At 41.7% G+C, this 70,801-nt stretch overlaps 7 protein-coding genes across 9 annotated transcripts in view; 4 read left to right on the top strand and 3 right to left on the bottom strand.

The window, feature by feature from the left end:
• The window catches only part of LOC118508017, a 1,530-nt gene extending 877 nt beyond the window's left edge, over positions 1 to 653 (top strand). Inside the window, exon 1 of the mRNA XM_036047408.1 lies at positions 1 to 653. This exon is cut by the window's left edge and continues 877 nt beyond it. Within this exon, the coding sequence (XP_035903301.1) occupies positions 1 to 653 (653 nt within the window).
• An 8,250-nt stretch (positions 654 to 8,903) lies between these two features.
• Positions 8,904 to 19,738, top strand: LOC118508015. Its single transcript, XM_036047400.1, has 4 exons — positions 8,904 to 9,054; positions 9,199 to 9,385; positions 18,542 to 19,487; positions 19,561 to 19,738. The coding sequence occupies exons 1-4, from the start codon at positions 8,904 to 8,906 to the stop codon at positions 19,579 to 19,581; spliced, it is 1,305 nt and encodes a 434-aa protein (XP_035903293.1). The 3' UTR covers positions 19,582 to 19,738.
• A 17,326-nt stretch (positions 19,739 to 37,064) lies between these two features.
• Positions 37,065 to 38,139, top strand: LOC118508014. Its single transcript, XM_036047399.1, has 2 exons — positions 37,065 to 37,177; positions 37,770 to 38,139. Exons 1-2 carry the CDS (start codon positions 37,065 to 37,067, stop codon positions 38,131 to 38,133), a joined length of 477 nt encoding a protein of 158 aa, XP_035903292.1. The 3' UTR covers positions 38,134 to 38,139.
• Positions 38,140 to 38,360: 221 nt separating this feature from the next.
• Positions 38,361 to 52,500, bottom strand: LOC118504820. Of its 2 annotated transcripts, none has more exons than XM_036039825.1 (3): positions 52,371 to 52,492; positions 52,132 to 52,300; positions 38,361 to 38,909 (listed from the first exon to the last, which is right to left on the bottom strand). In XM_036039825.1, the coding sequence occupies exons 1-3, from the start codon at positions 52,394 to 52,396 to the stop codon at positions 38,388 to 38,390; spliced, it is 717 nt and encodes a 238-aa protein (XP_035895718.1). In that variant the 5' UTR covers positions 52,397 to 52,492; the 3' UTR covers positions 38,361 to 38,387. The 2 variants fall into 2 exon arrangements, with proteins under 2 accessions (XP_035895718.1, XP_035895719.1); XM_036039826.1 differs by lacking the exon at positions 38,361 to 38,909 and adding an exon at positions 51,167 to 52,049 and having other exon boundaries at positions 52,371 to 52,500.
• Positions 52,501 to 54,420: 1,920 nt separating this feature from the next.
• On the top strand, positions 54,421 to 55,384 carry LOC118504823. The gene is made up of 2 exons (XM_036039828.1): positions 54,421 to 54,739; positions 54,799 to 55,384. Exons 1-2 carry the CDS (start codon positions 54,625 to 54,627, stop codon positions 55,149 to 55,151), a joined length of 468 nt encoding a protein of 155 aa, XP_035895721.1. The 5' UTR covers positions 54,421 to 54,624; the 3' UTR covers positions 55,152 to 55,384.
• Positions 55,385 to 57,028: 1,644 nt separating this feature from the next.
• LOC118504819 lies at positions 57,029 to 65,101 on the bottom strand. Of its 2 annotated transcripts, XM_036039824.1 has the most exons (5): positions 59,247 to 65,101; positions 58,026 to 58,124; positions 57,872 to 57,964; positions 57,727 to 57,804; positions 57,029 to 57,650 (listed from the first exon to the last, which is right to left on the bottom strand). In XM_036039824.1, the coding sequence occupies exon 1, from the start codon at positions 61,138 to 61,140 to the stop codon at positions 60,211 to 60,213; it is 930 nt and encodes a 309-aa protein (XP_035895717.1). In that variant the 5' UTR covers positions 61,141 to 65,101; the 3' UTR covers positions 57,029 to 57,650; positions 57,727 to 57,804; positions 57,872 to 57,964; positions 58,026 to 58,124; positions 59,247 to 60,210. The 2 variants fall into 2 exon arrangements, with proteins under 2 accessions (XP_035895717.1, XP_035895716.1); XM_036039823.1 differs by having other exon boundaries at positions 58,026 to 65,101.
• Positions 65,102 to 67,331: 2,230 nt separating this feature from the next.
• Positions 67,332 to 70,336, bottom strand: LOC118508013. Its single transcript, XM_036047398.1, has 4 exons — positions 69,842 to 70,336; positions 69,060 to 69,616; positions 67,958 to 68,972; positions 67,332 to 67,526 (listed from the first exon to the last, which is right to left on the bottom strand). Exons 1-4 carry the CDS (start codon positions 70,334 to 70,336, stop codon positions 67,332 to 67,334), a joined length of 2,262 nt encoding a protein of 753 aa, XP_035903291.1.
• Between the last annotated feature and the right edge of the window lie 465 nt (positions 70,337 to 70,801).

The following is a 70,801-nucleotide window of genomic DNA, read 5'->3' as shown; positions in this document are numbered from 1 at the left end:
TACGCATCTTGAAGTCTTCCCAAAGGTTTTCTGGTGAAGCACCCCCAGCTGTGATCAAGGTGGCCGGCAACCAACGTCACTCTGCAACACATCGGAGATCGATAACTAACAACGCTCCCATGGAACATACGCCAACCAGTTTTTCATCCTTTCACCAACCGAAATGCCCACTAGCGTGTGCCGACAATCATTCACTACGCAACTGTCCAGTATTTCTCAGCTACGATACACAGCAACGACGGAACCTAGTCAAATCAAAGGGGCTATGCTGGAACTGCCTTAGTGGATCCTATTTGCCAAAGGTTTGCAGATCGGATTATTCTTGCCGTTCGTGCCACGAACGCCATCATACGCTGCTACATCAAACAGCACAACCGAAAGTTACTCTGGCCGTTCATGCAGAGGATGAAGCGGTATTCCTCGAAACAGCTGTAGTGCTTATTGCTGACGATTATGAGAATCATCATGAGGCGAGAGCGCTTCTTGATTCGGGCTCGATGTCCAACTTTATGTCGGAGAGACTGGCTCGGAAACTCATAACCACCCGCACCAAGGTGAATGTTTCAGTTTCTGGCATCGGGAAAACAGTGCAGCATGTAAGGGGATCGATCACGGCAATCGTTCGATCCAAGGCACATCACTTCAGCACCTAATTGAATTTCTCATATTGGACACCCCGTCGGCGGATATACCAACCTCACCAATCAACGTGTCTTCTTGGAACATGCCTAATGTGACTCTAGCGGATCCAACCTATCACATTCCCGGCATGGTTGATATCGTCATTGGAGGTGACGCGTTCTGGGAGCTGCATACGGGGCACAAGTGTTCATTACGTCCTGGTGGTCCATGGCTAGTGGAGACGCAATTCGGATGGGCTGTTGCAGGAAATACGTCACAATCATCACACACCCCTCGGATCTGTCATGTGGTGACGACCGACAATTCTTTGGAAGTAATCATGACACGCTTTTGGAAACCGAGAGCATTCTTAATGATCCTGCTTTATCTTCGGAAGAGGACAGCTGCGAGAAGCATTACGCTTCTACGACAACTCGTAATGCGTCGGGGAGGTATGTTGTTTGTTTGCCAATTAATCCTAATCCGGGTATCGTTTTAGGAGCCTCCAGAGAAATCGCGGAACGCAGATTCTTGGCACTAGAACGACGTTGAAGAATTCACGGAGTTTCGGATCGATGTGGGTTGCAATATTTACCAAGCGTCGTGTTCAGATTCCAAATTCGAAGAGGGATATAATTGTGTTTTCTGCCTTATTTATAAACTTTCTGAGTGCCCCCCCACGCGAGCGACACTCATCCCTACTCACTGTATCCTTGAAATATTTCATTTATCATAAACTTGACGAAACTAGCTTTCGTCAAGTAAGGGTTGACGTCTAAGCGTAAACATACTCCCCCCCATGACAGAATGTCATAACAAAGTAACTAACACGCGGTACTAACAGGACGGTTTCGCAACAGGTAAAACGCAAATTTTCGTAACAGGACGCGTGACTAATCCCTTTGCCGTTTTCAGCTTCACTACACGAGTAAGCTGATCCTCTCCAGGGTGTACATCAATGATGCGCGCCAGTGGCCAGCGGGAGATGGGGAGGGAGTCGTCCACAAGGATGACCAGCCTGCCGGGAACGATTTCGCACCGAACCGCAACCTTATTGTCCTTCTGCATTTCCTGCAAATACTCGGTGGTCCAATGCTTCCAGAAACGTTGCACGAGTAATTGCCAGGTTTGTAGTTCATCCAAAGTGTAGGTCTTCAGGCGCGTGTAGTCGGGAACGGGGACGGCGTACATGGAAGTACCGATCAGGAAGTGCGCAGGAGTAAGCGCGGCCAAATCGTTCGGGTCATCCGTCATCGGCAGCAAGGGACGCGAGTTCATCGCCGCTTCTATCTGCTGAAGAACGGTGCTGTACCCTTCGTAAGACAGCCTCGAGCTGCCCAGATGCCGGTAGAGATGTCGTTTGGCTGTCACCGCAGCCTCCCACAATCCACCGAAATGTGGAGCCTTAGGTGGAGTAAAGTGCCAGGTAATCCCCATGTCAGAGCAGTAGGTGACGATGATGTTTTGCTGTTGCTCACTCTGAAATAACTCAAATAATTCTCTTAGCTCGTGTGACGCACCTTCGAAATTTTTCCCGTTGTCGGAGTGTATATCCGACGGTAGCCCGCGCCGGGCTGTGAAGCGGTGTAAAGCGACCAAGAACCCTGCAGTGGTGAGATCGCTGACCAGCTCCAGGTGAACCGCCTTGGTTGCAAAACAAACGAAAACACACAAATAACATTTGGCAGCGGCAGCTCTCTTGTACGTCGGCTTAAGATAAAATGGGCCGGCGTAATCCACTCCAGTAACAGAAAACGGCCGGCTCGGAGTGATGCGTTGATACGGAAGTTGGCCGGTTTGTTGTTGCACTAGGGCGGGATCCTGTCGTATGCAACGAAAACAATTACGGACTACTCCTTTCACTAATCTCCGTCCGTCGAGCGGCCAATATTCTTCTCGAATCTGGGAATGTAATAGTCTTCCCCCGCCATGCATCAGCTTTTCATGAAAGTGGTATGCGATGAGACGAGCAAACGGATGTTTCTTGGGAAGTAGGATAAGGTGTTTGAACTGGTAGGGAAGCTGTGCAAGCTTCAATCGGCCACCCACTCGCATTATTCCTTCCTCATCGAGGAATGGATTCAAGCGCCGTAGAAGTGAGCGCCGCCCTACAGTTTCTCCTTTTTTCAGCAGCCGGATCTCGGATGAAAACTCGTCTTGTTGCGCCAGCTTGCATAATGCGAGTTTAGCTGCTTCCAGGAACTTAGGTGTGATCGCGGATGAAGTAACTGGAGACGATTGTTGTGTGCGTGTCTTGTGTTTGGTATTGTGTATGAATCGTGTGCAATATGCGATTACATGTAACAATTTGGTGTATGACGACCACAAATCGAACCAAGGGTGAGTGGTCTGTACATTTGTGACTACAGCACTCACCTGACGAATTTCAATATCAGCTTCGGCCGCCAGCAATGGATTCGAAATCGGCCAATCAGAAGCAGGTAACCTCAACCACTCGGGACCGCAACTCCATATCGAACTTTTCAGCATGTCCACTGCTGACATCCCACGAGATACCAGGTCGGCGGGATTTGTTGAGCCGGGAATGTGTTTCCACTGACGAGGATGTGAATAGTTCTGGATCTCAGCAACACGATTAGCCACAAAGGTTTTCCAGGTGTTGGGTGGTGACGCAATCCAGTTTAGCGTGACCGTGGAATCCGACCAGAAGAACGAATCGGTGACTTCGATTTGCATTGCTTGTCGAACACGATGATGCAGATGAGCTCCTAACACGGCTGCGCACAGTTCCAGTCTTGGCAGCGAGACGCGATTCAGTGGGGCTACTCGAGATTTTGATGCGAGCAAACTAACTCGAACGTGCCCCTGCTGGTCTTCACAACGTGCGTAAATACAGGCACCATACGCTACCTCTGACGCGTCTGCAAATGTATGGAATTGTATTTTGGAGTTTGGTAAGAGCACATACCTATCACGTTTGAAGTTAGCCAAATTCTTCCAATCATCATTAACAGCCTTCCATTTGTTATAGATGTGAACGGGAACCGGATCGTCCCATCCGATCTTCTGCAGCCACAATTCCTGCATGAGCAGCTTTGCACGTATGATGACCGGAGCGATCAATCCAAGGGGATCGAACATTCGAGCAATATTCGATAATATTGATCTCATGGTGATGGTGGTTGTATCGACTGCAGCTGGTGATTCGAAACACAACACGTCGAGTTCGGGTTTCCATATGATGCCAAGAGCCTTTACCTTCTCGTTTGGCACAAACTGCAGCGAGGATTGTGTACCGATATGCTCCGCTGGTAAACCGGAGAGCACTTCCAAACAATTTGAAGTCCACTTTCGGAGTTCGAACCCGCCCTTGGAGAGCAGATCCGATAGTTGCTGCCGAAGGCTACGAGCTTCATCCACGCTGTTTGCTCCACCAATGAAGTCGTCAACGTAGAAATTGTGCTTAAGCGCAGGTGTGGCAAGTGGATAAGCTGCACCTTCATCTTCCGCAAGCTGCAACAGAGTACGAGTGGCCAAGAACGATGATGGAGACAAACCGTATGTCACGGTATTCAGCTCGTACAATTCCATAGGCGATTGCGGTGAGAATCGAAAAAAGATGCGAACTAAACGTCGATCATCAGGGTGCAGGACGATTTGCCGATAAATTTTTGCTATATCAGCAACAACAGCGATTTAAAATGTGCAAACACGTAGAACGATGTCTATTAGTTCATCCTGAACTATGGGTCCAACCCGCAACGTTTCATTCAGCGAATAACCAGTCGACGTTTTAGCCGAACCATCGAAAACTACTCTAACCTTTGTAGTGGTGCTTGAAGTCTTGAAAACAGTACGGATCTGGCCGTGTACGGATTCCCGTACTGTCTTCGTAGACTGTCCTGCTCCAACAATGGTAACGTGTACGTTACTCTTCTTCAAAATCAGCCGTTTAGAGAGTCGATCGCTAATTAGATTCGGCTGCGATGCGCTGTCCAACAGCGCGCGCGCAGGATGAGCGATTCCGAAATTATCAATGATATTCACCAAAGCAGTTTGGAGCAATACCTGCTCGGGTGCTTGCTGTAGTGCTTCTGCAAATGTGCGTTGTGTGTTATCGGTGACCGTGTGATCGTTAGCGGTGTTGTGTGTGGGATGTGGCGGAGCGTTGTAACTAGGGCTATTCGGTGTGAAGTGCAGTTTTGTGTGGTGTGCCAAATTACAATGCCGGCATTTGTAGTGCGACGGACAATCACGAGCAATATGATTCTCGCGTAAGCAATTTATGCATAAACGCGCGGTCATCGCGAAACGATAGCGATCCTTAGGCTCCATTCCTTCAAATCGTGAGCATTTTAGCAATGAATGCGAGGAATTGCATAAAATGCAATTTGGCGTTTCATGTGACGTGGTACCAAAACTAGTTTGACGCGGAAAGGTTATTCGCCGTGAGTGATTCAGTTCATGACCCTGTGACGTATGATGGTTGTTTACTAACAACGTCTCCAATACACGCATACGACGGTGCAGGAATGTAATCAAATTGTCGTAACTAGGATCTGTGTTGCTAGATGCGTTGTCTTCCCAATCGCGTAATGTTATAATTGGCAATTTAGTGCATAGTAGATGCTCAAGTATACTGCCCCAAGAGTCCGTTTCTTCTCCTAAGTGTTGCAATATCTTTTTGTGCCTCTCAAATTCATCCACAAGATGGTGCAGTGTTGTAACGCTCTCCTTTTGAGCAACCGGAATGGCAAACATTGTTTGCAAATGGCGTTTTTTCAGCAAATACTCATTAGAGTATCGCTCCACCAAAGTGTTCCAGGCTAACTCTTAATTAGCTGCGCTTATGGTGATTGATTCTATCACCTGAGCCGCTTCTTCTTTCACTGCGGCGCGCAAATAATGAAACTTTTGTATCGCTGGTAGATCGGCGTTGTTATGAATCAAGCACTCAAATGTGTCGCGGAAAGTCAACCATTGCATATAGTCGCCTGTGAATTCTGGCAGCGCGATGGTGGGAAGCATGATGCCCTTAAGTGGGTTCGATCCAGTGCTCGGGTGAGCGGTAGGAGCTAGTTTTGCCTGCAGTTGAGATTGAACGTGAATCAATCTATCCTCGAAATTCTCTCGTAATGCAGCATTCTGCGTTGTTTCTTCCAGCGTGGAAGCGGAATCCTCCAACCCTTGTTGAAAACTCTCTAGATCCTTGCATAATATTTCGAATTTCCTTAAACGAACCTCCACCTCTACTTGATCCCGTGCGTGAACGAAATCATCCAAAAACTTCTCGTACCGCGTAAGAGACGCCAACAAAATTGTCCGACGGGACGCCAAAACAACGGGTGGTACGGGCATTGTGCACTCGTGTGTGTGTGTGAGTGAGTGGGTGACCGGCAGTGTAATGCGTGATGCGGCAAAAACAGCTGTACGGTGCACGAAAATCCAAACGAAATGTGGTACGACACAGAAAACGGTGAACGATGGGTCGATCAAACTCGCGAAAGCACCAGAAATTCGAGCTATATATCCTGGTCACGGCACCATGAAGAATTCGCGGAGTTTCGGATCGATGTGGGTTGCAATATTTACCAAGCGTCGTGTTCAGATTCCAAATTCGAAGAGGGGTATAATTGTGTTTTCTGCCCTATTTATAAACTTTCTGAGTGCCCCCCACGCGAGCGACACTCATCCCTACTCACTGTATCCTTGAAATATTTCATTTATCATAAACTTGACGAAACTAGCTTTCGTCAAGTATGGGTTGACGTCTAAGCGTAAACAGACGTTTAAATGCCAATCCGCAGATGAAAGAAGTATATTCGGCGTTTATAGACGAATATGAGAAGTTGGGTCATATGAGAAAGTTATCGGCTCCAGTGGATGATTCGTGCCCGCATTATTATCTACCTCACCATGCAGTTGTAAAGGAGAAGAGTACTAGCACGAAGGTTCGGGTTGTCTTCGACGCGTCGTGCAAAACCACTTCCGGCTTCTCTTTGAATGACAAATTGCTTGTTGGTCCTATCATTCAACAAGACCTGTTCACGATTATGCTACGATTTCGATCACACGCCATCGCTATCACCGCAGACGTCGAAAAGAGGTATCGACAGATCCTCCACGACAACCCAGATAAAAATTTTCTACGCATCTTGTACCGGAAGAATCCATGTGAACCTATAGACACCTTCGAGCTACAGACGGTTACATATGGCACTGCATCAGCTCCGTTCCTGGCAACCAGAACATTGAAACAGGTTGCATACGATCAGCAAGACTCGCACACACTGGCAGTGAACTCGTTACATCACGACTTTTACATGGACGATCTTTTGTCTGGGACAGAAGAACTATCAGATGCCATCGAGATGCGCACACAAATTTCTTCAATGCTACATTCGGCTGGGTTTTGTTTGAAGAAATGGGCATCTAACTCAGCAAAAGGCCCTATCAGGGATTTCAAAGGAAGATTTGGCATTGTTTTCTACACATGAATGGCAAGACGCACAAGCAATTTCAACGTTGGGTATCGCTTGGGAACCGTTAAGTGATACATTTCAGTGCAGATTTGAGCTACCACCAATACCAGCTGCTCTGACAAAAAGGATTACATGCTCCTACATCGCCAAACTCTTCGACCCTCTTGGCTTGATTGGACCGGTCATTCTCATCGCGAAATTGTTCATGCAACAATTATGGGGGTTGAAGCACAACGACAAATCATGGGATTGGGACCGAGAACTCCCATCATCACTTCAAGATCAATGGCAGAAGTTTCACTCGGCGTTAAACTTTCTTCGGGAGTTACAGGTGCCTCGGTTTATCTCGCAGTACAAGGCTACCAATGTACAATTGCACATCTTTGCTGACGCTTCCCAGAGAGCATACGGTACATGCTGCTACATTCGGGCTGAGACGGATCAACGTGTGACTGTTCAACTACTAGCGGCCAAATCAAAGGTGGTTTCGCTGTCGAATACCCACTCTATTGCTCGGCTGGAACTATGTGCTGCACGCTTGGCGACTCAACTATACCACAAGGTTAGACGATCATTCAACACTTATTCGATTACTATCTGCTGGACGGATTCGATGACGGTCCTTCACTGGCTTAATTCTTCTCCAAACCGCTGGAAGCGTTTTGTAGCTAACCGAATCGCCAAGATACAAGCCGAAACCGGAATTCAGTGCTGGAAGTGGCATGGGCCACAATGGTTGGTTGTTGATTATCCAGCAGACGACGTCTCCCGTGGCTTGAATCCAGATAAGTTGTTAGCTCGTCATCGCTGGTGGCATGGGCCACAATGGTTATCAGAGACTCCGGAAAATTGGCCTAACGATCCACTTCTACTTGGGGAAACAGTGGTTTGCGAGGAAGAACGATTGGCGACATCACGAATTGCAGCAAGTTCAACAGTCTCTGATTTCCGGAACACACTATTCTCACGGTTTTCGGTCTACCACAAACTTCGACGGGTCATCGCATATTGCTTGCGATACATTCAACGGTTACGTGCATACAAGAGCGTGAACAACCAAGGAACTGTTATCATCAGCATTCATCGATCGGTTAAGGAACTGATCGCAGTGGTGCCACTACTCACCGCAGAGGAACTTCAGAGAGCGGAATTGCGATTGTGTCATTTATCGCAATTAGACACATTTCACGATGATCTACACAACCTCGGACATGGCAAGGATATTTCTCGGACTTCGAAGCTGAAATGGACTTCTCCATTTATTTACTCACTTGGTATCCTGCGTGTTGGTGGCCGGCTTAGGAACGCAAACATACCCGATGCTACCAAACATCCCATCTTACTGGATGCAAAGCATCCTTTGGCATCACTTCTGGCTACTGCGTACCATTTGAAATTACTTCACGCCGGACTGCAACTGTTATTGACGTCCCTTCGCCAGAAATTTTGGATATTCGGTGGAAGAAGTTTGTCGAAGATCACATATCATGTGTATGTTTTAAGGCCAAACCAACGCTTGTGAAACAGTGCATAGCCGATTTACCGTTATCAAAGGTTTCGCCAACTATCCCATTTGCTGTTTGCGGCGTGGACTACTGTGGACCAGTTCTGTTAAAGGCAACAATACGGAACAGGAGTCCCACAAAGGCGTACATAGCTATATTTGTATGTTTTGCAACGAAGGCTGTACACATCGAGTTGGTGGGAGATCTCACCACAACTGCGTTCCTCGGAGCATTACGTCGTGTAGTCGCACGTCGTGGAAGGATTAAGGAACTACACTCGGACAACGCGACTACGTCTAAAGGTGCATCACACGAACTCAATCGGATCTACAAAATGCTGAAGTGCAACGAGGACGATCGTGCACAAATCTTCAACTGGTGTGCAAACAACGAAATATCTTGGAAATTTATTCCACCACGTGCACCGCATTTCGGCGGTCTATGGGAAGCAGCAGTGAAGGCGGCCAAGAAACACATCATCAGAAGTATCGGAACCATAAGTATCACTCAAGAAAGCATGTTAACACTCCTAACCCAAGTCGAACAATGTTTGAACTCACGCCCTTTAACTCCTTTCTTTAATGAACCATCGGATTTAGAACCACTAACTCCTGCTCATTTTCTCATAGGTAGAAGTCTGCAAGTTGTGCCAGAGGTAGACTACAGTGAGATACCTGATAATCGTCTGAAGGAATACCAGTTGGTGCAAAAGAACGTTCGTAACATCTGGTTCCGGTGGATGCCTGAGTACCTTCAGCAATTGCAAGCCTGCGCCAAGCACTGCAAGGGTGCCTCAGTGATATTAAAGGAAAATATGTTAGTGATTATTAAGGAGGATAACGCACATCCTACGATGTGGCCAATGGGTAGAATTGTAGCGTTACACCCGGGCAAGGATGGCATAGTGCGTGTAGTGACATTACGTACAGCGTCAGGGAAAAAAAATGTTAGACCAAGCGTTCGTTTAGCAATCCTTCCGATTCCAAACGAGGAAAACACATCTTAATGTAGACACTATTAATGTTCAGGAAATATTTTCATGAAGGTATTCATTCGGAATTCAAGCAATTTAAAAAGAAGTCCCTTCTTTGGTGGCCGGAATGTTAGGATTTGCATGAAATATCAAATTGCATGAAAGCTTATTGCATGAAGGATTAGTAAGTTAGGTGAACTAGTTATTATAAACGACCCATAGTAGGGAATAAGAATTGAATTATAATTGACCAAGAATAAACAGTTGAATCTGAACCTTCGGCGGGACAACACTACACGTTTCACGAAAAAAAGTGCGATTATCGAACAAATACATTCGCTATTTTTGTTAAGAATGGTCGACGGATTGGCACACGAAGTCCCTCGAAAAGGAGAGAATTCGGCAGAACAGTGCCTTCGAAGGTGATTCGGAGTGAGGATGTCTCGCGAAACACCTTCTTTCCATCGACCATGCTTAAAGCGAACAGCTTTTTCACCTCAAGGACCTTGGCACGAGGAGTTGACTGGTGCAGGAATGCCCCTTTTCCGTATTTTAGGATGTCTCCAATGGGTATTCGAAGTCATCGACAACACCGATGACTTCCACCAGTCCACCAGGTATGTATACCCCGTAATCCTCCGGATCGGCCGCAATAGCATTGGCTTGCAGCCGGTCTTTTGCGGAGACCCTCAATTTATTCGGACGCAGCCGAAGAACATCCAGGACCCCTGGATATTTTTAGATCTAACATCCAGGGGTTTATTCCTGGGCATGAAATAAACATCATGCACTCCTTTGTAGGATGCATGATATGCCCTACTTCTTTTGTTCAAATCCCCTGTAGGAGGCGAAGAAGTCGGTCTTTTTTTTGGCTGATTCGCCTGGATCGGAACTTTTGCGCTTCACTGTAGTGAAGCCTGTGTCCGATCCATCGATCGGCTCTACCTCCATTGTAGAGCCGTACGAATGGTTTAAACACTAAGCACTAGGGAGGGAAAGGGAAGACACGACACGCAAGGACTTACCGGACAACACTTGGCGAGAGAGATAGTACACCGCGCGAAATTACTTACACGTCTCTCACCGACACACGTAACACTGGACGAGACGACTACGCACTGAGAGCACAAAACAACTCTAATCACACACTTTCACTTTAGCGATAAGCGATTTTGGGGTCAGTAGCTTTGGCACGTATCGTGTTTCTGCCGATAGCATCAACATGCAATAGTCATCAACAATCGTCAATACTCGTCAATACTTCCCCTCTCCCATCCAATTCCCAATAAGCAACTTGTATGTAAATCAAAATTAATAAAATCACTCCAATTTTGACTACGTAATAAGCAAGCATCTTCACGAAGCGGCAAATCTTGGAGAAGATGGCGGAGCAGCAGCTCCACTCCTACCATCTCTTCATTGATTTCAAAGCCGCCTATGACAGCATAGCCAGGGTAAAACTGTACGACGCAATGAGCTCTTTTGGAATCCCGGCCAAGCTTACCAGGCTTGTACGAATGACAATGGCCAACATCACATGCCAGGTGAAGGTGGATGGAAAACTCTCAGGGCTCTTTGCTACCACCAAGGGCCTGCGCCAGGGAGATGGGCTCGCCTGTCTCCTCTTCAACCTGGCGCTAGAGAGAGCCATCCGTGACTCAGAGGTGGAAACTTCGGGGACCATCTTCTATAAGTCAATCCAGATCCTGGCATACGCTGATGACATAGACATCATTGGTTTGAGGCTCTCCTATGTAGCAGAAGCTTATCAAAGGATCGAGCGTGCGGCACAGAACCTCGGGTTGGAGATTAACGAGGCGAAAACCAAAATGATGGTGGCACCACCAGCGGCCCTGCTAACAAACACTGATTTACGCAGGGGTGATGTACAGATAGGTGACCGCACTTTCGAAGTCGTCCAAAACTTCACCTATCTGGGGTCAAAAGTCAGCACCGACAACAACATTGATGTTGAGTTACGCGCACGGGTGCTGGCTGCCAACCGTTTATACTACAGCCTGAGGAAACTTCTCCACTCTAAATACCTGTCGCGACGGACGAAGCTGGGACTGTACAGAACTTTTATAGTCCCAGTACTCACATACGCCTCTGAGACATGGACTCTGTCCAAAACTGACGAAGCCCTCTTAGCCGCGTTCGAGAGGAAGATGCTCAGAAGGATTTTTGGCCCCGTATGTGTGGAAGGACAATGGAGGAGCCGCTACAACGACGAGCTCTACGAGCTGTACGATGATCTCACTATCGTACAGCGCATTAGACTCGCCAGGCTCCGGTGGGCTGGTCACGTCATGAGAATGACACCGGACGACCCAGCCCGTAAAGTCCTTTTAGGCCGTCCTCAAGGACAGAGGAGGCGTGGTAGGCCCAAATTGAGATGGAGTGATGGCGTTGATGCGTCTGCCAGAACGGCCGGGATAACGGATTGGCAGACGACGGCGCTGAACCGTGAGCGGTATCGAGGATTGTTGCAGCAGGCCAAGACCGCAAAGCGGTTGTAGCGCCTGATAAGTAAGTAAGTAGTAATAAGCAAGTCTCGATTTCCTTCGTCTGTGTCCGAACCATTTAGTTTTAACTCGTGCAACAACGATGTACATTGTTTTTTATTTATTAAACAAACATATGATAATGCGTTGGAGATCAGTTTAATTATAGAAACACGAATTTTATTCATGATTTACACTAACATGTTCGCTTATTCCCAAACCAAACTGACTGACTCTAACTATCTGGTCGTCCCTACTTTTAAATGGTTAAAACTGCTGACACAGCTGATCGAAGTTTATCGATTCGGTTCGGTACGGTCCGGTTTGGTTGGTTCGGCTGGTTCGGTTGGTTCGGTAGTTTTTATGGAAGTGAATGAATGAAGTGCTGATTCGGCTGTTCTGGCCGGTTCTATATATATGGCCGGGCATAACTATATTCTTTTACACGCATACAGGCAGTAGTAGTGTCTTAACACACTTCAGCAGCACACAGCACAAAGCTCTAGGACGATATGGTCGTGTATCCATTCCATATGATAAACATAAATAATAATTTAATGGTCTTTTTTTTTTATTTGACTGCGGTTGCTCCATTGAATATGCTGAATATGCTTTCAAACCCTTTAAAACCTATTTTTGGAGAGCTTCAACGATAAATTTTCTAACTGAAATTAAACCTCTGTTGTAAGAGAATTCCAACTGATAAAGATAGATGGAACACATACAACAACACACAGCAGCAGAACAAGTATCTACGCATAACTTACGAACTTCGAGCAAAACGGTCAGGTCGTTCTGCATGAACAAAAATTACGAACTTGATCTAGTGATGATTTGATTTGTATAAAGCGACTGATGTTCCATTATGCATTCTTGTATGTAATATATCAAACATATTCCGATATTTGTTTGTATCATGTAAAAGTATGGATCCATGCTCGAAAGGTCGCCATTACTGGCTTTCTACGACTTATGTTTACCCGTAGTAACGTAGTCAGCCCTAAGTACGGGGAGGTGGTCTGGATTGAATTTGAACCCCGGCCCTGGCGTGTGAAGACCGGCGCTGTTATCGCCTACGACTTATTTGTACATAAGAAAAATGAATCATTAGCAATACGGCCAGGCCGTTCTTTATGAATAAAAAAAAAACAAATAAATAAATTATTAGTACATCTTTCTATTTTGGTTGTTATACAACGAAATAGATCCTCCCGAGTAACTTGCAAATGTGATGCAGATTCATGCGATTTAGGTTTCACTTTGGTATTGCTCGTATAGGCAATAATTACGGACGAAGCAATCCTTTGCAACCTATGTGCCGTGAATTAAAAATTGTCCTGAATAATTTTGATTTCAATATATTTCTATACACCTTTCAAGAGCCTCTTTCGGCCCCGTTGTTAGTAACATGTGTGATAATTGTCAATGTTAAGGTTAAGAGTTAAAATATACATAATGTATTTGTGTAGAACACGAAGGTTTGACAATGCTGAAAATCATCAGTAGTCAAAATCGGAGTGATTTTATTAATTTTGATTTACATACAAGTTGCTTATTGTGAATTGGATGGGAGAGGGGAAGTATTGACGAGTATTGACTATTGTTGATGACTATTGCATGTTTTGCAATTAGTAACTAGGTCGGACGATCAGCACGGTTTGCTGATCGGTGCAATTTATCAGTACAGTTGCCGGTGGCGGTTGACCACACTAGAAAATGCTGTGTAGACAACGGAGGTTGTTAACTCATGCACAGGGCGGAAGTGACGCCGGTCTTCAGGCGGAAGAACTGGTTAAATAATTCCGTTCAAACCGTCTTACCGTACGCAGAATGCACTTACAATTCTACAACTTAGAAGAATCAAGTCAATAGCTATCATCAAATTACATCATAACATATTCTAAACATGTCATGACCCCCGTCTCAATCAGTGAATAATTGTTTTGTAAAATGTGCAAAAATTATCCTCCAGCCAGCACCACGAGGAGGTTTGAGATCGGAGTTCTAAAGCAGCTTAAACAATGCAAGTTGTTAACTTTGCATCATTTAAGCAGCTTAGCATTAGCCAGCCACCTAACCATCTAATCTGCATCTACACTCCACCTCATTAATTTTTCTTTTTAATTTCTATCAAATCTACTCTGCCCGTAAAATATTTAGAACTGAACCAAACCTATCAGGATTGTGCCTTTTAAATTGATACTCCCTTAAATAATCTGTCAATCTACCCTTATTTGTTCCTTTGCTCCTAAGAAAATCTTTGATGTGCTTCGATAAGTTTTCTATATTCTGGGTGTGTATTCCTCGATTAATAGGATCTACAAAATGATGGGAATGGTTAACCCTAAGATGCCTATATCCATAGTGTTGTAGTCCTGTATACGCTGCACAACAATCTGTTATAATTGTACTATCCTGACAAACATTCTCTAATATCAAATCGTGGAGTATAGCCCTATTTCTCCTTTCTACAATCTGCAAAAAGATTTCCCTTGTCTCTCGGCAAATTCCACCTACTAACCACACCTGATTATTTCCTGACACTCGTCCTCTATTGTATTTTCTTTTCGTCACGACTGATTCGTCTATTTCGACTGTCATCCCTCGGCCTCCTATTTACCGATCGTTCTCCTCACTTTAAATTGCACATTTTTCCCTGATTAATCTGTACCACTTGTTAACAGTGTTTTTGTTAACATGCAGTTCGTCTGCTGCTCTTTCTACCCTAACATTTTTTTACCACGATAGGCACAAATCAACGATAGCTTTCCTAATGACAACTTAGACTGCCTGAAAATACTTCATTTCCTAATGGAATATTCCCTATTACTACACTGAGCATTGCTGCACACCCACTTAAACCGATCTATTGTGTTTGTTGCTCGTCTACTCATGCTAACTCCGCACACTTCGCAATTCTGTGCTAACTTTAATAATCCTGCCTCCTGCATTAGCTGAACTAGCCTTGCCTCATTTTCTTTCAATTTTGATAGCTTTGCTATCGTGCTGGCCGAACTAATAACCTCCATAATTCGTAGTTCCCTGCCTAAGTAACACCAAAACTAACGAAAAAACTAACCAACACTCACAGAATTTCGGATAATTTTGTTTCTAAACTAAAACAGATGCACGAGAGCCGATTGTATTAGTAAAATTAAGCTAATTAAAAATTTGGCAATTTGGGAGAAAAAAACACTCCTTTATCAATCGGCAATCGTTTATCTATTACCGTTATGAAAAAATCCTTTCAACGCGGCAACACCAAATCCAGTGTTGCCAGCGTGAGGTAAAGGTTGTTAAATATTTTGTTGATGTTGGATTAGAGTAATATTTATTATTTCAGATTGGATAACCTGTAAATTATAATAATTTAACAGCGTTTTATTATAATATTTTACTATTTAATAAGTAAAAGTTTCAATTTTATGCTTTAAGTGGTGTTGCAAATTGCAACGCCTGACCAGCAATAAAAAAAAGGCGAGTGGATTCTTTAGTATACTTTACTTTATTCTGCGAAACTAAAAATTCGTCCGCTTGGCCCGCTGGCCAGGATCAAAAAGAAAGATCCTTTCCTCGTTCTATCTGGTTGTCACGCCAGACCACGTCATTCTTCGCTTCGGGTCCGTCCGCCGATGTCGTCCGAAGCAACGCGCCCCCTCGTGGCCGGTAGCACAAGCTGACAAAAGGCGCGCGTGCCGTCCTCCAATGATCGCGTCGTTACGCTGGACAACGCTGGACAACGCTGGAGAGGCCGGTGGTTAAGTTGGTCACGCTAAACGTCCCGCGTGCTGTCCTTACGACGACCCGATGAATGATTCTATCTCGAGACGGAATGACACTGTCCACCCTTCCTCTCGGCCAACAGTTCCGCGGGGTGTTTTCGTCAACGATAAGAACGACATATCCGGGTTGGATCTGTTTATGTGGTTCAAACCATTTCGTCCTTCTTGTCAGGGTTGGCAGGTACGATTTTACTCACTTCTTCCAGTAGCCATTCATCCTGGCCTGCACAGCTTTCCAATTCTGCTGCAAGGCCGCGGGAGAATCGTCATGCGGAACCAAAGGTTTCATCCCTGCGGAAGATCCTAACAAAAAATGGTTTGGGGTTAACGGCTCATCATCCTCACCATCGACCGGAACGTGGGTAAGCGGGCGAGAATTTAGCATATTCTCTACTTCGATGAGCGCTGCTGTCAGTACCGCGTCCGTGGGGTGCCTCTCTTTCAGGGTGCGAGTCAGCATCCGTTTAACCGATTGAATCATTCTCTCCCATGATCCACCGAAATGGGGAGCTGCCGGGGGGTTGAACTTCCACGTTGGGTCGGGCGGACCGAACTCGCTGAGGATCGCCGAGTTGACCCGTTCAGCTGCCTCTCTGAGTTCCCGATCAGCGCCAACAAAATTAGTACCTTGGTCGGAGATGATCTCGATCGGCGTCCCACGACGCGCCATGAAGCTGCGAATCGCCATCAGACAGTCACTGGTAGACAGTGACCGCACCACCTCAATGTGGATCGCTCGAACCGTCAAGCATGTAAACAAAACGCCCCAACGTTTTTCCGTCTTCCGTCCGTTCGCAACTATCATAGGGCCGAAGTAGTCTATTCCCGTGTATGAGAAGGGCATCATATATGCAGCAAGACGCGCAGCTGGCAGTTCACACATCTGCGGCGAAACCGGACGAGCGTACAGCAACATACACATGTTGCACTGCAGACGTACGTGTCTGCACACCGACCGAAGAGCTGGAATATCGAATCGTTGTCTCACTTCGTTGACCACAGTTTCTTGGCTCCCATGCTTGTAGCGGCGATGGACGTCGTCGACGATTAATTCTGTTACGCGGTGTCTTCTCGGTAGCAGGATGGGTCGCTTTGTCGCCGGATCCACGACACGGCAACGGTCAATCCAGCCACTCAATCTCAGGATACCATCTTCGTCCATATAAGGGTTCCGCTTGAACAGCACACTGCTTCTGGGTATCAGGTTCTTCCACTCGCCTTTTTTTTATTGCTGGTCAGGCGTTGCAATTCGCAACAAGTGGTGTACAATGGGATATTACGCAAGAAAAAAGGACATTCGACAATTTGTAGGGAATTTGTTTTAAATTGTACGGAGTGTAAAGCTTGAAGGGCTGAGGATTAATCGTGGCAATATATCTAGATAAATTGTCAATAAAAATCGCAGCAGCTAACCGACCACCTGCCCTCCCTCACCAACCCACCCACAAGAAAAAAGATTAATATTTATATATTTTTGCAATTTATTTTGGCAACACTGCAATAAGTGTTGCCGCAGTGAAACGTCTTGTTTGTCATCGTTATTTACAGTTATTGTTTGACACCTATTACCACCGTTGAGAAAAATTAAGAAAGAGACTTTCTTTTGTGTTCTTTGTAAGAAAGAGGCAGTTTGTTCCGGAGTATTTTGAAATCATGTTTTTATTTCATCCTTATATCAAGTGCCAGGTAAAACATTCGCCGACAAGAGCGGCCGTTGACAGCCTCGTACGAGAGATAACCAGCAATACGTATCCTGTTCTCAAGCTGAGCCACCGATGCAATACACGGTAGCTTGGCAAGACGCCTTAATCAAAACCTATGATGATCTTGGCGACTTGTGGCCACCCTCGCACCGATCAACACATCCTTCCGCTGAACTCTTGACCAGTTACTGCCTACGTAGCAAACATAAATGCTGGCTGCTATGCAGTTCCATATCTTGGCCTCCAGGCGCCTTTGGCAAAAACCAAACCTGTTGCTCTAACAGGTAGTTTTTCATGCGTATGTATAGCCAACTTCTTGTTTCATCACCAAACGGCTGATACCCTTGACGGGGGCCAACCATGCTCGACCCTGGTTACGGACTTAATTTTATGTTTAATTAATTTTATGTTAACATTTCCTAATGTTATCTTGCCAGCGAAGTGGCTCATGTATTTCTAAAATATTTTTATTTATGTAGGTAATCTCCATAGATAACGCAAAAAAACAATCAAATGAGACATCATCGGTCCATTTTTCTACGTCTCAATACGTAGTAAAGTGCTCTTGTGAGTTGCGATGCGAACAAATAGTCGGAGTGGGTTATGTCAGGTGAATAAGAGGCGAGGGTATCTGTACCATAATCCAATTATCCACTTATTCTTAGTTAAAATGGCGATGCAGTTTATTATCATGTAAACATGCATTTATTCGAAAAGCTCAAATGTCAAGTTTGACAGTTGGTGATGTGATGCAACCTGGTGAATTATGAAATATAGAATTCAATTTCCGTTGAGAAGACAAAGGAGAAACACGCACATTTCGGCGTCTTGTGTTATTTAGTTTATTTTTGGAAAGTTTACAACTCAGAAGTGGGATTTACTCATTAAAATGCCTACAAAGGATCAGATGATATGTGTGTTATCTGATGCGGGTGTAGAATACCCAGCTACTGCTACACTTGGCCAAATCCGAAACCTATACGAAGCCGTGATGCCGGCGAAAACTGAAGAAATCGAAATGGATTCGGGGAATACGAAGAAAACACCATCAAACGTGAAGAAAAACGTGCCGAGGACAACAGTGTTGCAAATATCGCACTTCAAGAAAAAATAGATCAGCTAGAGCTAGAGAAAAAGCTGCTGGTCTTACAAAAGGAAGTTTCGGAGATGAAACTACAGAGCAAAGCAGAGAAAAACGAACCTGATTTAAAGACGATCGAGAGTTTGGTTCCCCCGTTCAGCGGACAAAATGGCGTTGATATTGTGATGTGGTTCGAAGAACTGGAAAGAGTTTTTGGATTGCTCAGCGTTGACGAAAAACAGAAGCTGGTAACAACTCTTCGACTGCTTTCTGGGACAGCTCAAGAAATTGCTCGTTCGTCGGGACTTTTCGACTACAGCTCTCTGAAACAAACGCTCATCGACACTTTTCAACAAACATACTCTGTTGAAAGTGTGTATCACCAGTTACGTTGCCGCCGCCTGTCTACATCAGAATCGATCATCAAATACTTCATCGATATGAAGAGCATTGCTAGAAAAGCAAAAATCCCTGAAGGTGAACTGATTGACATCATTATCGAAGGAATAGATGATCCGGTCAATACTGCCGCTATGCGTTTCGCCGCTCGTCGAATGGATGATCTCCTACCTATGCTAAAGAGATATGAAGAAATACGATCACGCCATCCACCACCATCTGCACCAACGGATAAACGATATGTTCGCAACGCTTCGGGTAACAGCGAGCAAATAAAGTGCTACAACTGTCTGCAGCTAGGGCATTATCAGAGCCAATGTCAACGACCTCAACGTCCCTATGGATCGTGCCTTCGGTGTTCACAGACGGGCCATTCACATCGAGAATGTCCAAGCCGTAGTAAAATACCAGCCGCCGCTGTTAATCCAACAAACGAGAACTCGGGCTTTTTACAACAAATTCAAGCCATGCAGGAGGTATGTGTTACGTTTTTAGCTTTAAGCGGGCCGAACAGTTTCCTTCCACGTGTGTTATCTCTTTTCGATTCAGGAAGCCCCAGAAGTTTTATAAATGAAAATTTGGTTCCTCCATGCCTCTTGAAACAACCGGAAAATTCAGGATATTGCGGTTTAGGTAACAGTGCGCTACTATCGCTTGGACAAACTGATTGTCGAATTAAACATCAAAAGAATGAAATAATACATGAGTTTATTATCTTACCGAAAAATTGTATGTCATGGCCTGTTATTATAGGTAGGGACCTTATGCTGAAACTAAACATTTCTCTAGCCATATTCAAACGTCACACTTACGATGAAAGCGCCTTATTACAGCATAAATTGAAATCGAAAATACCTTCCCTGAAAACACACGTGGTGAAGAAGCTCAGAGATTTAGGCATTCTGAAAGAATCGTGGGGCGATGTACAGGTAGATAAAGGACAACCAGCCAAATTATTGACGTTTCCTCAAGATAATTGCGCAATGAATACTTTCCTGGAAATTTGCGCTATAGACAATTCTTCCATTACCGATCCCTCATTTGATATAGGCAAGGATCTTCTAAAGGAACAGATCTCTTTGGTAGCTAGAGCTGTTGAAGAATGTTACTGTAAATTTCCTTCAGAACAAATATTACCACCGGAGCAAGGAATGAAAATAAGTTTGATTCACAACACTCCAATATTTTGCAAGCCGAGACGTTTGTCTTACGCCGAACGAAATCAAGTTAGAGAAATTGTTAGAAATTTGCTCGAGAAAAACATAATCCGTCCTAGTAATTCACCTTATGCCTTGCCACTTGTATTGGTAAGAAAAAAGAACGGGGAAATCCGAAAGTGTGTAGATTATCGACCTTTGAACAAGATCACGATTCGCGATAACTATCCTTTGCCACTGATTGAAACATGTCTCGAACATTTGGGGAACAAGCGTTACTTCACTTTACTTGATTTGAAAAGCGGATTTCATCAGGTTAAAATGGATGAGAATTCCATCCAGTATACAGCGTTCGTTACGCCTGACGGACAATATGAATATTTACGTATGCCATTCGGGCTGAAAAATGCACCGGCGGAATTTCAAAGGTTTATAAACAATGTATTAAGAGATTTTATCGAAAAGGGCAAACTAGTTGTATACATCGACGATATAATTATAGCTTCAGCTGATTTTGATGAACATTACGAGATTATCAAAGACGTTCTAAAAACACTGCGAAGAAATGGTTTAGAACTACGTTTAAACAAGTGTAAATTTGCACATGGTGAGTTGGATTATTTAGGTTATCGTGCAAATGCTTCCGGCATACGTCCTAGCGATCAACATATCAAAGCTATAACCAATTATCCACAACCAAAAAATAAGAAGCAAGTGCAACAGTGCCTGGGATTATTTTCCTTTTTTCGTAGATTTGTTCCTTCATTTTCTATACTGGCAAACCCCTAACTAACTTGCTGAAAGATAAAGCTATTTTTGATTTTGATAAACAATGCATCGAAGCATTTGAGATTCTAAAGAAAAAACTAGTTGAGGCGCCTTTATTGTCTATATACGATCCTTCAAGAGAAACAGAACTGCATTGTGACGCCTGTTCAATAGGCTTTGGGGCAGTTCTACTACAAAAGCAAGAAGATGGAAAACCTCACCCGATCGCGTATTTCTCAAAGACAGCATCTTCAGACGAAGCAAAATTACATAGCTATGAGCTAGAAACTTTATCCATAATTTATGCTTTGAAACGTTTCCATACCTATGTTCATGGAATACCACTGAAGATTGTCACCGACTGCAATTCTCTAGTAGAAACGCTAAAAAATAGGAACACTTCTGCGAAGATCGCACGTTGGTCATTGTTTTTAGAGAACTACGACTATTCCATCACACATAGACCAGGTAGTTCAATGAGCCATGTCGACGCGCTTAGTCGTAAACAAATATCGACAGTAATAGACGACAAAGATATTGACTGACAATTACAGATCGCCCAATCTCGCGATCCATATATAATAGACTTGAAGGAAAAAATAGAAACCAACGTGATCGATGGGTATGTGATAAAAGATAACGTAGTATACAGGCAACCTTCTACTGGTAAATTTCAATTGTTAGTGCCCCGAGAAATGGTAAATAACGTCATTCGTAGCATACATGAAAAAATCGGTCATTTAGGTGTAGACAAGTGTTGCACTTCAATTAATAGACAATACTGGTTCCCAATGATGAAGACACGCGTTGAAAATTTTGTACGAAACTGTTTAAAATGTTTAATTTATTCTGCGCCTGCACGTAAAAACCAGCGGAATCTACATAGCATACCAAAAGAAAAACTCCCTTTCGACACCGTGCATATCGATCACTTAGGACCTCTGCCGTCAATATCATCGCAGAAAAAGTATATTTTGGTCGTGATAGATGCATTTACCAAATTTACAAAGCTTTATGCAGCAACGTCAACCAGTAGCAGAGGTGTATGTAACGCTCTAGAGCAGTACTTTTCGTACTACAGTCGCCCGAAAAGAATCATTAGTGATAGAGGCACGTGCTTCACATCAAGTGAATTTAGTAAGTTCTTGTCGAGTCGTGGTATTGATCATATATTAACGGCAACTTCATCACCACAAGCAAATGGACAGGTAGAAAGAGTGAATCGAGTACTACGACCAATGCTGAGCAAAACGACCGATCCAAATGATCACTCGGATTGGAGCTTGAAACTCCGCTCATTAGAATACGCGTTAAACAACTCAGTGCATTCTTCAACACGTTTTACTCCTTCAACCCTGCTTTTCGGAACAGACCAACGCGGTCCCCAGGTCGATGAGCTAACGGAATTTCTCAAAGAAAAGACAAATCCTGTTCAGGCCAATCTAGCAATTATACGTCAAAAAGCGTCAGATAATATCTTGCAATCACAAATAATTAATGAGGAACAATTCAGTAAAAAACATCGCCCAGCTATTCAGTTCCAAGTAGGGGATCTTGTAGTCATCCGCAACGTAGACAATAGCACAAATGTAAATAAGAAATTGATAGCTAGATATAAGGGTCCGTACATAATCCACAAACGGCTTCCGAATGATAGATATGTAGTTCGGGTCATGGACGGTATGCAACACACTCAAATCCCGTACGACGGTGTGCTAGAAGCTGACAAATTAAGGGAGTGGATTTCACCATTAGCAGATCTTGTCTTTGACGATAGCGATAGCTAATTGAGGGCAATTAGATAGTCAGGATGGCCGAGCTGTAAACATGCATTTATTCGAAAAGCTCAAATGTCAAGTTTGACAGTTGGTGATGTGATGCAACCTGGTGAATTATGAAATATAGAATTCAATTTCCGTTGAGAAGACAAAGGAGAAACACGCACATTTCGGCGTCTTGTGTTATTTAGTTTATTTTTGGAAAGTTTACAATCAATACATTTTTTTTCTAATGTTAATTTTTTTCTAGGTGCTTCCAGCGTATTCAGTTATTCAAGAGTAAAATTGAGTCGGTAGCGAATATCGAAGCTTTCTTCAACATTTTCAATCAACATTTTGCCACGCTGGTCTCTGAAAACATAAAAACACAATGCGAGCGAAGCTATATTGCCTGGTAGTATCTCTTACGAGAATTAAAATAGACAAAGCAGGTGAAATGCTACGCTTACGGCAGCTCAAAACTAGGTAAGCATCAAATAGTGTTATATGTGCTCTCGCTGCTTTTTCTTTAAATGCAAAATATAAAACATTTTCGGTTGAATAAGTTTTTCATTAGCTAGTTTTTTCATTGATGTAAAAAGAATGGTGTTGTTTCCTTCCTCCATTGAGGATTTATATGATATACACTCACATTGCGTACACGACAGTGGACGCGTTTATCTGGTAATGCGACATTTATGTTTTCGTTACCATCTAGGACTTTTTAAATAACATACAATTTTACTTCTTGTCGTATTAAGGAAAGCTAAATATAACAACGAAGATACACTTATTAGCGAGGAACGAGGATTGTGAATGAGTCAAATTCGAAGTTGAAAACGTTATTATTTAACTTCAAAGTTAGTTAATATGTTTCAATCTATCTAAATAGGAGCGAATTATTCCGGGGCTAGCTAACTAGAAGTCATGTTACGTTGCTATACATTTAACGGGAGATATACTTGTGGTCTTTGTTGATGTCATTACTTTTATTTATTGTGTTAATACATACACAGTAGGTTATTTTGAGAGTTAGATTGATTCATTTGTCGTTTTATTTATTAGTATTATTAGGAATCGCATAATGCAAATCATAATTTTAATTATACAAGTACTGAAACATAATTCATATTGTTTTTGATAATCATACATAAAAAACACTGATTTCCTGATCGTATTGCTGCGAATAACTTTATGATTAAAATAAAATTTCAAAATAAACTGCTTTTTTAGTTGTATAGAAATACAGAAAAGCTGGGGAAGGTTAGGACTTTATGTGTTAAATTTTCTATTGAAATGCAATAAAGGTAGATTTTAATTATGTATTCATTTGAGTCTTTTTTTCCACGTTCAGATGTGCACTTACAAATCAATGATATGGAAATTTTCTTTGATGTCTTTAAATTAGAGCGTTGTCATTGTTAAGAAAAACATTTTTGTCTGAGTTAAGAATTTTTGAGTATAACATAATTGGTAAATCCATTCTGCCTCCAGCTTCCGTGGCGATTAGACGTGTTTCGCTGTGGAGCGTCAAACAGATCATTTGCGTACGGCAGATAGTGGTCATTGTCCTCGTGTGCGATTGCGTAATCAACGTGATTACCCGTATCGCACTAATCGGTGTCTCCGCCTTTCTCCGGCTTTCGCTCGGAGTTTGTGTTTATCGATCGAGTGGCGCCTAGCCCCGATCAACGTGTGTTTTTAGTGTTGTGAGTGTGTGTATCTGTTGATCGTTGCGATAAGCAAGCGTATCGACGCTGCATCGTCGCATCGATCGTGAACTGTCTTGTGTGCGTGTGTGTGTGTTTGCTCGTGCGCGCGTGGTTGCTTATCGTGTATATCGGTAAGTTCGTCTACCCCTACTTCCCCCGTTGTCTTCGGTCCTAACATGGGGACCGACTTATCGGATTCGGAGAGAGAGATAGAGCCGAATGTGAAGCGTAAGCCTGGTCGCCCTAAGACCGCTCCTGCCACTAAAAAGGTGGCATTGGAAGAGAGACCGTGTTCCTCGAAGGCGTCGAGTGCCCCGCCGGCAAATAGTTTTTGTGCCCCGCTGACAAAAGCTAATGATCAGCCATCTGAACATCGAGCTCGTGCTTACCCGGTGTCGTGGGAGGGTAAGCCGTTGGTTTATTTTATGCCACGTACCAAGCAGCTCGATGTAAGGACGATCACGGCTGTTTTGTTTAAAAAATACCCGGGTGTTGCCGATGTGTTTCGGATGCGCCCGAACAAGATCAGGGTAACCGCAAAGGACCGGGCACAAGCCAACGTCATTGCGGCTGATCCAGATTTTACGGAGCACTACCGGGTTTATATTCCCGGTAGTCTGGTGGAAGTTACCGGCGAGATCGAAGACTTCGATTATCCGGAGGAGGAGGTGGTTAAATTCGGTGTAGGTGCATTTCATGCACCAGACACGCCGAAAGTAAAATTCCTTGAGGCAAAAAAGCTTTTTAAGCTAGATGCCTCATCGAAAGATGAAAAAAAATATATTCCGACCACCTCCCTCCGGATCACGTTTGAGGGAACGGTACTTCCGCAGGCCCTCATTTTAGAAGGCCTCCGGATACCCATCGACCGGCCATACGTGCCAAGGGTGGCCACCTGTTCAAAGTGCAGCCGGATTGGACATGCCAATCCGTTTTATACTCGTAAGATTTGCTGCGGAAAATGCAGAGGGGCTCACGCTACTGAGGACTGCAAAGCCCCGTCCCAAAAATGCTCGCATTGTCGGGAGGAGTGGCATGAGGTAGCCTTGTGCCCTGTGTACCGAACACTTCAAAGAGAGCAGACCAAAACAGTAGCCGAGAGGGCACGCGGCTCATACAGCGATGCTCTAAAAGGAGCTAACGCAACGAACCCCTTTGCGGTTTTAGGTACAGCTGCAAATGGCGATGCCAACCCGGCTGCACTGGAACAGGTGCCATTGAGACCAGTAAAGAATGTGAGAATCCCGTACAAAAAAGTACAAAGGAAGGTCCTAAAGACGAAAAGTAAACCTTTGGCATCACAGCGCCGCGCTAAAATTTCCCCAACCGTCCCGAAACGCGACGCTGAGCCCAAAACTCCCGCCCCACAAATTGCCAGGAAGCAGCCCAAGAAGAAGCGATCTTCTCGGACCGAAGCTCCGGTGGAAAGCCTGGCTTTTCCGACGGAGCCCACGAGCTTCCCGAGAACCCCCACCCCATCTCTTTCCGAGATCCTTGAGTCCCTCCTAATGACCCTTAACCTCCCGCAGCATCTGCACATGATCGCTACTTGGGCCCTTCCTTTCCTGAAGGGGATGATCAAACAGTGGCTGGCTCAATGGCCATGCTTAAGTATGATGGTCCGTTTGGATGATTAATGGCTCCTACGGCTACTATCATACAGTGGAACTGTAGGAGTTTGCTTGGCAAGCTAAACTCCTTTAAAGCATTAGTGGGCGAACATAACTGCGATGTGTTTGCCCTCTGTGAAACTTGGCTATCGGATGAAATTAAATTAACCTTCCCGGGATATAACATAATCCGTGAAGATCGCGTTACTAGGGGTGGGAGGGTACTGATTGGTGTTCGAAAGAGTCACACTTTCACCAGAATACCCACCCCTAAACAAGAAATGATAGAAACTGTCGCAGTTAAGGCAAAACTGGGCGTTCTTCACGTGACAATTGCATCCATCTATATCCCCCCGATAGCCAATAATGAAAAGGAAAAAATTGAAAAGTTCAAAGAGGATCTTGGAAATTTAGCAGTGGTCTTGCCTGGACCGCTTTTGATCCTAGGAGACTTTAACTCCCATGGAATCGACTGGGGGTGCGATAAGGATGACATTCGCACTCCTATCATCCGAGATTTCTGCGACAGATTTGGTTTTTCCATTCTCAACTCTGGAGAGGCAACTAGGATGCAGACACCTCTAAGTAGGGCGAGTGCACTGGACCTGTCTCTAAGTCCATCAGCAATGGCCCTGGATTTTAGTTGGAAGGTGATCCAAGACCCTATCAACAGTGACCACTTGCCGATAGAAATTTCCTACATCAAGGGAGGATGTCCAGTAGAAGGAATCCCCGTTAAATGTGACTTAACGAGGAACATCGACTGGACGAAATACGGCGAATTAATAGCCGCTTTGCTTTCACTTGACTTGGAAGATTTGTCTCCTGTCAAGGAGTACGAAAAACTTGTTTCAATTATAAACAAGTGCGCCCTTGAGGCCCAAACAAGGCGCTCCCACCAAGCAAGGACATTTAAAAAACCTCCCACTCCTTGGTGGGACAAGGATTGCCAAGCGGCTTTCACCAAGAAGCGTGAGGCATTTAAAGCCTTCCGGGACACGGGCTCGAGGTCCTTATATGAAAAATATAAAGGACTAGAGAGAACGTGCAAAAACCTGTTGAAGGCGAAGAAAAAGGGTTATTGGCGTAGATACGTCAATAACCTAGACCCTGCCACTTCACTTAATTCGCTTTGGAGAATGGCTAGAAGGATGCGAAACAGCAGCAACATCAATGAGAGCGAAAGCTTTTCTGGCGAGTGGCTGTATGAATTTGCCCACAAGCTTTGCCCCGATTTCGTTCCTGCGCAAAGCTTTACACAACATGCGCCTGGTAGTGACCCTAGGATGGATTCACCGTTCTCAATGGTAGAGCTATCACTTGCTCTCCTATCAAGCAAAAACTCCTCCCCAGGTCTGGATCAGATTGGTAGCAAATTGCTTCAAAATCTTCCTGACATAGGGAGAAAACGTCTGTTAAGTATTTTCAACAATATGTTGGAGGTCAACAGCGTCCCGCAAGAGTGGAGAGAAGTGAAAGTTGTCACTATCTTGAAGCCTGGCAAACCGCCATCAAGACACGATTCGTATCGGCCAATATCGTTACTGTCGTGTCTGAGGAAACTCCTTGAAAGGATGATTCTTTTCCGGTTAAAAGAATGGTTGGAATCAAACAACCTTCTCTCAAATACCCAGTTTGGTTTTCGTAAAGCCAGGGGTACTAATGACTGCTTAGCCCTTCTGGTAACAGAAATAGAGCTTGCTCGTGCACGCAAGCAGAACATGGGATCTATTTTCCTGGATATACAGGGGGCATTTGACTCAGTATCACCATACAAGCTGAGTCAAAAATTAGAAAAATTAGAAAGCTGGGTCCAAAGTTGAACAACTTTCTGTTCAACCTTTTGTCGGAGAAAGCTATGAGTTTCAACAATGGTCATGTGCAACTAAAGCGGACCAGTTTCCATGGACTAGCACAAGGGTCCTGCTTGAGCCCCCTGCTATATAACTTCTATGTCAGTGAAATAGATTCTTGCCTAGCTCCGAACTGCAGCATTAGACAATTAGCAGACGACGGCGTCATATCTTTTGCAAGCAGGGACGCCGCCGAAATACAACTGGCTTTACAAACCACTTTGGACAATCTTGCCGAGTGGTCTGAAAACCTTGGTATCAAGTTCTCTGCAAAGAAAACTGAGATGGTAGTCTTTTCTCCTTTCAGCGACACGACGAAAAACAGGGAGAAAAGACTATTTGACCCGAAAATTGATGTCTTTTTGTACGGTGAAAAGATATCAACTACCGACAATTTTCGATACCTTGGTGTTTGGTTCAATTCAAGGCTAAACTGGAGTACACACATCACCCATCTGGTGCAAAAATGCAGCAAAAGAATCAACTTTCTAAGGACAGTCTCAGGATTCTGGTGGGGCGCACATCCATCAGACGTCCTGCGACTGTATAAGACAACGGTACTATCCGTGTTGGAATATGGCAGCATATGTTTCCATTGGGCATCCAACACGCATATCCTCAAACTAGAGAGGCTACAGTATCGTTGTCTTAGACTCGCACTAGGGAGCATGAAATCAACACACAACATGTCCCTAGAAGTGATGACCGGAGTGATGCCGCTAAAACTTCGTTTTGAAATGCTGTCGCTTCGCCTTCTAGTCCGTTCTTCAGTATCAAATCCCTTGATCGAAGAAAATTTTAAAGCGCTTCTAGAGACAGGTTCTAAGAGCAAGATCTTGAAAATCTACGAAGATTTTGTTGCCCTACAAGTGCATCCTAGCGCTCCACAGGCATTAAACCGTGCTGCCCTTCCTGAGACCTACAGTTCCCTTTTAACAACAGATTCCTCGTTGCACGAGGAAATTAAGACCATACCGAATGATCTTCGCCCGATGGTAGTTCCGGGCATTTTCAGGGATAAGTATGGCCATTTAGACCAAAGTAGCCAGTATTATACTGATGGATCATCCTCTAAGGAAGGCACTGGCTTCGGCGTTTTTAGTGAGTCCGCCGAAGCATTTTTCAAATTGCGGGAGCCGTGTAGTGTCTACACCGCAGAACTAGCCGCAATCTTGTACGCACTATTGATTATAGCAGCGAGACCTTCGGATCAGTACTTCATCTTTACAGATAGCCTTAGCGCTATTGAAGCACTAAGATCCCCGAAGGCTGTTAAGAGTCAGGATTTCCTTACTATCAAAATCATAGAATTGCTTGGCTCCATGTTCGACAAGGCGTTCAGGATTTCGCTAATTTGGGTACCTTCTCATTGTGGAATTCCCGGCAACGAGAAGGCAGACTCACTGGCCAAAACAGGCGTCCAACAAGGCGCATTTTACGACCGTCCGATCTCGGCCCGAGAGTTTCTTCGCCTACCACAGCAACTTTTCCTGTCTCGCTGGCAGAGCATGTGGGAGGCGGACGATCTCGGGCGATTCCTTTTCTCGATCTCTCCGCAAGTGTCCCTGCGGCCTTGGTTCGGTGGGCTCTCTGTAGACCGGGCGTTCATACGCATGATGTCTCGACTTATGTCGAATCATTTCGCGTTGAACGCTCATCTGCAGCGTATAACTCTGGCTCAGACGAAGGTGTGTGGCTGCGGTGACGGATTTCACGATGTGGATCACCTTCTGTGGTCCTGCGTGGAGTTTGAAACCGCAAGACCCTCCTTGTTGGGTGCAGTCGAGGGCATTGGCAGACGACCGGGCACAGAAATTAGAGAAGTGTTGGCGACCAGAGACCTCGCATACATGAGGCTCATCTTTCGATTCGCCAGAGACAACGGCCTTATCCTTTGATTCCACATCCCCATTATCCTACCAAACCATATCCGCCATTCCTTTTTTGTTATTCGTTGTGTTGTCTTTGTCTTAAGTGTTAAGTTTTTTTTTTGTAGTGCCACGGGTGATCCGTTGACGAAGCAACAGCATCCGGGGTCAAAGTCGGCACTGTCGTAAGAAGGGAGGCAGAATTTTCTGGAACAGTGTTCTTCATCTCTGTCTAGCCCTGATGGGGCGAGCTCGGCCTTGCTGGCGTTGGGTTCGGAGGTGGTCGGCGGGTTCAACCCCGTAATTAGCAGAGACCATGCTGTTACGGGATGGAACTCGCCGATAGCTTCTGAGTTCGGTGCTGGCTTGATCGAGCTTGGGCTATCACTGCTGGGCAGTTTGAGGAACACTGTGCGCAGGCAAATGTTTGTACTGTACATATTACTGTTTTCTTTTTGTATTGTTACAGTCCAGATCCGCTACACGGAAGGATGTTCCGTTCCACACACCACACTACCACCAACATAGCAACAGAAAGCAATAGACCCGGACCAAACCATCAACACAACCTCCACAATAGACATGATACCACACTGCAATCTCCACACACCGACAACCGAGCATGCCCGGGATAAGGCAGAATAACAGGGAGGAAATGCCTTGTTAATTTGTTAATTTATTTGTACTTGTATTCGTCAACACACGCGGTGTTGTCAATACGGCGCCAAGCCGTCTAACTATAAAAAAAATAAAAATAATTGGTAAATCGTAAGCACAATCATTGTTTGGTTCATGTTTAAAAACCATTAGTGAAAGTACATTCACCGTCGGATGGGATGCTGATATATGAAATTAAGTGGCGGAAGCTTGTGAATGAATATAACAGTTATATAAAGTTTACACACTGTACGGATTTACTTTTGATAATGATCGGTGGGGCTTTCACTTTCACTGTTTCTGAGATGAAATTGTCTCTTTTCTTTTCTTTTGGGTTTAGCTCGTGGGCACTGAAGTCCGAGATTTGGTCGTCATCCAAAAGAGCAAACCGGTCCTCAGACGGGTTGGAACTACTACTTTTGTCCACTAGCGAGTTATTGTTTGCTTGAGCACTCGCCGGTCTCGGCCTCTTGCTTCTGGGTCTCTCCCCTTCACCCACCATCATGAGAAAGGATAATAACCCATACAGCTTTAACGATGTAGGATTTAGTTGTTTTTTCTTTTTTCCAAATTTGTCGCGAACACGGAGAAAAATGATAACACGTCTGCTCTACTCAGTGTCTGGATTGGAACTGTAAATGTGAAATAATTATGTCTGTTTTGTTCTTTTTGTTATCAATGTTTTGGTAGGGATAAAGTTTTTTGTTTAATTACTGACCACTGTCTTTACCGTACTATGTCTGGTGTGTTGATCGATTTGGTATCATATTGCATTGCGCAACTCACTAGCCGAGTGCGCTAGTCGGGTGTTTGGTCTAAACTGCTAAATATGCGATAAAAATGCTATTGAGTTTAAAGATTTGTTGCATAAGGTTGTGGTGTGATTGACCACATATATATGTATGAAACCACATAAATATATGTTTTCATAAACGTATTTGAGATGTACAGCAGGTATGCTACATTAGCTTTAACAAAATATTTTTTTTTTTTCATTTAGATTCTTTGTTGAAAGTTGAAAGGATTTTATAATACGTAAAAGTTGTCGAGTATTTCTTAACTTATTTCAAGCTATGCTTGACTCACGAGATCTTGTTAGATTTCTAAAATAATTTATTGCATAATAAAAGTACTGATTTTATGGACTTTTAACAGTGGTGTCAGTGACCGAATTTGCACCTGTTTCGCTACGACTTTTATTTTCGGGTGTCCCATAAGTTTTATATGAAAGAGAGAAAGTTTTCACTTTAAAACTTTGAAAAGATTTTTAATAAGCGTAGGGTTTTGGTGAACTTTGCTAAAATAATACAACAATTATTATTCTTCCTCATCGATAAGGCTGATGAATGTTTAAAAAACAAATTTTTATTTAACCTTAAACAGCTTAATCATATACCACTTACCTACGGATAATACTACACTGAGATATTATTCTTCAATCAATTTTTGCGTTTGTTTAAATTTAATGTGCTGTTCGCCTACAGTAAGTATAAGGTTCATTCATAATTAAGCATCTGCTGCTTTTTTGGCTTTGTTTTATCAATAGCAGAATAGTAAATACAGCGTCCGAAGAGGGGATCAGGAGTTCTATATTTTAAATATCTCTCAATCGAAGTATTGAAGATAATCTAAACATCAAAACAAACAACAAAAATCGATAATACGACTCTCGAGTAAAACGTTAATCAGGTAGAAAGAGAGAAAATTTCCACTTTAAAAATTTTAAAACTTATTTACCAGACGAAGATTTGAAATGAATGAAAATTATACGCGGGCTTCTAGATGAAAAGTTAATCGAAAATGTTTATTTTAAGATGATCCTAAACTGAAATAGAAATGAAAATAATAGAAAACATGTGAAATATTTCAAACACGGCTCGGCGACATTTTTATCGACGCCATCTTGAATGGCGCAACCTGAGTACTCGATTCGAGCTCGAATTTGCGTAAAAGATCAAATCCTGGGGTAATTTAGTTTTTTACCTCGAATTTTACCTGAAAAGCTGCTAGAAATTCGAGCAGTTTTACTTTTTGTACCCAACTGGCTATTTTTGTCGGATGGGAATCCGTTTTTGCTTGTGTCAAAATTAAGATGCCGGAAACGTTTGACTAAAAATTTTCATAAATTTTTCGCATTTCCACAGTTTTTCCGACGGAAAGGATTGCATACTCGGTTCACATCACTACAATTTAAACAGCACTCAATTCGATCCATAAATGAGCAAGTTATTTACACTTTTGCATTAAACGCGGTGTATCCGCCACAAAGTCTATATAGTACAGAGGTCGACGCATCCAGTGTAAATTGACAGATTGGCATGGGAAAATTTTGACAGTTAGATCGAAAACTGTTTACATCGTCGTTAGTAAATAAACAGCTGTTGCAGCCTTTGTGTGAAGTTGAATAAATAGTACGTTTCGTGTATTAAAAAAAGTGTTGTACGAATTCTGTGTATTTAATACATATATAAAACAGTTGCAGTGAAAAAATTACAAACAGAAATTGATATTATTCCTGTTTATTTCAAACAATATGGCATCGACCTGCGCTGCGTCGTTTGACGGAAATAGCCGCTATTTCGCTAGAAAGCATAACTTGGATATTATTTTCCATAAATTTCCGCTTAACGGCTATATTTTACGGAAATGGGTGCAGTTTTGCAAGAGAGAAGAATCTTGGACACCCAATAAAGTTTCTGTTTTGTGCTCCAACCACTTTACGAAGGAGGATTATCAATTGATACATTCTCCTCGTAAAGAAAACGCCAGAACGTTTAAAAAGCTCAAACCAACTGGTAAGTAAACCGTTAATAGTTTTACAATTATAAGAAATCTATGTTTTTTTTTTGTTTAACACGTTAAGCTCCATTCCCACTTTGCTCTGAATTGCATTCTGCCACAACGAATGGATCCCCTCTCCCCAGGATCCCTTCGGCTATCTCGTTTTAAGAACCTCACATGAAGATCCGCTCACGGGCCTTACATTAATCGTACTCGGATAATGAATTAATGAGGAATGTGAGTGATGATCTTCGGGGCCTCATAAGATCATCACTCACATTCCGCCTAGAGAATCCCAAGAGCTTGATTCGTTACTAGTCCAACGCGAATCGATGGAACCGACGTGTTAATAAGCTGACGTTGTGACTTCGATCGGCATGAATTATAATAATTATACAATAAGATGTGCGATTTAAATATTCTGTTTTGTAATGTTTTTCCAGCTTTACCCTCAGTGACTAGAATAAAATCTGCTGTTTCAAAAGATGAAACAATAGAACAACGAGAGCAAGGGAACACGGTAAATATGATACCTTTCGCGTCGGTAAAAGGAGAAATAATAGAACAACCAGAACAAGGTAACACTGTAAATATAATTCCTTTGGCGTCGGTAAAAGATGAAATAGAGATGACCACAGAAATTTCAAATTCGACCATCCACCCTATATGCATACAAAATGAAGACAATTTGTTCAATGCCGAATAAAGTGTCCAACAAACTGCATGCATATCATGTACAAAAAAAGACATTGATCATGATCAGTTACCCATAGCATTAAAAAAGGCGAAAGATAAATGCAATCAGTTGCTTGAATTAAATTCTTTTTAATCTCAACAGCTTTCATCTACTTCAGCAGAATAAAATAATTGCAAAGAGGAAATACGTACTTTGAAATTAAGTTTAGACAATCTTAAAGAAAGTTCAATACTTCCACATCAATTCACTGAAAAGATGAAAACGACATTAAAAAACACACTAACGTTGAATCAAATTGATATAATCACCAAAGAAAGGGGTAGAGTTAGGTGGACGAAACAAGAGATAAGTATTTTTTTTTACTTCGTTACTTTGGCAAAAGATCTTATAAGTACATGGCATCTGACTTAAACTACCATTACCTTCATTATCAACGTTACAAAGATATGCCCAAAAACTTAACCTTAAACAGGGTATACTTGATGATGTTTTAACTTTGTTAAAAAATATAACCAGTGAGTTTCAAATTCGTGATCGTGAGTGCGTCATATCCTTGGACGAAATGAAAGCCAACAGAACCATAGAATACGATCCGGCTGCTGAGAAGTAATTGGACCGTACAATTACATGCAAGTGGTTATGGCAACAGGATTGTTTAAAAATTGGAAACAGCCTGTATTCATAGGATTTTATCAGCAAATGACAAAATACATTTTACTGGAAATAATAAAGCGCCTAAGTGATATTAATATTAACGTGGTTACAATCGTAAGCGACAATTGCCAATCCAACATTGGGTGTTGGAAGGACTTAGGCGCACATGAATATTCCCATCCTTATTTTAAGCATCCCATTACAAAATGCAATATTTATGTCTTCCCGGATATTCCTCATCTGTTAAAGTTGGTCAGAAATTGGTTGCTGGATACTGGATTTGAATATAAAAAACAAAAAATCAAATCAGATTTACTCTTCGACTTGGTAGCAAACAGAAACGATGCCGAATTTACACCTTCATACAAATTAACAAAAAATAACTTAGTTATGACCCCTCAAGAACGCCAAAACGTTTGGAGAGCATCCGAACTTCTTTCCAGAACCACTGCTATAACTTTAAAGAGATATTTCCCTGATAACAATGAGGCAAATGATTTGGCATCCTTTATAGAAAAAATAGATGTTTGGTTTAGCGTAGCGAATTCTCTGTCTCCTAATGCTAAGCTTGATTTTAAAAAATCGTACAATGGGAATGAAAATCAAAAACAGGCATTGCATGATATGTTTGAGTTGATTTCAAATATGAGGGCAATAGGAAAATTGGGTATGCAGGTTTTTCAAAAATCTTTATTAATGCATATTACTTCGCTTCAGCTTTTATTCGATGACATGAAAGCGAAGCACAACATCAAATTTATTTCAACGTACAAGGTAAGTACAATATATAAATAGATAAGTTTACATTTTTCTGCAACGTTGTGTTTTATTTTGTTATTACAGCTCAATCAAGATGTCTTAGAGAATTTTTTCTCGCAACTACGCCAAATTGGGGGCGTATATGACCATCCATCTGCCTTACCCTGTCTGTATAGGATTCGTATGATGATTATTGGTAAGTCACCTACCATTCTGCAAAATCATACCGATCAAAAAGGCGATAAAAGCAATAATAGCCAAGAGCCTAATGAAGAATTTTTATCAGCAGCGGTTTTTGCTGAAGTTGATTTAAATCAAACTCTTCCAGAAACCAAAATAATGGAAAATTTGAACAAAATTTGTCAAGGAATCGATGAGAAGAGTGATGATTCTGAAATCGTCAGCACAGTCAGTAGCAAATACATAAGTCACCCTGAACAAGAAAGTGATGGACTGCAATACGTGATGGGTTTTATTGCCAATAAGTTTGACGGGAAATATCCAGATTTACATTTAGGAGGGCAAACATTTAAGGTTACTACTGATCATAGTTACTAGTGATGTGCGGGTCGACCCGAACCTATCGGGTCGGAGACATCCGTAAGCGACCCGGAGCGGTTCGGGTCGTATTCCAAACTTCAACGAGTTCGGGTCGACCCGTGGGTGCAGCAAACCATATGCGAGTTCGACCCGTTGGTTCGGGTCGACCCGTGGGTGCAGCAAACCATATGCGAGTTCGACCTATTGGTTCGGGTCGACCCGTTGGTGCAACGATTTCGAGTTGACCCATACATTCGACGAGTTGAATGACGACGACTGACCGGCTTTTTCTTATGGAAAGGGTTGGGGGGGAGCTTTTCTTCAGCATTTTTCTCGTTTTTATATGCATTTGCCTTACGGGTCTCACTACAACCTACAGGATTTGTGCTTCTTTCTGAACGCAGTCTTCACTTTGTCATCCTTTTAGTCTAGTAAGACTCTCTGGCCGCTCCCAGCATGGGACCAGCCTGGTTCGTTTCACGGGCCAGGTGTCGCGATGAATTCTACTTAACCCATCTCGGAGGACGTTTTTTGCCGCAACAAGTTCTTATTGGTGGATCCCTTTTGAAGGTTCTCTCCCCCTTAACAAAAAAAAAAAAACTCTCTGGCCCCCGAAGCCACCGTTGGCCAACTACTCCAACGCCCATAAGTCGATCCGCCACTGGTCGGAAAGGTGGGAACACGTAGAGGGTCCGTGAACAATATATCGGCGCAGCTTTTCTGTCTTGTAAGGCTTTTTCTTGCACTTATCGTCGATGATTTGTAAAGAGTTGCCACCAAATGGAAAGGAGTACAAAAACAGACAGCGATGATTGTTGTTTGTAAAAGACAGGGTAAATTTTCATAGAATTCATACACACACACACACAACAGCCGGAGTCATTTGCTAGTTTTGGAATGTGTTGAAATAACTCCAATACTTTGCTCGGTTCGTTGGAGGATGTCACACATCTACATAGCTAAAGATGTATTGAACACGTTTCAACCACCGTTCAATGACACCTATCGCGAAGCCCGTCGATAAAAATAAACCACTGGTTTGGTTATATCGACCAATAAATTAATCTACTCGAATTGACATCGCGAACGCCTACCGCTCACGAGTCGATAAAAAGATAACGATCATTATATTTACTGTTCGAGTAGTTACGCTATCTGTCAAGTTGGCTGTCAAATCTCTGGTTTGTTTACAAATAGCAACACCAGTTTGTTACTGCTAGTGGGAAAAGTTTGGTTAAAAATGTTAAATGCATTATTTTTCACGGATGATGGTGAGGATGATTATACAAATCTTGCAGCATACCGAAGGCATTTGCGGAAACAGCTAGATCCGCTTGAATTACCAGATAAAACGTAAGTGAAAACATGTGTGGTGAAATGTAAGTTTAGGGTTCGCAGCAAATTTCCATGTGAAAGTGTAGTTGATAAGTGACCATCGATTGCATTGATACGTGGAAGGATGCTAAGACACTCTGAAGACGGAGCGGGCAGTGGTTTACAGTATGGCTAGTCAGGTGGTTGCTGGTTCTAGTTGCCGGAGAAGCGCACACTGAACTTTGATGAAAAGCCTTCCGAAGGGTGTCGCAAAGTGCGTGTCGTATGTCGGGTTCGCGCGAGGCCCGGTATTAGGAGATTGAGTGTTCCGTTGGTCATTACGTTACTGGTAGCTTGCCGGCAACTTAAATTATGCGTGTTGTGTTCTAATCCTTGTTAGATCAACAGCTTTTTTTTATGTATTTCGAGTTAGACGGCTTGACGCCGTATTGACAACACCGCGTGTGTTGACGATTACAAGTACATTTAAATTAACAAGGCATTTCCTCCCTGTTATTTTGCCTTATCCCGGGCATGCTCGGATGATAGGATCAACAGCTGTTGCCTTTTTTTATAGGTTTTTATGATTTTAAGTTGTTCAATATTCATACATTTCATGTTGATTTTTTAGGTTTATTCAAAATTTTCGACTTTCGAAGGCGCTGTTTATTGAAATTCTTGGCAAAATAGCACCGTTTATTGCCCCTAAACATAACCGGGGATTATCAGCAAAGGAAAAGTTGGCGACAACTTTACGGTTTTTGGCACAAGGATCATACCAGCAGGGTGTTGGTAAAGATTTCAACATGGCAATTGGGCAATCAACTTTTTCCGAAACATTGGATCAAACCCTATCCGCGCTGGAGCGTGAACTTGCCTATGCTATCGACATAAATATGACAGAAGACGAAAAATCAGACGCCAGGCAATATTTTTATGCAAAATTACCCGTACCTGGTGTATCCGCACAGAAATGGCGAACCCAATACGACTGAAGCACTATTTAACGAACAGCATGCCAAAGCGCGTGCCATTGTCGAACGAACATTCGGTGTGCTCAAAGGACGATTTCGCTGCATTAATGGTGAAAGGCAGCTACACTATGCACCGAACAAATGTGTTCGAATTGTTAATGTTTGTTGTATGTTGCACAACATTTTAATTATGCATAGTGTTCCCGAGATGAATCAATAATCTGCGAGATGCTCGCATTGAAAATACGAAAGAATGGTGTTTACGAGTCATCATTTTATTTGTTATGTTTCATGTAATTAAGCATTTCCTCATAAATTCCCAATGTTCCCTTTGTTAACATTTTAAAACTATCCGAAATTTCCCTGAGATGTTTGTTCGTCTCTTCGTTTTGTTGTAACACCTTTGTCTGAAATTCCGCGAGTTTTGATGTTGCTGTTTTGGCTGCAGTCTTTTTCTGTTCAGATGGTTCCGACTGGTTCCTATTTCCTTGGCTATGATGTGAAGGACCCGGTTGTTCAGTAGGCTGGTTTTGGTGTGATGAATCCTGTTGGTCAGTCGCTTGGCTATGATGCGATTGCCCTGGCTGGTCTATTTCGTTCCGTTTTTCCGTTCGTATTCCGATGCATAGACTTCCCTCAATCCTGGCAGTGATGTCTCGAATGTTAGTGATGACGGCAATTCGTTCTTCTAACTCGTTGAGTGTCGTGAATCTCGGGTTCCCGCCTCCAGTCATCTGCACCTCTTTCTTATTTTGGCTCAATTTCTTCTTGACGGTAGATTTTTTTTCGATCCATGACACTTATCGCCAACCAAATTAACCATCAGTCGATAAATATATCGATCGATATAACGACTATCATGGCGGAATGGTATCGCAACGCAACAAATTTGTCAACCCGTAAAACGATGGTAACAACTGTCATGCCCGTCATACAAATCGTGAGGAAAAAGTCGAGCAGTGGTTAAAAAAGTCGTTAATTTGCATCGCGAACGACACAGTTTGGCACTACCGATCGATATATTTTTCTACTGCCACGAACCAGTTGATAAACGGTACGGAGTCGGATTTGAGAGCTTACGTTGGATTTAGGAAAAAAAATTGTACTATTGTAAACACTGTAAAATTATGAACCTTAACTTTAAGCTACCTTATCTGTATATACCCTGACAGCTGTCATAGTGACAGCCAAGCCAGTCGAATAAAAAAAGTACCGTTTGAGCTTCGGAAGAGAAAACACCTTCAGCCTTCAGCCTTCAGCCTTCAGTTACAAATTTCGGAAATTTTTCACGTTTTACATCTCAGAAGTGGGATATTATCATCATGCCTACAAAGGACGAAATGGTGTGTGTAATCGAGGCTTCCGGGAGCCATGTACCCTCAACTGTAACAATCGGACAAATTCGGAAGCTGTTCGAAGATGTTACCGGCGTGCATGAGGAAAACAAAATGGTGGCCGCTATTGTTCCCACCGACGCTGCCGAAACCATCATCGCTGATGTTTGTGCAGCAACCGACGTTCCTGTGTGTGCAGCAACCGACGCCGTTACATGTGCTGCACCCGATGCTTCCACCCGTGAATCGAATGACGCCGTCTTGGTTCCTCATGGAACGAGTGCCATTTTGAATTTGGAGGAACGCATTCGACAATTGCAACAGGAGAAAGCCATACTTACTGTTGCGAACGCGACAAAATAAAATTGAGCTAAACTGACAGGCATGCAAGAGTTAGATGAGAAACTTTAAATAACTAAATATCTTTGTTTAGGATAAATTCTCAACGGAAAATATTATCTTAGGAAAACAACCTTAAGTCACAGAGAGGCCTCATACCGTGAGGAAAACGAAAGTATGGTGCGTTATTGGAAATATTTCGAAAAAGGGACAATATCCAGACATATGAAAATTATAAATAAACTCAACCCATGTAATAAAAACGAAAGTGAAGAACATGGGCCGAAAAGGGTTAACACTAGAACACAATGCATACATTGTCATTGCGCGATTAGCTTCATGAAAGAACGACCAACGCACGGTCGTAGGGCAGTGAAGGAAAGACCAACTTGACGAATAGAACAAACGAAGCACAGGCAATAGGAAAATAGGCATACGCACTTGAACCACAGATGCGCGATGCATTACCCATGGTCATAAAACGATAGGGTAACAATCGCCAGATATTGTAACATTACAGACCTCCTACACTAGCCGACGCCTGGCAGGGGTCAACGCATCAGCATACCGAATTAGGAAAAGGGAGATCGATGTAATGCTATTTCATGTTCTTTTTCCCACGGAATTTTAGTATATAAGATAGGATTTTTGAGAATAAAAATCGACTTGTAATCCAAACCTCAACGAAGAAGCTTGTGTTTCATTGTTTGGGTATCCATACAGAATCGGGAAAGTTTAACCTTTGCCTTCCCTCCGGAAATTGGTTACGCATTTCGGTGCCTCCCCACTCCGTCGGAATCACGGTTAGAAACTTCTCCTGGTTATCCAGGAAAAAAGGCTAATCGTCTGATCGAGCTACGGCATTGCCGTTGTCCACGCCGAGTTAGTGTAGTGCGAGTCCGCCGCTAAAAACTTCTCCTGGTTTTCCAGGAAAAAAGGTTAGCCGCCTGATTCAAGCAACTCTGACAAGGCCAGGAATCTGCGCGGAGATCTCCGAATCGATCACTCCTTCGCGTGGTCGGTTCAACAACGGTTCGTTATCGAACTAACAAATGGTGGCTCCAGAGAGGAGTTGTTAATATCCGCGCGCGTTAACAACTCATTCGAGTGAACTTACGTTCGTGGTGTGCTGTCGCCAAAAGAACAGCCTCTAACTGAACCCGCACCGAGTAGTGTTTCAAAAAGGTTCAGATTCAATTTCTGCGCTCGTGAAAAATAAAGTGAATTGCAGCGAGTGAAACGGTTTACAATTAATACACGTAAGAACTACAGTGCTATAAGTTAACCGATCGAGTGCCGTTGCGATCATATCAATGTGCACAAGTGCAGAACAAAATCGGAGAGCATCAGTGAGTGCCAGTGCGTGATTTAAGCTATATATAAGCAATAAACACGGCTCCGAACTAACCCATACCAAAGGTTAATAAAGTTCTTCCAAAAAGGTAGAACTAAACGGAGTACGTTATTTTACTATCCGAGAACAATAGTGTTACAATACGGCTCCGGAGTGAACGAAAAAAGTTTACATCCGAAAGAAACTCGAAAGTAACTTTAAATGTTTGAGAAAGAAAAACTCTTCAGTGAAGACGTCTATGCTTACGAAAGAAATCGTGTTTAACAATCAGTACGTGGACAACCGCGGAATAATAAGTTAACCGAGTGAATGGCGTTGCGATCACATTAAAGTGCTCGAGTTTAAACAAGTTGAGGACATAAAATTACCAGTGCATAAAGGAAGCTTATTAGCGATAAGCACGTGGGAACGAGTTCTCGTAAGGCGTATCTTAACGGAGTAAGTCAGTTGACTATCGGTGCAGATGGTTTTTTAGTACGACTCCGGAGTGAATTATCAGCGAGATCGAGACCACATTGAACTACCGGGCACGTCAAGGAAAGGTAACACCGAAAACGGTAAGTCAAACTTTCTTATTTATAGCTCAGAGTAGGAATTTTAAAGATCCGCCGACATGCCTTATAAATTTACCACAAACACATCCGGCAGTTGCCGATTGTGCGTGGCGGAAGACACTTCCGAAGAAAGCATGATTTCATGCTATGAATGTGATAGATGGTTTCATTTAACATGTGCCAAACTATCACGTAAACCAAAGCCGGAAGAATGCTGGCTTTGCGTAAAATGTCAAAAGATAGCATATGAACTTAATAGATTGCCCAAAGAATCTGCTAGTAAGGATACAGAGGCTATGTTCACACGACTATTGATTGGTCAGCAGGAACAATCAAAGGAACGGTTACAAGAATTTTTAAAAGCAGTAATAACTATTGCGAGCGACAAACAAGGATCGCCGCACATAGAAACGCTATTGAAAAGACAATCGCTTATGCAGTTGCCGAGATTTGGAGGGGATCCTGTAGAATGGCCGAATTTTAAGCAAACATTTGATGATACTAATGAGGAGGGAAGATTCTCTAATTTAGAGAATTTAAACCGCCTTAAACAGGCCTTATATGGACCAGCCCTCAAAAGCGTTCAACAATTAATGCTGGATTCTTCAAACGTGCCAGAAATAATGACACGCTTAAAGAACTCCTTCGGGAGAACAGATTTAGTGTATCTTGAACTACGTAATAATCTGTATAAAATCCGAGGAGATTCCAAAAGCATTGTAGTGGAAATGGTAAACGCTTTAGAAAACCTCATTCAAACAGTAAACTTGATGAGCGAACCGGACTACCTGAAAGATCATACGCTGGTGTTGGAGTTGACTGCTAGGCTACCACACCAAATTCAGGAAAAAAGAGCCCAGTACATGGCTGAAGCGGAATCACCGTTAAGGGTTCAAACTCTAGATAACCTATGCGATTGGTTGAGACCTTTCGCTAAAACGGCAAACATGCTAAAAACGACATCCGCACATACCCAACGTGAAGGCGTTCATCTCCACGAACAAAAAATCCCATACAAAGGTTTTCAAGAACCAATCAAAAAGGGTAAGGATTTCGAACAGAATTCGATAGAAGCAAGCAAATGCTTAATATGCAATAAGCTACATGAAACGATCAAATGTTATGCATTGGTCAATGAGGTGCCATCTGAGCGAATAAAAATTGCTCGAAATAAAGGTTTATGTTTAGGTTGCTTGAAATCTAACAATCATACAATACATGATTGTAGATCCGCGCAAATTTGCGGAATAAATGGATGCACCGATAGGCATCATAAAATGCTTCATGTACCTCAAAATTTTGAAATCGCAGGAGTAAACAATCATCAAGAACTAGAAGCAGCGTCATCAACGCACTTCCAAGTGTTGCCAGTTGAATTAATAAACGGCGATCACAAAATAAAAACCTATGCGCTATTAGACCCAGGTTCATCCTCAACCCTATTAGAAGAAAACGTTGCGCGTCAACTTAACCTAAATGGGGAAGTAAAACCGCTCCAATTACTATGGACACAAGGCAAACAAACTGAACACGTTAAAAGCCAAAACGTGGAATTAAGAATCAAGGGTCCAACTAAAAAGGGTTTTCAACTGAAGAATGTGAGAACGGTTAAAGATTTGAAATTACCTGTTCAATCTTTAGATTATGATGATCTAAGCAAAAAATATCCTCACCTTGCTAATCTTCCTGTTTCAGGATTTCAAAACATTCGACCCACTATAATGATCGGCTTGAATAACAATCATTTATTGATGGGGTTTAAACATAAATATGGTAAACCCACAGAACCGATAGCAATGAGGACAAGATTGGGTTGGCTAATTTACGGAAAAACAACCGAAAGCCAAGAAGAAGAATATTCCATGATAGTACAAGAGAAAGAAAGTTTTCGTAAACCAATATCCAACCAATTTTCAGTAGAAAAGTGTGGATTAAAACCAGGTGATAAAATTTCTCTTTCTACGGATATTGCAAAGTCAAGCTTAAAACAATCAGCAAAAAGAAGGAAAATAAAATCTGAAAAAACGATTTGCAGAGATATCAATGGCCATGGGTCAAAAAGAGACAAATCCAGAGAGATTCGTCAAAAGGGCTGCAAATTAATAAATGAAAATTCAGTTCTTCAGGCATCAACTACAAAAAAGAAAAGAAATAGGATTTCTACCTGTATCGCAAACTCCAATCATTTTATGGAAGTACAAATGACAAAAGATCGAAAAGGATCTACACCTGTAAAAATTTTACACGGGAAATACCGCCGTCCAGTCAATGAACTGGCGGATTTGAATGTTTACGGCAAACAAAGGTTTGAATCACCGTTAAACAAGAAACAAAGGCTACCCAATAAAGGACGAATTGAAAGTAGTTTCATAGGAATACATGAAGAAAATATGATTGAAGAGATAATTGATAAAGAATTACCAACAATAAAGATGAAAAGTAAGAAAATAATTTCTGATACATGGAACTACGAGGTTTTGACACCCAGCTCAAGGAAAGCTACTGCAATCACACAAACCATTAAGCCTACAGGAAAAAAGCAAATTGGCTTAATCAAAGGCCTCAGGGTATTGTTCCACAATTTATCGACCTTTATAATAATCATGTTATTTCTCTTTTCAGCTGAAGTTTTGGGTAATACAACAAGGGGATTGATTACATATTTGATTGCAACCAACGAACTATTCGCAAAAGAAAATAGCCTCTTGCATGCCACAAATGATATAAGAAGAAAAGAAAATCTATCAAATCAAATCGACACAAACGAAACGTTCAAATATTTTAACTTTCAAAAATTCAAAGTAAAAAACGATCGTCAAATGGACATTGCGATAAAAAATACACATTAGTTTTCTAAAAGAGTAGAAGCGAAGAGATTAGCTCAAACGTTAGAAAAAATCGACTATGACTCTCTATATCAAAAGTCAGGTAATTGCAACGCACCCGCGCAAGGGCAACGCATTTCATCAGTAACGTCTGATTTCAAACAGAATCAGAGAAGTCTTCAGAGCGTCATTCTTCATCCGGCAGATACAATTGTTCTGCTATCAACAATTAGATGACAACGGTCAACGTCGAAGGGAACTACGAAGCGGTAATATGCGGTTGGCTAGTGCTTAGATACGAAATTGGCTATCTCAACAAAAAAGTGGAACTTCAAAGGGTGTGCAAAGTCACAACTATAATCTACGAAGAAAGCTAGCTAATGTTCAACTATCAAACGTTCAAGGTCGAACAAATGCTGTATGTCTTGCTAACGCCATCGAGAGACTACTGTTTGGTCATATGGGCCGAGTCTGATGGTAAGCGAAATCAAGATGCTGAGATCTCCAGAAGATGAAAAACCTGCTATACTAAGTGATGAGAGAATCACTTCTTCTGTGCAACTAAATCAGAGCTGAACAACACCCAAGTCTACAATAGTTTCCGCGTAACGCCTTACTGCGGTCTAAACTTTAATCTTGGTCGACCAGCTGATTGCAATGCATCTTCAACTATCGATATCTAAATCTTAAAATCCAGCATCAAAATGACGGATATTCTTCACATCGTAACCACTTGAGAAATCGCCCAACTGAAGTCATCGTGTTTAAGACGAAGACGTGTGAAATCAACGAGCAACTACAACATCTCTTATCCTGTAGAGATTCTTGAAATCGTGTTAATCAAAGTCGTATCTGAGTATCAATGCCCAACGCGCAGCCCAACGAGTAGTCCAATGTGCAACCAACAGTGAATTATGCCTCACTACTATTATCTCCTTCGTCATCGCCGCGACAACCTACGAGCACTAACGCATCCTCACCGGCTAGACATCTGTAAATCGTTTCTACAACCAACTGCAAGCATCCATGAACCGACAACGGCAGAATGCGTGCAATTAAAATCAGGTGTCGTATAATGAGAGCGCGAGACAATTCAATTGATTAAAATATTAGGAAAATCAACTCAAAAGGAGAAGTTAAATTTTATCTCAGCAGTAATACGTCGCGTTTATTTGGTAAAACTTGTAGTTTTACGAGGGCCGGAATGTTGCGAACGCGACAAAATAAAATTGAGCTAAACTGACAGGCATGCAAGAGTTAGATGAGAAACTTTAAATAACTAAATATCTTTGTTTAGGATAAATTCTCACCGGAAAATATTATCTTAGGAAAACAACCTTAAGTCACAGAGAGGCCTCATACCGTGAGGAAAACGAAAGTATGGTGTGTTATTGGAAATATCTCGAAAAAGGGACAATATCCAGACATATGAAAATTATAAATAAACTCAACCCATGTAATAAAAACGAAAGTGAAGAACATGGGCCGAAAAGGGTTAACACTAGAACACAATGCATACATTGTCATTGCGCGATTAGCTTCATGAAAGAACGACCAACGCACGGTCGTAGGGCAGTGAAGGAAAGACCAACTTGACGAATAGAACAAACGACGCACAGGCAATAGGCAATAGGAAAATAGGCATACGCACTTGAACCACAGATGCGCGATGCATTACCCATGGTCATAAAACGATAGGGTAACAATCGCCAGATATTGTAACATTACAGACCTCCTACACTAGCCGACGCCTGGCAGGGGTCAACGCATCAGCATACCGAATTAGGAAAAGGGAGATCGATGTAATGCTATTTCATGTTCTTTTTCCCATGGAATTTTAGTATATAAGATAGGATTTTTGAGAATAAAAATCGACTTGTAATCCAAACCTCAACGAAGAAGCTTGTGTTTCATTGTTTGGGTATCCATACAGAATCGGGAAAGTTTAACCTTTGCCTTCCCTCCGGAAATTGGTTACGCATTTCGGTGCCTCCCCACTCCGTCGGAATCACGGTTAGAAACTTCTCCTGGTTATCCAGGAAAAAAGGCTAATCGTCTGATCGAGCTACGGCATTGCCGTTGTCCACGCCGAGTTAGTGTAGTGCGAGTCCGCCGCTAAAAACTTCTCCTGGTTTTCCAGGAAAAAAGGTTAGCCGCCTGATTCAAGCAACACTGACAAGGCCAGGAATCTGCGCGGAGATCTCCGAATCGATCACTCCTTCGCGTGGTCGGTTCAACAACGGTTCGTTATCGAACTAACACTTACGTTGCAAAAGGAAATGGCGGAATTAAAATCAACATTCGTCAGAAAAGCCGAGAATAACGTCGGCACGACTCCAACAGCGATGCGGGATGTGTTTGAGTGCATAAGCGGCATAGTGACGCCGTTTTCTGGTGACAACAGGGAAAACATCAGAGTGTGGTTTGAGGAAGTGGAGAAAGCGTCTGAGTTGCTGCAACTAAGCGAAACAATGTTGCTTATTGTTACGCGACGTTTGCTATCCGGAACCGCTGCCCTGTTTGCCAACACCCTGCGTATAAAAAACTACGATGAATTAAAAGAGAAATTGATTTCATCATTCGGAAAAGGGCCATCCTTGGAGTGTGTGTACCAGGAGCTTCGACGCCGACGATTGTTAGCGTCGGAAACTACATTCAGGTATGTCCTGGAAATGGAAAAGATCGCACGAAAAGGACCGATTCCTGAAGAAGAACTGGTTACAATTATCATTGATAATATGGGAGATGCGAGTAATACCAGCGCGATGCGTTATTCAGCCAACACTGTTAAGGAGCTGAAATCTATGTTGGAGAAATACGAACAACTTCGAATGTTAAAGGCATCTGTTTCATCTCCCCGTGTTCACCCGAATTCACAACAACCCTCCGCTGCCGGTACCGGAAACCGTACTTCAGAAACAAGGTGTTTCAACTGTTCCGCGTATGGACATTTTCGTGAGAAGTGTCCTAAACCCCCTCGCCCACCAGGATCCTGTTTTCGATGCCACCAATTGGACCACGTTTTTAAAGACTGTCCCGATCGAAAAAAACATCAGCCGCCGTCATCTTTACTACCGACACCGATGGTGTAAGACTGCAAGAAACGCAAGAGGTAAGTGTTGCCTTTAAATTGGGAGATTGTTGGAGCGAAGTGATAACATGTGTGCGTTGTTTATTTGATTCAGGAAGCCCAGCAAGCTTCATCGATGAATCGTTGGTCCCAAGATGCCATTTAAATGTTTTGCAATCATCAATATATCGTGGCTTAGGAAAAAAAATTCTTCAAACGCGTGGACAGCTTCTGTGCCGTATTGAATTCAACGGTCAATATAAGGACCATACATTTGTTATCCTTAGCAAAGGTAGCATGGCGTGGCCATTAATTATCGGTACGGATCTATTAACCAAATTTGATGTTCATCTTACACAAATAAAATTTAAATATAAAAAACAACAATTACTTCACATGAATAATCAGTTAAACCTGCCTATTATAGCACCACACATTTTGTCACAGCTCCAACGAATCGGTTTATTGAAACAAGAGGAAAAAGTTTACCTAGAGATTGCACCACACAACTTAGCTAGCCCAAAATTGAACAATGACCAAATCCATTTAGAATTACCTTCTGAAAAGATCAATGACGATGTTTTTACAGAACTTTGTGCGATTGATTTAACCGAGAATAGAAAATTAAATATCAATCCCATCCTTACAAAGGAACAAATAACTGTCCTAGAAACAATAATTGAAAACAATTACATCAATTTCCCTTCTGAGCTTATAAAATATTCTGATCACCGTATGAAAATCAACCTAATTCATGATACTCCAATTTTCTGTAAACCACGACGTCTATCATACTCTGAGCGAAATCAAGTCAAAGAAATAGTAAAAGACTTATTGGATAAAAAAATAATTCGACCAAGCAATTCCCCATATGCTTCTGCACTCGTTCTTGTGCGAAAAAAGAACGGTGAGATTAGGAAATGTGTTGATTTTCGACCAATCAACAAAATCACGGTTAGGGACAATTATCCTATTCCCCTCATAGATACATGTTTAGAGCATTTGAGTAATAAAGTTTTTTACTTTATTAGATCTTAAAAGCGGTTTCCACCAAGTAAGAATGCACGAAGACTCTATAAAATATACTTCGTTTATCACACCAGACGGACAATATGAATATCTAAACATGCCATTTGGATTAAAAAATGCCCCGGCCGTATTTCAAAGATTTATTAATGATATTCTTAGGGAGTTCATAGATTCTGAAAAACTAGTGGTCTACTTAGATGATATTATCATCGCTTCAGAAAATTTTGACTCACACATTCAGATATTGACCGAAGTTTTTAGGAAAATACGAGAGAATGGATTAGAGCTTCGACTCGACAAATGTCACATTGCCCAAACAGAATTAGACTATTTAGGATACAAGGCAAACTCACTTGGTATACGTCCGAGTGATAAACATATTTCAGCAATTAACGATTACCCTATGCCTAAAAACACTAAACAGGTTCAGAGATGCCTTGGGCTTTTCTCGTATTTTCGTCGCTTTGTACCTTCATTTTCAATCATAGCTAAACCACTTACAAACTTACTTCGAGCAGACAAAACTTTTATTTTTGTTTCGGATTGCGTAAAAGCCTTTGAAACTCTTCGACAAAAACTGATATCAGCCCCGGTATTATCTATTTTGATTCATCCCGAGAGACCGAGCTGCACTTTGATGCTTGTGCTATAGGTTTTGGGTCTGTATTATTACAAAAACAAGATGACAGAAAGTTTCACCCTATAGCCTACTTTCCGAAAACAGCATCAAAAGATGAGTCCAAGTTACACAGCTACGAACTAGAAACATTGTCAGTCATATATGCCCTCAAACGCTTTCATAGTTATGTTCATGGTATTCCTTTAACAATAATTACAGCTTGTAACTCTCTTGTAGAAACACTTAAGAACAGAAATGCATCTGCAAAAATTGCACGATGGTCTCTTTTCTTGGAAAACTATACAATGAAGCATCGCCCAGGTACTGCCATGAGTCATGTAGATGCTCTAAGTAGGTCATTTTCTGTTAATGTAATAGAGGAACTAGATATTGACACTCAATTGCAAATAGCTCAAGCTCGTGATCCAGCCATAGAAGCATTGAAAAGCGAATTGGAGATAAGGCCTGTAAATGGCTACACCTTTCAAGATGGTTTGGTTTATAGACAATCACCCTCAAACAGATTACAATTATATGTTCCAAGAGAAATGATAGACAATGTGATACGATACATACACGAAAAAGTAGGTCACTTAGGAACTGGGAAATGTTGTGATCAAATTAGCAAAAACTATTGGTTTCCTCTTATGAAGACTCGAGTAGAAAACTTTATCAAAAATTGTCTGAAATGCATCATTTACTCCTCGCCAGCCCGGAATAATAATCGAAATCTCCACAGTATACCCAAAGTAGCAACTCCCTTTGATACCATACACATTGATCATTTAGGCCCTTTACCTACTACCCAGTCGAAGAGAAAATATATATTAGTGGTCATTGATGCGTTTACTAAATTTGTAAAACTATACCCAACATCATCGACTAACGCACGAGAAGTATGTAATGCTCTATCCCAATATATGGCATATTATAGTCGACCAAAACGTGTCATCAGTGATCGGGCCGCATGCTTCACTTCTACACAGTTTACTGAGTTTTTAAATGCTCGAGGCATTTGCCACGTTTTGAATGCGACTTGTTCACCCCAAGCAAACGGGCAAGTCGAGAGAGTGAATAGGGTACTAAGACCAATTCTAAGCAAACTCTCAAAAACCTACGATCACGGCAATTGGAGTGCTCAATTAGTCAAAGCAGAGTACGCTCTGAATAATACAATCCATGCGTCATCTAAATTTACTCCCTCAGTTATGCTGTTTGGAATCGAAGAAAAGCGGTCCGGTGGTTGATGAGCTTTCCGAATTTTTGGAAGAGAAAAATGAAACACCCCTGAGGGATTTCGAATCGATACGACGTCAAGCATCTGAAAACATAGGAAAATCTCAGAACACAAACGAAAGATATTTTCTTAAGAAAAACAACCCCGCACCTGTATACAACATAGGAGATTAAGTAGTAATTCGGAATACAGATACGTCGCCTAATTCAAATAAGAAATTAATTCCAAAATATAGAGGACCGTATATAATTCACAAAGTTCTGCCAAACGATCGATATGTAGTGCGTGATATTGATGGTCATCAAATAACTCAAATACCATTCGACGGGGTCTTAGAATCAGATAAACTTAAACACTGGGTGCAACCAAATCTCGTTCAAGATAGCGGAAACTCCCAAGGCAACACATTACCCATTTAGATTTAGTTCGTGTAGTGTGTATGTATAGTTCATAAGTTCAAAAGAATTGCGGTCAATTCCATTGTCAGGTTGGCCGAGTTGTAAACACTGTAAAATTATGAACCTTAACTTTAAGCTACCTTATCTGTATATACCCTGACAGCTGTCATAGTGACAGCCAAGCCAGTCGAATAAAAAAAGTACCGTTTGAGCTTCGGAAGAGAAAACACCTTCAGCCTTCAGCCTTCAGCCTTCAGTTACAAATTTCGGAAATTTTTCACGTTTTACACTATTTATGTGCTATGTCAAAATTTTTCTAGTAAATTTAACGATTTTATTAGGTCGTAAAAGGAAAAAAAAATGCTGAAAATTATATTTATCATGATTTTGCCGAGAATTTTAATGAATTACGAATTTTGAATAAATCTAAACAATCAACATGTAATGTAATAATATTGAAAAACTTAAAATCATGAACACTTATAAAAATAGGCAACGGCTGTTCATCCAACAAGGATTAGTACACAACACGCATAATTTAAGTTGCTGGCAAGCTACCACTAACGTAATGACCAACGGAACACTCAATCTCCTAATACCGGGCCACGCGCGAACCCGACATACGACACGCGCTCTGCGACACCCTTCGGAAGGATTTTCATCAAAGTTCAGTGTGCGCTTCTCCGGGAACTAGAGCCCGTAACCACCTGACTAGCCATACTGTAAACCACTGCCCGCTCCGTCTTCAGGGTGTACACCTCTTAGCATCCTTCCACGTATCAATGCAATCGATGGTCACTTCCACCACACATGTTTTCACTTACGTTTTATCTGGTAATTCAAAATGCCAGGTAACAAATGCCTTCGGTATGCTGCAAGATTTGTATGATCATCATCACCATCATCCGTGAAAAATAATGCATTAAACAGTTTTAACCAAACTTTTCCCACTAGCAATAACAATCTTGTGTTGCTATTTGTAAACAAACCAGAGATTTGACAGCCAATTTGACAGATAGCGTAACTACTCGATCAGTATTTATATCGATCGTTATCTTCTTATCGACTCGTGAGCGGTAGGCGTTCGCGATGCCAATTCGAGTAGATTAATTTATTGGTCGATATAACCAAACCAGTGGTTTATTTTTATCGACTGGCTTCGCGATAGATGTCCATGTCTGTCAAGAAAATTATGAAATAAAAACAAAATAATAATAATGATAATTGGCTTATTTTTTAACAAATGTTACAGATACATACCCTTTTCCATGCTGCTCCATCCTTCACAGCCGGTCCCATTGAATTGAGTTCCAAAGCCACATCCTTCCAGAATGATGTAGGATTGGAAGTCGCACCTCTTGCTACCTCGGGATTTCGTTCCATTATTTCCACAAGTTTCTCTTGCTGACATTTTGTATAACGGACTTTCCTGAAAAACCATAAAAATCAAATCAACACGATGCAGCAAATTAAAAGTTGTGAAATTTAAATATACTTACCCCTTTCCTTCGTTGAGGCCCTTCATAGTTAGTCACGTTATCACACACAACGCGTTATTACTCGACAAGTCTTGCGGAGCAACAGCTCAACTCCTACCATCTCTTCATTGATTTCAAAGCCGCCTATGACAGCATAGCCAGGTGGTACGTGGCCAAAGTGTACGACGCAATGAACTCTTTTGGAATCCCGACAAAGCTTACCAGGCTTGTACGAATGACAATGGCCAACATCACATGCCAGGTGAAGGTGGATGGAAAACTCTCAGGGCCCTTTGCTACCCCCAAGGGCCTGCGCCAGGGAGATGGGCTCGCCTGTCTCCTCTTCAATCTGGCGCTAGAGAGAGCCATCCGTGACTCAGAGGTGGAAACTTCGGGGACCATCTTCTATAAGTCAATCCAGATCCTGGCATACGCTGATGACATAGACATCATTGGTTTGAGGCTCTCCTATGTAGCAGAAGCTTATCAAAGGATCGAGCGTGCGGCACAGAACCTCGGGTTGGAGATTAACGAGGCGAAAACCAAAATGATGGTGGCACCACCAGCGGCCCTGCTAACAAACACTGATTTACGCAGGGGTGATGTACAGATAGGTGACCGCACTTTCGAAGTCGTCCAAAACTTCACCTATCTGGGGTCAAAAGTCAGCACCGACAACAACATTGATGTTGAGTTACGCGCACGGGTGCTGGCTGCCAACCGTTTATACTACAGCCTGAGGAAACTTCTCCACTCTAAATACCTGTAGCGACGGACGAAGCTGGGACTGTACAGAACTTTTATAGTCCCAGTACTCACATACACCTCTGAGACATGGACTCTGTCCAAAACTGACGAAGCCCTCTTAGCCGCGTTCGAGAGGAAGATGCTCAGAAGGATTTTTGGCTCCGTATGTGTGGAAGGACAATGGAGGAGCCGCTACAATGACGAGCTCTACGAGCTGTACGATGATCTTACTATCGTACAGCGCATTAGACTCGCCAGGCTCCGGTGGGCTGGTCACGTCATAAGAATGACACCGGACGACCCAGCCCGTAAAGTCCTTTTTGGGCCGTCCACAAGGACAGAGAAGGCGTGGTAGGCTCAAATTGAGATGGAGTGATGGCGTTGATGCGTCCGCCAGAACGGCCGGGATAACAGATTGGCAGACGACGGCGCTGAACCGTGAGCGATATCGAGGATTGTTGCAGCAGGCCAAGACCGCAAAGCAGTTGTAGCGCCTGATAAGTAAGTAAGGTTTGTATCCTCCTTTGGGACGTCTATCCCATAATCAGAGGCGTACCACCTCTTGTGTGGTAGAGAGGACTGTTGCGTCCATTTCTCTTGAGTTTCAATTGTCATTTGTTGTTTTTCCTTTTTTTTCTATTGGTTGTCACAGTGTTTATGTTGTGAGTTTTGTTTCGGTATTGTGTGTGTTTTGTTCAGAGGTACGGTTGGTATGATTTTTCCTTTTGTTTTTTTTTTTTTGTTTTTTTTTTGTCGATATGTGCATTTTTTTATGAATTTGTGTTGTTTTTTTTCATAATTTTTTTTTATTTGTGGTTTTGTATTACTATCCTGACTTCTATCTTTTTTTTTATTATTATGTTTGTGCTGTTTTGTAGGTTAGATTGTGGGTTATCCTGCTTTGTGTTCTATTGTGCTTTGTGTAGATATTCTCTCCTATGTAGTATCTAGGCGTATTTTTGTTCGTCAAAGAAACGTCAGATTGCAGTATTGTACCTTGTTTTAATTCTGATTTTAGTATAGTCTTTCTTTTGTCCTTAAATTATAGTAGAGAGTCTTTACTTATGTTAGTGTTTGTGTTTTCGTGGTACTGAATATCTTTGTTGTAATGTTGAGAGTTTTCCTGTCCTCTTCCCGACGGGAAGTTTAACCCAACGAGACAGTTTTGACCGTTTTCGAACAAAACTGTTCTCTCTGTCTAATCGTTCTCAGTTATTCCCACGCGGAGATAGCAACGCGAGAGATTGCGAGTACGACGGCGGCTTTATTTTTTCTCAGTCAAGAAACGGTCAGAGATTTGACCGTACAAACTCATACGCTGCACTCTCATAACCGGCGCTTCTGTACATTTGTGTGCGTGCATGTTAACCGATTTTCTTTTCTATAACGCGTCGCTGACTCTTCTTTACATTCTTCATCGTATTTTACCTTCGTTTAGTGTTATTGTGGTTTCATGTCAACTTGCGAACAGGCAGAAGTTTTGTGTGAAGTTTATGGTTTTATGTGAACATTTTGATTTTTTTTTAAAATGTCGGATATAAAACGTGCACGGAAAAGTGGAAGATTTTACCGGCGGTCGAACAAGTTTAAGGCGCTGAATCCATCAGCTGAAATTGGACAAGAAGCGACACAAGCTGAAACATGTAAGCCCATGTTGTGCTCAATGCTGTTGACAAATAATAAATCATTGATTCAATTCTAGGCCCCCAATCGTTACCTTTAGATCTATTTGAAGATGAATCTACAGTACCACCAATCGGTATAAATGAACCCCAAATTGAGGACGAAGATGAACCATTGGTAGATTACATGTTTTCTGACAATGATGATGAGGATGACGATAGTTTTTTGAAAAATGACAATGCTCTAACGCTGGATAAGTTGTCCGTAGTAGACGGAATTCGATATTGGGCATTGTCAACAAATGCCACGCATAAGTCCATTGACATGGTGTTAAAGTTATTCCGAAAGGTTAATGTAAAAGTCCCTGCAACTGCTAAAACCTTGCTGCAAACGAAACGCAACGCATCGTCAATTTTGGTACCATGGCATTAAAAAGTGTTTGTGTAATTACTACCGGTAAATAGTTTTAGAAATGTCAAAAAAATGGTGTATATTTAACCATAATTTGAAATTTTAAATTATTTTCACGCATAGATACGACAAGCCGCCATCGAAGCAACTGACGCTGACTATATCCATTGATGGATTACCGTTGCATAACAGTTCTGCAATGCAATTCTGGCCAATACTTTTTAAAATAGTAGAGGATTCAAAAGCACCGGTAATGACTGCTGCTATTTTTTGCGGGTATAAAAAACCAGAGAGCACCGAACAGTATCTCCGCCCAATGGTTGAGGAATTGAATGATTTAATATCCAATGGTTTAGACATGCACGGTGAAAATGTCGCCGTTAAGCTTTTGGCCATAGTTGCTGACACGCCGGCAAGGTCGTTTGTGAAAGGTAAAATATTTTTCAATTATTGCATGTAACAGCGTATAAAGTCCTTTTTAAATTTATTTTTTATAGGTGTTACTAGCCCCACCGGCTACGGAAGCTGATTAAAATGTACTATCGAAGGAGAGTATTTGGTCCATAAAGTTACATTTGTCGGTTTAAATGCTCCAAAACGAACAGACCAAGCATTCAGAAATGACGCTTATCCCGGACACCGCAAAGTGTACACCCCTTTGTTGGACATTCTATTTTTCGACATTATTGAAGATATATGTGTAGCAGATCGGATGCATCTTATTGACTTAGGAGCAACAAAGCGGTTGCTTCTGGGATGGCGAGACGGTACATTGGGCATAAAACGATGGACGGAAAAACAATGCGAACGGATTTCGGAGGCTTTTCAAAAAGTACTAAAACCTCTTGAAGTACATAGGAAACAACGCCATCTCAAATACCTCAATCATTGGAAAGCATCCGAGTGCGCATTTTTTTTTGCATTACGCGTCATTTGTCATCATTAAAGATCATCTGCCTGTTGAGGTGTACAAACACTTCATGCAACTGTTTTGTGCCATTACACTGTTTTCTTCAACAGTTCATAAAAGTAAATGGCACGTTGCAGGTCAGTTACTAAACAAATTTGTTGAAAACTTCCCTAGCGTGTATGGCAGACAGTACATGACAAGCAATTTTCATAATTTGCAACATATTTATGATGAAATGCTCAGGTTTGGGTCACTATCACTAATTTCGACATATCCTTTTGAAAACCATCTTCAATTTTTGAAACGTCTTCTCCGTAGTGGATGGAAGAGCTTGGAACAAGCCATTAACAGACTCGCAGAGTTGGATGAATTTAAGATTCCTAAAAGTAAAGATGCTTGTTATCCATTAATAAGTGAAAAAAAGAAAACAATCGGTGTAACTGTAAGAGAAGATTTTGTATTGCAAAATGACCAAAGAAATTGTTGGTTTTTAACAAAAGACAATAGTATCGTTAAATTTCATTCAGCAAATCATGTTTTAGAAACAGGTAACAACAAAATATGTATCAGAGGACCAAAACTAAATTCGAAAGAGTTAGTGTTCGATGACCCAATTGAATCAAGTGAAATGTTTATATTCAAAAGCTTCAATAATGCTTTGTCAGAAACTACGTTCGAAACATACACTGATCAAATACTGTGTAAGTTAGTAGCTCTTCCAACCAGCTCTGTGCAAGAAATAGTGTTTGTTCCTTTAATACACACATTGATAGAGTAGATGTGCTTTGAATTCAATTTAGATAATAAATATGTAGTTCATTTCATGAGAAGTATCACATTTATTTACCCATATATGCAATGAAACTAAATAAGATCTTAATTAGTGTATAGCAAATTATTTAAGAAAGAAACAACAACTCGATTTTAATAATAATTTTTCAGAGAGATATCATTTATTTCGGTGGTCGTCTACATGATAAGTACTTAATGATTAATGAATTAATTTCTTTTTTTATGAAGAGAAGTGTGTTTGGTAGGAGAAAGGTTAGCTCGAGACGGAGCGTGCTTAAGACGAATTTTTATAAAATCTGCAACGTATTTGGGAGTTGCTAAAACTCTCGCATTACTTCCTATTTCTTTTAACAGAAGAAGTATGCCTTCACACTTCCTGAACTCTATCTTCGTTGATCCTGGCTTACTTTTTCCAGTCCAACTGATTGTGGCAAAAAATGGTCGATTAAAAAGTAAATCAAGCGCTTCATGTAATCGACTGTCTACATCTGCGACTGTTATTTGCCTCTGCAAATACCTAACTACATTTTCTTTAAATGATGGGTCAGTGCTAATCGATTGCTCAAAGGTATCTAATTCTTCTTTTGTATTAAGCTTGGTTAGCTCAAATTCGTCCCTAGAAAGTAGACCTTGCCTAGGACAACTTACAGCGACTAACTCCTCTACGGCTTCTCGATGCCGGGCTGAATTTCTAATAAGTATATCAAGTTTGTTGTCTATAAGATCCTTTAAATACTTATTTTCTTTCTCTAACCGATCCACTTTGGCTCTAAGCTCCGCAATCTCTGCTTCTGAAGACAATTTTGCTCTTTTGTTAGCTGTAATAAAAATGAGAATATTTTAAAATTCGCACATCGTATCACATAGACAAAATACTCAAAAAGTAACACATACTTTGTTCATTGCCGCAAATTTCATCTGGTTGGATTGCTCGATCCGCGCATTTCTCGGTGTTGGCATGACAAGAAGAATCTGCAAGTTAAAAATAATGCTATATAATTAAAAAGAACCGAATCGTTTTGACCGCTTTGAAACTTACTACATGGTTGCATGTCGACTGCAAGGTTATTATTATTGTTCGTGGAATTGAGCTGTGGTTCCCCTATTATTTTGATTATTTGGAGGTTTGGAACTGCAAAGGAAAATGTAATTTATATTATTTGAACATAAAAAAAACACTTTACCTGACTTACTATTTGGAAACTGAATGGTTGGAAGTTGGTTTGTACCAACTTCTTCGTAGGTGTCCTCACACCACATGTCCTCCTTATTTGTCGTTTCCATTTCGAATCCTTTGCAAAGTTTGCACAATGATTGAAGCAATCTGAATTGGTTTTCACTATAACACTTTATTTGCTTGTGTGACGCGTAACTGATAGCTTAGGTTAGCAACTGAACTTTCCGATGGTTACAACAACTCTTGTGTACGAAGGTTTTAAGACAACTCTCGTTAATTAGGGTTGCAACCCCTTTTTATATCCTTTTTGGAATAGCGAAATTTTTAAGCAGTGCGAAGGAGTCCGCAATGCGAAGGAGAGTCAGCATGAGTAGTTATGCACCCTGACCGATGCGTACACAACCCAATACTCGCGAATTTGTTACGATCGGCCAGGGTAATCTTTTGTTCTTCCTTGCATCCGGTCTTCCTACATGCGTGAGGTCAGGGTAAGGATATTTGCAGATCGGATGTTATGAAGGAGTAAGTGGAACCGAGGAAAGCGAGAAGAACTCTATGGAAATTTCCATGCGGTTGGGTGGATTGAGTGTTTAAAAGAGGAATGAGATGAGAAGAGGAACTTTTGCTGTTGAATATATACATAAGCCATAACAACCGTATTTTTTATATATACATGCATATCAAATTACAAATTAAGAGATAACTTTACTAAAACTGAGCCTGCTTTTGTAAGAAAGTAAATATTTAACAAGTTAAACGCTGTAAATGTTTACTCTACTTTCCGTTCTGGAGGCATGTCGCGCGAATTGCAGCAAGTTGTGCTGTGCGTGCACGTTTAAACATGTCCCAATGATACAGGACAATGCAAAATAAAAAAATAAATAGAGCGTAACTGAATATAATTGCTAATTTTTTTCTTAAGACATGATTCCCGATTACTTTTAAAACATCAAACAAAGAAACGCTTATTTGTTAATGCAAAATAATTTGCATTATCGGTTCCTACAAACAAATTGTCAAAACGGTATGCATAGTTGGCAAGCTTTTTCCATTAAATTGTATCGTCTTTTCACAGACACGGTACACATACGGTATAATTCTCAACATGCATAGCTTAGAACAAAACCTATCTCATAACAATCACATACGACACAGCCTCGGTGGTTCAAATCGTAAACACATCAAACAAACAAGGTAAATCCGATCATAACCAAGTTCTATTCCCGTTCTTACTTACCTATTTACTACAGCTCCTGTAAAAAAAAGCGTCTGCACTCGCCTGGATCAAAACCCGCGCAAACTAATTCGCACAATCCTCTGGTGCAATCGTCCATCCTACACATAGAAGAAAGCGACAAAAACATACACGTGTGAAGGAACAAGAGCGAACATGAAATAAATACCACCAAAAAAACACGTTGGCGACAAAGCAAAACCAAGCCAAACAAGAAAACACCATATATACTTTTTTTTGCTTGTATATGCCTGTTCGTCTCCCATGCAAATACAGTCAATAAAGTAACCGTTTTTTGACCATTTTTTTGCAAAGGAAAAGAGAGTGAGAGCCTGTGAAGAGCAAATGGTCAAATCCGTCTGCTATTTTTAATGTTTTTTGACCGTGTTTGGACGGTCAAATCTTAGTCAAAAAACGTTCCAAAAAGCAACGAAATCGTTCGCTTGGGAAGGAGCACCTATGTGTCCTATTTTTGCGTATTGATATAGCGCGCGAGTATCTATGTTATTGTTTTTCCGGATTGTGTTATTTTTTTTTCTTATATTTCTATTTTGTATTTTTTCAGGTGTTCGATTTTTTTTTATAGTGTTTCCGGAGGGTGCTTGCCAATTTTTAATTAGGTTTTCTTTGGTTATGTCATTAGTTCTATTGAAATTCGGGCATATGAAGATCTTGTGCCAACCAGTGTTGGGTACATTGCAGGTGTCGCAGGTTCCATTTTCGACTATTTTCATTATGTGTAGCCAATGTTCTGAAAAATCATGTCCTGAGATGATTCTGTTTGCTATGTTTGTTTCCTTGGCTGTTAGGTTAGTGTGTTTGTACCAAGTTTCAAATTTGAATTCTTTTTGAAATTCTGCAAAAAATTTTCCTCTGGTGGTTATGCTTGTCCTGTACCATGCGCATGTTTGATCTTTCATTTCCTGTTCGAATATTTTAATAATATCTATGTGTCTGTATTTGTTTCCTATTTGATTTTGGGATATTGTGCCTCTTTTCGCGAGATCGTCTGTAATATCGTTTCCCCTTTTACAATGTGTGACGGTATCCATGTAATGTTCAATTTTGTTTTTATACCTAGTCTTATTATTTCGTATATGATTTCTTCAATGAATAATTGTGATTGAGCTTTCTCTATTATTTTGCATGCGGTGAGGCTGTCTGTGAATATGATAGGTTGGTGTAAATTCATTTCGTCTGCCTTTTTCAGGGTTTCGTGTAAAGCTATGATTTCAGTTGTTGTTATGGATGCGTAATTCTTTATATTGTATTCGTAGTATGAGTGAGTATTTTTTGATTTAATATAAATTCCTATACCGGCTTTGTCGTTAATTATGCTTCCATCTGTGTATATGGTGGGTCTATTTTGGTCCCATTGTTTGATTTTTTCTATTGTTATTTGTTTCATAATTTCTTTGTTTGTATTAGTTTTTTTTGGTATTTCATTGGTTAGGGATGTATCTATTGGTATTTTTACTTTAATGTTGTTGTGTCTGGCTAACCATAGATTTTTGTATATTCTTAAGTCTTTTTCGAACAAAGTTTCCTGATATGATTTTTTTCTTTTTTTGTAGTTAGTTTTATAATGTTTCATTAATTGATTTCTTATTGGTCTAGAGAAAACTATGTCTTTTGTGAGTTCTTTTCTTGTAGTAAAATAGTTCCTTATTTTGAACGGTACCTCCGATGCCAGGGCGTGTAGTGTATTTAGTGGTGTGGTTTTTGTGCAACCTGTTGCTTTCCTTAAGGCTTGGTTTATAATTGTGGTTAAAGAGTTTTGGTTTCTTTTGTTACTGTTATTTGTGAAAGATGTTCCCAATTCTAGTATGTTTCTTTTGTTAGCTCTGTATATGGTTAATGCTTTGTGTGGGTATATGTTGTTTTTTTTTTGTGGCATAATATTTTGATTAGGTTTAGTCTAATGTTTGCTTTGTTTTTCAGGTGTTCTATGTGGTGTTTGAATGTTAATTTTCTGTCTATGATAGTTCCTAGGTATTTATATTTTGTAACTTCTTCAATCGGGTTATTTCCTATGATTAGAATGATCTTGTTTACGTTTCTTCTGTGATTTCTTCTGTGAATAAATTTAAGGCAGTTTGTAGGTTTATTTCTAGTTCTTGTTGTGTTTTTCCGTTTCCTAGGATAGCGAAGTCATCGGCGTATTGTATTAGTGTTGTGTTATTGTTGTGAATTTTTTTGTGGAGGTCTTTTGTGTAGAAATTGAAAAGTGTAGGAGACATTACATCTCCTTGTGGTAATCCGTCTGTTACTAGTTTTGTTATTTTTCTATTGTCAGATTCTATTTCTATTGTTCTATTTGTCAGAAAGGCTTTTATCCATTTGGTTATTTGTTGAGGTATTTGTGTTGTTATCATTTTTTCTAGTAATATTTTTGTTTTTACGTTATTGTAGGCTTTTTCTAGGTCTATGAATATTATTCCTGTTTTGGTGCTCATTCTGTTGTTGTGGTATATTCGATTAGTTATGTAGTTGATTGCTTGGTTAATGGTTCTTTTGTTTCTAAAACCAAAAGATAAATCCGGGAGTATATTGTTGTTTTCTATGAATTTGTTCATTTTCAGGATTACCGCAGAATTCAAGATTTTTGTGTATGTAGGTATTAAGGATTTTTGGCGGTAGTTTTCTATGGTGTTGTTGTCTTTGTTAGGTTTACATATGGCTATGATCTTTAAGTGTTTTAGATGTTTTTTAATGATACCCTTGTACCACATCTCGTTTCCTTCTATGAGGATTTTTTCTAGTGTTTTCGAGTTTATGTTTTTAAGCATGTTGTAGGTGATGTTATCTGGTCCTGGGGCTGTGTTTTGTTTTTTTTTTGATAGGATGTGTTCCCATAGGTTTTCGTTAATCAGTTCTGTGTGGTTTTGTGATTCTAGGTTGATGTTGATAGTGATTCTTGCGTTTTTGTTGTCTATGAAATTTAGTTTCAGAAATTCTTTGGCCTTGCTTATTTCATTATGAATTATGTTTGATTCTTTGTTGTTGTTGTTTGTGTTATGGTTGTTATTAATTTTTCCTACTAGATTCCATAGCTCTTTGGTGTCAGTTTTTCCATTAATTCCTTCTATGGTGGTTTTCCAGTTGGTTTCCTTTTGTTTTTAATTTTTTGTTTCAGAATTGCTGTTTGTTTTCTTACTTCTATGGCGTTTTCTATGGTTCTGTTTTGGTTAAAAGTTTTCCTTGCTTTGTTTCTATTATTTAGCGCGTTTTTCGTTTCGTCGTTCCACCAGGATTTGAGTTTATGAGTGGAGTTATGTTTATTATTTGCTATTATCTTTTTTATTTTGTTGGAAAGCTGTTTTATTGTATGGATTTGTTGGCTATCTATTTTTTGTATATCCTCAATTATGTTTTGTTTGTTGTAGCCTGTTCGGTTTTGTCTTGTTTGGGTTTTGTCTAGTATTATTTCTATTATTTTGTGACTGCTTCCTCCTATGTGTTGCTTTCTTATGTTTCGTTTTATGTGATTATATATATCGTTTGTTGTGATGGTTAAATCTATTGAGGTTTGTCTTTTGTTTGTGTCTGTTGGTGTGTGTGTATGTATCGTTTGGTATTACAAAGAAGTTCGAGTTTTGAAATTCTTCTATGATCGTTTCTCCTTTTCTGTCTGTTATGTCGTCTACCCAATATGTGTGGTGGGAGTTGAAATCCCCTGTGATAATTGTTTTGTGTTGTGTTCTGGTGTGGTGTGTTATTTTGTTAAGTGTGTTTTTTATTTGTGTTGTGTTTGCTTGAGAAGCTATATAGATGTTGATAATTGTGAGGTTTTTATTTGTCAATTTTATGGTGGTTGTTTGTATGTTTTCTGTAATGTCTTCGATTTTTTGAATTATATATTTTATTTGTTTTTTTAGGATGATACAGCTTCCTCCATAACCATCTTCTCTATCATTTCTGATTATGTTAAAACCTGGGATTTTCAGTTTTTGGTCAGATTTAAGCCATGTTTCTTGGAGGCAGGCTATTTGGAAGTCTTCGTTTCGTAAAAGATGGTTTAATTCCTCCTTGTTTTTCTTTAAATTTTGAATGTTTGTTTGAATGATTTTTATTTTGTTCATTGTGATGTTTTTTTTATGTGCTTGTGTGTGTGGTGTATGTGTGGTGTTTGTGTATTAAGGTGAATTAAAAAATTTAGCACTTAAATAACTATATAAATAAATAAATAAGTGAATAATAGAAGATGTATAAATTAATTAACGATTGAAAAAACTAAGTTTAATCAATTAATTCCTTAAGGCTTGCTAGTAGGATATGTTTGTGTGAAATTTATCTAATGTGGGTTTTTGGTTGGTTTTTTTTGTTTCCTTTTTTTATATAAGTTGTTTTTTTTTCTTTTTTTCTATTATGGGGATAGTTCCAGATTATATCTTTTGTCTTCTGGGCTATGAAAAATTTCTGGGTCGCTTATCGTAATTTCTGTGTCGCTGGAATACATTTTATCCATTGATGTTAGGGATTCAGTGTAATTACTTTCTGTTTTGTTTGTGTTCTTTGTGTTATGTTATGTTTTTTTTCTGTGTTTCTTGTATTGTTGTTATTTTGTGAGTTGTCTTTTGTTACACTGGCGTATTGTCTGTTCGTATATTTTCTTGGTATCATTGGTGTGGTTTCTCGTCTAATTTGTCTTGCCTCTCGCATTGTGATTCTGTTAATTGTTTGAATTTTTTTAATTTCATATTCGTCGATGAATATAGGGCATTTCTTATCTAAGGCCGAGTGTTCTTCTCCACATTGTGAGCATTTGACCGTGTTATGGCATTCCTCGTGGTATGATTCTCCACATTTAGCACATATTTTTTCGCGGTTGCATCTCTTTTTTGTATGTCCGAATTTCATGCAGTTCATACAACGCATTGGCATTGGGATATATTGCTCGACTCTTTCGCGGTAGTAACCAATATCAATAGCTCTAGGGGGGTTTGTTGTTTTGAAGGTCACAATCGCTGTTCTGGTGTTTACTATTTCCCCGTTAAATTTTTTTCGCTTCATTATAGTTACTTCAGTAACCTTTTGGTCCTTTAAACCTTCTTATATCTCTGCTTGTGATAGGTGTTTAAAAGCATCGCATATAATTATGCCTTTTGATGAGTTAAGGGTTTCGTGTTCGTATATTTTTACACTTATTTGACTTTCACCATGGTTCAAGTTGATCCTATGTAGTTTTTGTGCTTCTGAACTGCTTTTAACTTTCATTAAGATCCTTCCGTCTCTAAGGAGAGTCGTTTGTAAAGGTTTGCCGCCAATTGCCATTTCCGATGCTTTCGCAAACAGGAAAGGATTGTAGGTAGCTAGCGTTTTCCCTTGTGTTGTGCTTTCCACTATCATATATGTTTCTTCGTTTCCTTTCTGTCCTTTTGGTCGGTAGTCACTTTAAATTATTCGTTGGTAATGATTTGGGGGTTTGGCGTCCTTTCTGTTAGGAAGATGGCCGTGGAATCATGTTCGCAGAAGTCTACGCTGCTATCGCGTCATTTGGCATCACCCTCAATTCATATGTATTCAGTTGATCCCTTCGAGCCAAAAGTGCTATGCTGCACGGATGGGATGCGGGTCAATTCAGTGTACAGATTTTTTTTGCATTATTTTCCATGTCTAAAAAAATATGTAACAGATATAAGCTACCTGCCCTTTTTTTATTTTCAGTTTTGCATTGCATTGTCATCGATGTATTGTCAGCAAGGAATTACCTGCAAAACGCAAAGCAATTTAACATATGCGTTGCATGTAAACTCTTTGCTTTTTATTAATAATCACGGCCGTCCGTTTTGCTGTTAACTTACTTATTAATTTAATTGCCATAGTGGAGGACGATAATTGTTGGAATTGCTGTTTTTGGCACTGAATAGAATATTATCACTGGTTGGGAGTGATTTTTGTGATATCAGACGGACGTTAAAGAGTTGTAGTGTTGCGCGCTCGACTTACAATTTCATACTGTTTATTCACTGGTCCGGTTACAAGTTCATCCTATTCGATTACATAGTTCATCCATTGGTCAAGTCACTTTCCCCTTAATTCACTTCTAAGTTCGTTCGTGTGCGTCAATTTATACTATCTGCTTATAGTGTTGTTCCTTTACCATATTTCGTGTAATAATTAATATTTCATGCATTTTCTACATTCCGGCCACCAAAAGAGAATTCTTTTCAATTTCTGCAAATTCGTTGTTTTTCTTCATGTAACATGCTAACCAGTATCCTATTCGCTAATATATACGTAATTGACGTTTCGCTTGGGTCGGTATCAGTGTTTGTTTACATTATTAGTGCACCATGTGGTTACACAAATCCCTCGTTTGTATCGATTGGTCGTGGTAACAAAGCTAAACGATTAGCTGCTCTAACAATTTGTTTCCCCCCTGCCGTACGTAGCGTAACTACACGCACGACACCATCCTTGCCCGGGTGCAGCGCCGTAATGCGCCCCATTGGCCAAACAGTCGGGTGAAGATTATCTTCCTGGATTATAACCAGCTGATTGATCTCCAGCTTAACCGGTGCGTTGTTAATGTGTTTGGCTCGGGCTTGGAGTTGTTGGATGTATTCCGGATACCATCGGGACCAGATCGTTTGCACGTGCCTCTGCACGAGTTGGTACTCCTTGAGTCGGTTGGTCGGAAGGTGTCGTATGTCAACATCCGGAATTGCTTGCATGTTGCTGCCGATTAGAAAATGACTTGGGGTTAATGGTTCTAAATCGCAAGGATCATCGGATAAAGGGGTCAAAGGACGGGAATTTAAACATTGCTCCACCTGAGCAATAAGTGTAAGCATACTTTCTTGGGCGATACTTGTTATACTTATCGTGCGTAAAATGTGTTTTTTAGCCGACTTGACTGCCGCTTCCCATAATCCGCCGAAGTGAGGGGCCCTTGGGGGAATGAACTTCCATTCCATTTCGTTGGACGAACACCAATTGATGATAGACCGGCGATCGTCATCGTTCTTCTTCAGCATTTCGTACACGCGATGCAGCTCGTGGGCAGCTCCCTTAAACGTTGTCGCGTTGTCGGAGTGTAACTCGCACACCTTGCCTCGGCGTGCCACAAAACGACGTAGTGCTGCCAGAAATGCCGTAGTAGTTAAATCACTCACTAGCTCGATGTGTACGGCTCTAGTCGCGAAGCAAACAAAGATTGCGATGTACGCCTTCGTCGGACTCCGATTGCGGACGGGTGATTTCAGCATAAACGGCCCGCAGTAGTCCACTCCACTGATCGAGAAAGGTCTGGTCGGTGATACTCTCGACGTTGGTAGGTCAGCAACACTTTGTTTCACGAGAGTCGGCTTGTTTTTGAAACAAACGTGACACCGGTGGTAAACAGCCTTAACGAGATTCCTCCCACCAATCAACCAGAATCTTTGACGAAGTGTTGCTAATAACAGTTGCGGTCCAGCATGCAACAGTTGAAGATGATACGCCACTGCCAATAACACCGATAGTGGGTGCTTCGCCGAGAGAATCGCTGGATGTCGTCCTTCTTCTGGAAGATCAGCATTTCCGAGCCGGCCACCGACGCGTAACACACCAGTATGGTCGATGTACGGTGACAACCACTTCAGCTTCGATTTGTCGGAAACATGCTTCTCTTGAGCTAAAACCTTTAGCTCCTCCGCGAACGAATCCCTTTGGGCTAACTGGCATAACTTCAGTTCGGCCCGACGTAGTTCCGTGGCTGTAAGCGGTGGAACACTCTTCTCCTCGATGTGTGGCGCATCCTTGCAGCTTACTCTCGATGATTTGTTGGCTCCCTTGATGCACTCCATGAAGCGTAAACAATAAGCTACAACTCGTCTCAGCCTGTAGTATGATGAGTATCGCTCGAACAGTTTGTCACGGAACTCACACCTCGTAGAAACTGTGACAATCCGTGACGCCGTCGCCCGTTCTTCGATGACACCGTCATTCTCCTTCACTGCTGGTGGATGATTTGGCCATGCATCATGACTGTAAGCCAACCAACGAGGCCCATGCCACCAACGTTCACAATTAAGCAGCTCCTCCGGCTTCAGACCCCGTGATATGTCGTCTGCTGGATTATCACAACCAGGAACGTGACGCCACTCAGCTATCCGCGTTTCTTCCTGTATCTGCGCCACTCGGTTGGCGACAAATGGTTTCCATCGACGTGGTGGAGAATCCAGCCAATACATTACCGTCATTGAATCGGTCCAACAAAAGGCCATCGTAGATGCCGGTAACGTTCGACTCACCTTCTGGAACAGTTGGGTTGCTAATCGTGCGGCGCACAATTCCAACCTGGCGATCGAGTGCGTATTCGCCAATGAAACCACTTTCGACTTCGCTGCTAACAATTGCACCGTCACAATGTTGTCCGTCGATTCTGCGCGTACATAACAGCAAGCACCATATGCACTTTGTGACGCATCAGCGAAGACGTGCAATTGCAAGCTGACCGTTGTAGGTTGGGAGATAAAACGTGGCACTCTTAATTCGCGTAGCGAATATAACGTTGAATGAAAGCTTCTCCACTCTTGTTGAAGCTCACCGGGCAGTGCACGTTCCCAATCCCAAGCCTTTCCATTCTCCTTCAAACTCCACAAACGTTGTAGAAAGACTTTCGCGATGATGATTGTCGGACCCAACAAACCAAGTGGGTCGAATATTCTTGCCGTGTACGACAAGATCAAGCTTCTCGTTAATACTTCAGCTGGTTGTGGAAGGCCAACCTTGAAGGAAAACGAATCGTTGGCGGGTTCCCAAACCAGCCCCAGCGTCGAAACAGCTTGACCATCCTTCCACTCGTGCATTGATTGAATCGCAAGATCTTCACATGGGACATCTAGAAGCGATTCTGGAACGTTAGATGCCCACTTTTTCAATGCGAAACCAGCTGAATCGAGCATTGCGGTGATTTGCTTTCGCACTTCTACTGCTTCGTTAAGGTCAGTCGCTCCTGTTAGTAGATCGTCGACGTAAAAATCACGTAACACGGGATCAACTGCCTTCGGGAATTGATCTTTGTGGTCATGCGCAACCTGCTGGAGCGTTCTAGTGGCGAGGAATGGAGCTGACGCCGTGCCGTAAGTAACGGTATTCAGCTCGTAGGTCGATATCGGATCCAGGGGGCTCTTTCGGTACCTGATACGTAGCAGATTCCGATCGATGATGTTGTGGAGAATTTGCCGGTACATTTTTTCCACATCGGCCACTAATGCGATTGCGTAGGACCTGAATCGCAATATAATCGTTAGTAGATCTTCCTGGACAATTGGGCCAACTAGTAACGTATCGTTTAAGGAGTATCCCGAGCTCGTTTTACAGGACGCGTCAAACACGACCCGTACTTTTGTGGATGTACTCGATTCCTTCACCACCGCATGGTGAGGAATATAACAATGCGGAACACTATCATCCACTGGTTCGGTAAGTTTTCGCATGTGACCAAGTTCCTCGTACTCTTGCATGAAACGCTTATATTCCATCTCCATTTCAGGGTTGATCTTCAATCGCCGCTCCACAGCCATCAGTCGTCGATCCGCAATCTCCTTTGATGAACCCAATACTATATCTGCTCTGGGATTACGAGGCAGACAAACGATGTAACGACCATGGTGATCACGCGTTGTAGTGGCAGCATAATGCTTCTCACAAGCATCTTCCTCAAGCGAGAGAGCGGGTCCCTCTAGATTGGTCTCGTTCTCCCAAAACCGTTGCAGCAATGTATCGAGAGACTCATGGCTCCTAATTGAGTGGCACGAAACAGGACTAGCGACTGAAATGTGGGAAGTATTCCCAGCAACTGTCCACCCAAACGGAGTCTCAACCAACCAAGGACCGCCTTTGACCAGTAACTGCTTCTTTCCGGTATGCCATTCCCAATATGCGTCACTCCCAATGATCACATCAACTCTTGAAGGAAGGTTAAAGGCAGGATCAGCCAACGGAACGTCAGGGAATTTCCAACCAGCAACATCGATTGGGGCAGTCGGTATCTCAGCACAAGGGGAGTTCACTATCAGGAACTCAAGTGGCGACGAAAATGGCGCTGACTTTGACTGCACCGTTGCGATGATCGAACCCTTGGCTTGCTGAACACCCTCACCGATACCTGTCAATGCAACGTTGATCTTTGTACGACGTGTCAGCAGCTTCCGCGCTAGGGATTCGGACACGATATTGCACATGGATCCTGAATCCAACAACGCTCGTGCTTCATGCCGAATGCCATGGTCATCGACTAACCAGAGAACCACCGTTTCGAGAACCACAATTTCATTGCTCGAACCTACGTTCATGGTTACCTGTGGCGGTGAATCGTCGTGCAACATGCTGTGATGACGTGCGTTGCACTTGTTGCAACGGAAGACGGAATTGCACGACCGTACCTGATGATTCGGGTTCAAACAGTTGAAGCATAGTTTATGCTTCGCAATCACTTCACGCCGGAACTTTACGTCTCCTTTGCAGAACTTCGGGCAGCTTCGTAGATGGTGTGGCTCTGCACACTCTAATGGACAGGATGCGTAGGATGTTCTGCTAGCTGGCTTCCGCGTTGACACTGAATTGCTCACGTATCTAACCTTTCCTCCCATTCTTCTTTCTCCACAGGCCACCGGCGTTTGTTTCGATTCAGATATCTTCGCTAACGTTTGGGACGAACGAAGGATTCGGATTCTATCCTGCAGGAAATCGATTAGATCTGAATACTTATCCTTGGGGCTGGCCGATGAATGCTTTTCCCAAGCTAGGATGGTTGATGAATCCAATTTGAAGAACAGCAATGTGGTGAGGGGAGTGTCCCAGTTGTCAACCGGTTCCTTCAGCTTTCTTAAACCGTTCACTTGCCGCGTGAACTCGTCCACAAGCTGCGCCAATTCATCCACAGATCCTTCATGCATCGCGGGAAGGTGATGCAATGTTCGATAATAATCACGGACTAACATGCGCGGGTTATCATACCGTTTCAGCAGCGCGGCCCAGGTGGTCGCATAGTTGTCCGCGGTCAATGTGGTATGCTCGAACAGCAGCGCCGCCTCACTCTTCAATGATGACAACAGATACTGAAGTTTCAGTATCGAAGGTATATCTGCTGACGAATCGATCATTGCCACGAAGCGATCACGAAACGTGAGCCACTTCGTCGTATCACCGTCGAACGTGGGGAGATCGATTTTCGGTAACCGCACATTAATTGATCCGAAATTACCCGTTGAGTTCAGGCTAGAATTGGCTTGCAAAATCGACGCGTTGAGAGGATTGGCTTCACACGGTTGCTTTTGCAACAAAAATCCTTTCACCTTTCGGTACACACTGTCCATTTCACATCGCTCTTGCAGCAAAGCTTCTAACGCTTCGGGAGATTCTTCCAATTCCTCCAGTTTTGCTACCGCGTTCAAATAATCTTGAACATGCCGTTCTAGCTGATCCAAGCACACTGGTATTTCACCCACATCACTTTCACTATAATCGTTTTTAAATTGTTCAATGTTCTTCACAAGCATTTGCGCTTGGCGCTTTTTTAATTGCGCGGCTTTGATTTTCTTCTCCATTTTCTACGTTGCTTCACTAAC

Source organism: Anopheles stephensi, chromosome 2 (genome assembly GCF_013141755.1).
Source record: "Anopheles stephensi strain Indian chromosome 2, UCI_ANSTEP_V1.0, whole genome shotgun sequence".
Lineage (NCBI taxonomy): Eukaryota > Metazoa > Arthropoda > Insecta > Diptera > Culicidae > Anopheles > Anopheles stephensi.
The sequence above is the reverse complement of the archived record's forward strand: the minus strand, read 5'-3'. Positions and strand labels throughout refer to the sequence as shown.

Excerpts from the sequence above, each read along its gene's own strand:
- LOC118508015 (XM_036047400.1), top strand. The coding sequence starts at position 8,904 with ATGCTGAAGTGCAACGAGGACGATCGTGCACAAATCTTCAACTGGTGT. Across the intron at positions 9,386-18,541 it reads GTGATATTAAAGGAAAATAT|AAATCGAAATGGATTCGGGG; the intron begins GTTAGTGATTAT and ends CGAAAACTGAAG. Across the intron at positions 19,488-19,560 it reads AAATTCAAGCCATGCAGGAG|GAAGCCCCAGAAGTTTTATA; the intron begins GTATGTGTTACG and ends TTTTCGATTCAG.
- LOC118508014 (XM_036047399.1), top strand. The coding sequence starts at position 37,065 with ATGTTAAATGCATTATTTTTCACGGATGATGGTGAGGATGATTATACA. Across the intron at positions 37,178-37,769 it reads CTTGAATTACCAGATAAAAC|GTTTATTCAAAATTTTCGAC; the intron begins GTAAGTGAAAAC and ends TTGATTTTTTAG.
- LOC118504820 (XM_036039825.1), bottom strand. The coding sequence starts at position 52,396 with ATGAAGGGCCTCAACGAAGGAAAGGG. Across the intron at positions 52,301-52,370 it reads GGCCTCAACGAAGGAAAGGG|GAAAGTCCGTTATACAAAAT; the intron begins GTAAGTATATTT and ends ATGGTTTTTCAG. Across the intron at positions 38,910-52,131 it reads ATGGAGCAGCATGGAAAAGG|TCATGGATCGAAAAAAAATC; the intron begins GTATGTATCTGT and ends TGGCGATAAGTG.
- LOC118504823 (XM_036039828.1), top strand. The coding sequence starts at position 54,625 with ATGTCGGATATAAAACGTGCACGGAAAAGTGGAAGATTTTACCGGCGG. Across the intron at positions 54,740-54,798 it reads AGCGACACAAGCTGAAACAT|GCCCCCAATCGTTACCTTTA; the intron begins GTAAGCCCATGT and ends ATTCAATTCTAG.
- LOC118504819 (XM_036039823.1), bottom strand. The coding sequence starts at position 61,140 with ATGCCACAAAAAAAAAACAACATATACCCACACAAAGCATTAACCATA.
- LOC118508013 (XM_036047398.1), bottom strand. The coding sequence starts at position 70,336 with ATGATCGATTCGTCAGCAGATATACCTTCGATACTGAAACTTCAGTAT. Across the intron at positions 68,973-69,059 it reads CTGGTCAAAGGCGGTCCTTG|GAGCCATGAGTCTCTCGATA; the intron begins GTTGGTTGAGAC and ends CCACTCAATTAG. Across the intron at positions 67,527-67,957 it reads ACGATTCGTTTTCCTTCAAG|GTTGGAATTGTGCGCCGCAC; the intron begins GTTGGCCTTCCA and ends CTCGATCGCCAG.